Source organism: Mirounga leonina, unplaced genomic scaffold, assembly GCF_011800145.1.
Source record: "Mirounga leonina isolate KUSES-001 unplaced genomic scaffold, KU_Mleo_1.0 Mir_125, whole genome shotgun sequence".
NCBI classification, from domain to species: domain Eukaryota; kingdom Metazoa; phylum Chordata; class Mammalia; order Carnivora; family Phocidae; genus Mirounga; species Mirounga leonina.
This window is the reverse complement of record NW_023270305.1, coordinates 42952228-43022808: the sequence shown is the minus strand read 5'-3', so window position 1 is coordinate 43022808 and position 70581 is coordinate 42952228. Positions and strand designations below refer to the sequence as shown.

The following is a 70581-nucleotide window of genomic DNA, read 5'->3' as shown; positions in this document are numbered from 1 at the left end:
GGACCCAGTGTGTCCTACAAAATGCAGAACCTGATTCTAATCATGAAGAAATACTAGACATACATAAATGGAGGGAGATTCTTTGAAACTACCAGCCTGTATATTTCAAAAAAATACTAGTAACATGAAAAACAAAGAAACACTAAGGAATTATGCCAGGTTAAATGGAACTAAAGACATGAAAAGTAAATGTGGTGAATGAACCTAGATTGGGTCCTGGATGGAACAGGGGAATGCCTGTAAAGGTTATTTACTGGGAAACCTGGCAAAATTTAAATATGGACTAAGTATTAGATTACAAATATTGTATCAATGTTAATTATTTTTTTTAAGATTTATTTATTTATTTGAGAGAGAGACAGAGAGAGCATGAGCAGGGGGAGGAACAGGAGAGGGAGACAGAAAATCCTCAAGCAGGTTCCCCGCTGAGCACAGAGCCCCACATAGCGGCTGCATCTAAGGTCCCTGAGATCACGACCTGAGCCAAAATCAAGGGTCGGACGCTTAGCCAACTGAGCCACCCAGGCGCCCCTCAATCTTAAATATTTTTTTTGTAGTTTTTAATTTTATTATGTTATGTTAGTCACCATACAATACATCATTAGTTTTTGATGTAGTGATCTACGATCCATTGTTTTTGTATAACACCCAGTGCTCCATGCAGTACGTGCCCTCCTTAATACCCATCACCGGGCTAACCAACTCCCCCTTCCTCCTCCCCTCTAAAACCCTGCTTGTTTCTCAGGTCCATAGTCTCTCATGGTTCATCTCTCCCTCCAATTCCCCCCGCCCATTTTTCCCTTTCTTCTCCTAATGTCCTCCATGTTATTCCTTATGTTCCACAAATAAGTGAAACCATATGATAATTGACTTTCTCTGCTTGACTTATTTCACTTAGCATAATCTCCTCCAGTCCCATTCCATGTTGATGTAAAAGTTGGGTATTCATCTTTTCTGATGGCTGAGTAATATTCCATTGTATATATGGACCACATCTTCTTTATCCATTCATCTGTTGAAGGGCATCTCGACTCTTTCCACAGTTTGGCTATTGCGGACATTGCTGCTATGAACATTGGGGTGCATATGGCCCTTCTTTTCACTATGTCTGTGTCTTTGGGGTAAATACCCAGTAGTGCAATTGCTGGGTCATAGGGTAGCTCTATTTTTAAATTTTTGAGGAACCTCCACACTGTTTTCCAAAGTGGCTGTACCAACTTACATTCCCACCAACAGTGTAAAAGGGTTCCCCTTTCTCCACAACCTCTCCAACATTTGTTGTTTCTTTCCCTGTCCATTTTTGCCATTCTAACTGGTGTAAGATGGTATCCCAGTGTGGTTTTGATTTGGATTTCCCTGATGGCTAACATTTTTTCATGTGTTTGTTAGCCATTTGTATGTCTTCTTCAGAGAAGTGTCTGTTCATCTCTTCTGCCCACTTTTTGACTTATTTGTTTTTTGGGTGTTGAGTTTGAGAAGTTCTTTATAGATTTTGGATACCAGCCCTTTATCTGTAGTGTCATTTGCAAATATCTTCTCCCATTCTGTGGGTTGCCTCAAAGTTTTGTTGACTGTTTCCTTTGCTGTGCAGAAGCTTTTTATCTTGATGAAGTCCCAAAAGTTCATTTTTGCTTTTGTTTCACTAGCTTTTGGAGATGTATCTTGAAAGAAGTTGCTGTGGCTGATGTCAAAGAGGTTACTGCCTATGTTCTCCTCTAGGATTTTGACGGATTCCTGTCTCATACTGAGGTCTTTCATCCACTTTGAGTTTATCTTTGTGAATGGTGTTAGAGAATGGTCGAGTTTCATTCTTCTGCATGTGGCTGTCCAATTTTCCCAGCACCATTTATTGAAGAGACTGTCTTTTTTCCATTGCATGTTGTTTCCTGCTTTCTCAAAGATTATTTGACCATAGAGTTGAGGGTCCATATCTGGGTTCTCTATTCTGTTCCATTGGTCTGTATGTCTGTTTTTGTGCCAGTACCATGCTGTCTTGGTGATCACGGCTTTGTAATATAGCTTGAAATTGGGCAACGTGATGCCCCCAGCTTTGTTTTTCTTTTTCAACATCTCCTTGGCGATTCGGGGTCTTTTCTGATTCCATACAAATTTTAGGATTGTTTGTTCCAGCACTTTGAAAAATGTCATTGGAATTTTGATCGGGATGGCATTGAAGGTATAGATTGCTCTGGGTAGCATAGACATTTTAACAATGTTTATTCTTCCGATCCATGAGCATGGAATATTTTTCCATCTTTTTGTGCCTTCTTCAATTTCTTTCATGAGTGTTTTGTAGTTCCTAGAGTATAGATCCTTTACCTCTTTGGTTAGGTTTATTCTGAGGTATCTTATGGTTTTTGGTGCTTGTAAATGGAATCGTTTCTCTAATTTCTCTTTCTACAGTTGCGTTGTTAGTGTATAAGAAAGCAACTGATTTCTGTGCATTGATTTTGTATCCTGCCACATTACTGAATTGCTGGATGAGTTCTAGTAATTTGGGGGTGGAGTCTTTTGGGTTTTCCACATAAAATATCATGTCGTCTGCGAAAAGAGAGAGTTTGATTTCTTCTTTGCCAATTTGAATACCTTTTATTTCTTTTTGTTGTCTGATTGCTGTTGCTAGGACTTCTAGTACTATGTTGAACAACAGTGGTGAGAGTGGGCACCCTTGACGTGTTCCTGATCTTAAGGGAAAGGGTCTCAGCTTTTCCCCATTGAGGATGATATTCACTGTGGGTTTTTCATAGATGGATTTTATGAGCTTGAGGAATATTCCCTCTATCCCTATACTCTGGAGAGTTTTAATCAAGAAAGGATGTTGTATTTTGTCAAATGCTTTTTCTGCATCAATTGAGAGGACCATATGGTTCTTCTCCCTCCTCTTATTAATGTGTTCTATCACATTGATTGATTTGCGAATGTTGAACCACCCTTGCATCCCGGGGATAAATCCCACTTGGTCGTGGTGGATGATCCTTTTAATGTATTGTTGGATCCTATTAGCTAGGATTTTGTGGAGGATTTTGGAATCCATATTCATCAGGGATATCAGTCTGAAATTCTCCTTTTTGATGGGATCTTTGCCTGGTTTGGGGATTAAGGTAATGCTGGCCTCATAGAATGAGTTTGGAAGTTTTCCTTCTGTTTCTATTTTTTGAAACAGCTTCAGTAGAATAGGTATTATTTCTTCTTTGAATGTTTGGTAGAATTCCCCAGGGAATCCATCAGGCCCTGGACTCTTGTTTTTTGGGAGGTTTTGGATCACTGCTTCAATCTCATTACTGGTTATTGGCCTATTTAGGTTGTCAATTTCTTCCTGTTTCAGTCTTGGCAGCTTATAGGTTTCCAGGAAGGCCTTTGTTTCATCCAGATTGCTCAGTTTATTGGCATAGAGTTGTTGATAATAATTTCTAATAATTGTTTCTATTTCCTTGGTGTTAGTCATGATCTCTCCCTTGTCATTCATAATTTTATTAATTTGGGTCCTTTCTCTCTTCTTTTGGATAAGTGTGGCCAGTGGTTTATCAATCTTATTAATTCTTTCAAATAACCAACTTCTAGTTTCGTTGATCTGATCTACTGTGTTTCTGGTTTCTAATTCATTGATTTCTGCTCTAATTTTAATTATTTCTCTTCTAATGCGTGGCTTAGGTGTCGTTTGTTGCTTTTTCTCTAGTTCTTTAAGGTGTAGAGTTAGTTGGTGAATTCAGGATTTTTCTATTTTTTTGAATGAGGCTTGGATGGCTATGTATTTCCCCCTTAGGACCGCCTTTGCAGTATCCCATAGGTTTTGGACCGAAGTGTTTTCGTTCTCATTGATTTCCATGAATTGTTTAAGTTCTTCTTTGATTTCTTGGTTGACCCAAACATTCTTGAGCAGAGTGGTCTTTAGCTTCCAAGCTAATTTCAAGTTTGAATTTCTGCCAAATTTTTTTTTTGTGATTGAGTTCCGGTTTTAGAGCATTGTGGTCTGAGAATATGCAGGGAATAATCTCAATCTTTTGGTATCGGTTGAGACCTGATTTGTGACCCAGTATATGGTCTATTCTGGAGAAAGTTCCATGTGCGCTTGAGAAGAATGAGTATTCTGTTGTTTTAGCGTGGAATGTTCTGTAAATATCTATGAGGTCCATCTGGTCCAATGTATCATTCAAAGCTCTTGTTTCCTTGTTGATTTTCTGCTTAGATGATCTGTCCATTGCTGAGAGTGGAGTACTGAGGTCTCCTACAATTAACGTATTGTTATCAATATGACTCTTTATTTTGGTTAACAGTTGGCTTATGTAGATGGCTGCTTCCATGTTGGGGGCATAGATATTTACAATTGTTAGGTCTTTTTGTTGGATAGACCCTTTAAGAATGATATAGTGTCCTTCTGTGTCTCTTATTACAAACTTTAGTTTAAAATCTAATTTGTCTGATATAAGAATTGGTACCCTAGCTTTCTTTTAAGGTCCGCTGGCATGGAAGATGGATCTCCATCCCTTCACTTTCAGTCTGGATGTATCTTTAGGTTCAAAATGAGTCTCTTGTAGACAGCATATGGATGGGTCCTGTCTTTTTATCCAATCTGCAACCCTGTGCCGTTTTATGGGAGCGTTTAGGCCATTCACGTTGAGAGTGATTATTGAAAGATATGAATTAATTGTCATCATGTTGCCTGTGAAGACGTTGTTTTTATAGATTGTCCCTGTAAATTTCTGTTGTAGATCACTCTTGGGGTCTTTCTTCTTTTATAGAATGCCCCTTAATGTTTCTTGCAGGGCCGGCTTAGTGGTCACATATTCTTTCAACTTCTGCCGGTCGTGGAAGCTCTGCATCTCTCCATCCATTCTAAATGAAAGCCTTGCCAGATAAAGTATTCTTGGCTGCATGTTCTTCTCATTTAGTACCCTGAATATGTCTTGCCTTAAATATTTTTAATTTGATCATTGCATTGTGGTTACAGAAAAGAATGGCCTTGTTCTTTGGAGAATCTCACATAAGTATTTAAGGAAAAACGGTCCATGTTACCTGAATCTTACTCTCAATTGTTAGAGGAGAAACAAAACAAAACAAAACTACAGTTTCCACAATTAGGAAACAGGAAAAGCCCAGGTTTGAATGTATATGCTATATTGATATGTAGAATAAAACCATTGTTCAATGTTAACTGTTGGTGAATCATGATAAAGGATATGATGGAATTTATTATATTATTCGTACACCTTTTCTGAAAGTTTGATATCTTCTCATAACAAAAAGTCAAAAACAGAAATATACAAATTAGGAGCTGAGATTTGTTTTTCTGTGCGTTTTGAGAAAAGAATCTAACTTAGCCATTATTTATTGACTGGTCTTTGAAATACCTCTGTAATCAATAACAAATTCTCACATACACTGGGATCTGTTCCCGCCAACCTAGTCTGTCCCATGAATCCATCTGTTTTTATGTACCAGGAAATCTGTTTCAATTGTCAGAGTCTTTAATTATATTTAATATCTGGTAGGGCAAGTCCATCCACCTTGCTCTTCTTCAAAATTTTCCTTTCCACACTTCTAGTCTTCCAGAGAAATTTGCAATCGTTTTGTTGAGATTTCCTTAAGAAAACAAATCTCATTGAAATTTGGATCAATGTGTTCATTTGTAGATGATTTGGAAAAACTGAAAACTTATATTTTGTTTCTTCTTAGGAGACTGTTTGTCTCTCTCCTTTTGTTGGTCTCATTTTGAGTTTTTCTGTAAAGACTTTTTGTTTTCTATACATAAATCTTTCCCATCTCTTGTTAAGTTCATTCCCATGAATTTCGTTGCTGTTGTAAATGTAATATATTTCCGTGATGTGTACTAACGGCTTGCTCATTATTGTAGGAAAGGTCTTGGTTTTTACATCTATATTTCGATAGTTTGTGACTGCTTCCCTACTAAACTCATTTGTTAGCTCTATGATTTTTTCCATTGATTTGTTTGAGATGTTCAAATTACAAAAAACCATATCCCCTGAAAATGACGATGATAATATTTCCTCCTTGGGAATATTTGTGACCCTTATTTTATCTTCTTGTTTAATTCCATTGCTAGAACTTCTGCAACATTATAAGTAATAATGGATAGATAGAGACATCCTTATCTTGTTCCTGAACTTAATTGGGATATCACTAATGTTTTTACAGTTAATTATGATGTTGCTTTGGTTCGAGAGAGATTATCTTTGTAATGTGAAAGGAGTGTTCCTCAGTTCTTGCTTTATTTATAAAAACATCACCTGGAATGAATGGCAATGTCTTGGAATTTTTCTAAAACTCTCATTTACTGAGCTCTGATTACATGCCAAGCTCTGTGCCAAGAGTTTGTAGTCCTTATGTAACCCACACATGACCCTAACTTTAGACATTATTTTCCAAACTGGAAGACAGGGGAAATGTCCAAAAGTCCACAGTTAAGAATGAAAAGGATAGGATTGTACTCAGGCTTTCTGTCTTTAAAAAGTTAAGCTCTTAAAACAGTGATGATGTGGTTTTTCACTTCGATCTATCAACATAATTAATCGTATTAAGCAATTTCCTGCTATTGAACAACATTTGCATTGCTGGCATTGGCCCTGCTTGTATATAGTGAATTGTTATTTTACACATACGGCTGCATTCAATTTTCTAATATTTTTTGCCTGTATCTGTGAAATTGGGCTGCAGTTCCTCGTTTACCCATCGGTCTGGTTGGCTTTTGTGTCATGCGGGCCACCCTCGTTCAGTAAAGTGAGTTAGGACACTGCCCCTCTATTTGACATTACCAACCCTACTTAAACACCACTGAGGTGATCTGTTCCCTGAAGGTCGGAAAGAATTCACCTCTGAAACTCTGAACCAGTCTGGACTTAATACTTTCTTTGACAGTTTTGTTCAGCGTCGTCTGGGATGATTCATCTAATTCAGGCTTTCTACTACTTCTTCGGTCAGATTTGGTAATGTGTCTTTCCCCAGAAAACTCTCCACTTCATTGAGATTTGCAAGTTTATTAGCATAAAGTTATAAAACCCATTTATTTCTATTTTTCGTTTACTCCCTATCATTTCTCACGTCTGCAGTCTCATATTTTCTTCTTCTTGATTAAGCTTGCCGATGGTTTCTCGAAGTCATTGGTCTTTGTAAAGAGCCAGACTCTGGATGTATTTATCACTTTACATTTCCTATTTTCTAACCCATTAATTTCTGGGGGTTTTCATGATTAGCTCCTCCTTGTTTCCTTGGGTTGTGTTGGTGATGGTGGCGGTTTGCTTTTCTCTTTTTCTGGCGTCTGGAGAGAAATGCCTGGCTCATTTATTTTTCTGTGTTGTTATCATTAGCATTCTGTTCTATACTGCCTGTTATTGATGTTTGTCTTCCCTCTCAGATCCAAGAGTGACTTAGGAAAGTGATTTTTAATTTCCCAAGTGGTTCAGTGTTTTGTTCTTTGCTTCTCCTTTGGTTTTTAATTTCTAGTTTTCTTGAATTCCCGTCAGAGAATGTGACCTGTACAATTTGTACATTTTAGAAGCTATTGATAATGTCTTTATGACCTGGCATAAGAATACTCTTTTAAAATATTCTCAACAGCGATTGAAGGGAATTTCTATCCTCTGTAGAATTCTCTGAGATGACCCTGAGAAAGCTGGAAGGATGGAAGGCCATGTGACTTTAAACTGTCCCCATGGGCCAGTCAAACCCAGCTTTCTCAACACCAGAAAGACAGAAAAGAGGCTGAAGGTGGGGTCCCGTGGATGGCAAAGGCACAGAAGGGAACGGGGAGACCACCCCACCCTGTCGTACTGTCCATCTTGAGGTGGCCTGGAAGCTCTCCCTTAGGACACCCGTGGCGGGCAGTATGCAGGGGCACGGGGACCCCTCTAGGAGCATTGTTTGGCTGCTTGGGGTCCCAATTTTATCTGTTTTTTAAACAGGAAAAGGCAAAGGGGCCCAGTAGCACCTCAGGGTGTCATCTGAAGCAGTTAGCCTTGCCAAGAACAGGCCAGCTCCTCACTGGCCCTGTTCTGCCAAGTGTGACATTAGAGCTGGGGGACGAGGAGGAGTCATTTAGTTTCGACACAAACTCAGAAGAGAACCAAATTATTGTTGGCTCCATTTGCGTTGAAAAAGACAAAGTGCAATAACATGCTTCCAGAAATCAAAACTTGCGTGTGTGTGGCCAGCATGGAACTCTCATTAATCTCAGACGAGCACATCCCAGCCTGTTCCAAACCGTGGCCCACACGCCGCCACCTGGCTCCTCGTCCACGTCTGCGCCTCTCTGGGACCAGCCACCTGCCCTTTCTTTGCGCTCTGAATCCTTCTCCCCACCTCTCTCTTTTTCTGTCCCTCATCCCGGGCCCCTCCTCTGTCTTCTCCATACTAGCTTACGCCAAAAGGTCTAGTCCCTTTGGTGACGCCCTCTTCCCAGACTGAGCCCTGTGAACTCTGGTTCACAGGATGGCCTCAGGGGCTCCTTTACCTCTGTCTCTCATTGTTGTCCCTTCACACTTTATTCAGCAAGAGACGGTATTCAGTCCCCCAGCCCTTAGGTTGAACACTGGAACATTGTTTTTTTTCTCTCTCTCACTTTCGGATCATAAAAATTGCTTCACGTCCCAAAACTGACTCAGTTCGGTAATTGAAAGTGTTCAAGCCTGTGTGGTAATAAAATCCTCAATCTTGATCTTGATTTTCTCTCCTACCTCAGCCAGGGCAGGCCCCTGCCTTGCGGGGTGAGGGGTCTAAAGCGAGGGGTGGGAGGGGCATGGAGCATAAGTCTTTGCCTCTCTATCACTGCCTGGCATTTCTCTACCTCCCCCAATTAATAGCTGTGGCATCTGCCCCTGCAGGGCTGGAGGGGGGAGAGGGAGAAGAAGGAAGCAGGCAGGCAAGTTCTTCCCTGACAGGTAATGCTAGTGCTGTGATTTAAAGATGAGTTTCTTAGGGTGCATTTTCATGGGATCTTCAGAGGCCCCTCAGGGAACATCTGGCTGCCCTTCCTGTGAAGGGGGAGAAGCGTCTTCTCCCATGGCCCCTTCCCACTTTCCCTGTCACTGGCAAGGTCCTCTTGAGCACGACTTTTTAACAGCTCTGGGCCGGGTCGATGAATTCTCCGTCTCCCGCCCACAAGAAACAGGTGCCCCCAGGCCAGGCCTGGGTGGAAAGGAGAAACCCAGGCTCCCTCTGCCCTGCTACCTCACCTGAGAACCACAGCCTCTTAGGCAGGTGTCGAACCCCAATCCACTTTGTCCCCTAACACAGGCCATGCAGACCAAGCTCTCCCAGGGGCCTGCTCAGTGGCCGTGAGGCAAGGGGAGACAGAGTCTCACTCACACTCACACTCTGCAAAGGGACCCTCCCTCTCCAATCCTCTCTACCCCCCCAGCCTGGTCCTCCCACAGTGCCATATGCCCCTGGTCTGGGTATAGGGCCCAAGAATCCCAGAACCAGTTTTTTTTACTAAGTCCTTTGTAACTTCCACATATGCCCTCAAACAGCGGTTCACAACTCGGGTGCACATTGAAATCACTTGAGGTGTTTTAAAAAGAGTAATCCCCGGGGCACCTGGGTGGCTCAGTCATTAAGTGTCTGCCTTCAGCTCAGGTCATGATCCCAGGGTCCTGGGATCAAGCCCCGCATCGGGCTCCCTGCTCAGCCAGGAGCCTGCTTCTCCCTCTTCCACTTCTCCTGCTTGTGTTCACTCCCTCGCTGTCAAATAAATAAATAAAATCTTAAAGAAAAAAAAGAGTAATTCCTGGGCCACAGCCCCCAGATTCTCATGTTATTGGCCTGCGCTGTGGCCTGGGCATTGGAATTTTTGAAAACTCCACAGACGATTCCAGTGAGCAACCAAGAATGAGAACCTGTGTGTCAGCCCAGTGTTTCTCAAACTTAGCTGTGCTGATGAAGCATCCGGGCGTCATAACGCTGCAGGCTCTCATTCAGCAGGCCGGGCACAGGGTTGAGAGCCTGCATTTCTAACAAGCTCCCAAACAATGCGGATATGTCAGATCCAAGGACTGCTCTGAGGCCAAAGAGCTAGAATATCTATGTGACTTGGTGAAACTCGGCTTTATTATTTTTTTAAATAGACTTCATTTTTTTTTTAGAGAATTTTGGGTTCACAGCAAAACTGAGTGGAAGGTACAAAGATTCCCACTCTATCCCCTGCCCTCACACATGCACAGCCCCCTCCACTATTAACATCCCTCACCATCTGTGCAAGGGTACTTTAGGGTTCGAGCTTGGTCTTGTTGGCTGCACGGATTCTGACAAATGTGTAATGTAAATGCGGACATGTGTCCACTACTCTGGTATCCTACAGAGTCTTACCACTGTCCTGTAAATCCTCTATGCTCCACCTACTCATCCCTCCCCACCTGAGGGTTTACCTCAAACCACTTAAAACTGATTCCTTTTTTTTTTTTTTAAGATTTTATTTATTTATTTGACAGACAGAGAGAGAGAGAGAGACAGCGAGAGGGAACACAAGCAGGGGGAGTGGGAGAGGGAGAAGCAGGCTTCCCGCCGATCAGGGAGTCCGATGCAGGGCTCCATCCCAGGACCCTGGGATCATGACCTGAGCCGAAGGCAGACGCTCAACGACTGAGCCACCCAGGCGCCCCTTAAAACTAATTTCTAACATCTTCTTCCATATTGATGATTTTTACAACCCTAAGAAGTCATCTTCCTAAACAAAGAAGGCAGTACTGACTCTATAACCGAGTTTCCCAAATCAGCACTATTATTTGGGGGCAGATGGTCTCTGTGCTGGGGCCTGTCCTGTGCAGCGTAGGACGCTTACCAGCACCCCAATTTTTACTCGCTGGCTGCCGGTAGCAATCCCCCCACCAAGCTGTGACAATCAAAAATTTCTCCAGACATTACCAAACATTCCCAGGGGGCCAAAATCACCCCCAGTCCAGAACCACTGATTTATAGCAACACAAAGAACTTGTCGGAATTTTAAAATTTTTGTATTTAAAATTTCATTCGCGTATGCGTTTACTCTTGAGCCAATATGATTATGTGCCAAATGGAGTTTCAGTAGTGAAGATACAAAGGTGAACAAACCAAATGCTTATATAATAATATAACATCAAGCTGTGATGATGATGTGCAGACAAATAAATGAAAAAATAAATAAAGCAGGACGAGGGAATACTGATGACACAGAGCGGGGGCCAGCCAGCAGGGAAAATCCCATCATGAGGAGGCAAGGAAAGCCTCCTTGAGGAGGTGACTTTTGAGCTTTCAGGAAAATGAAGCAAAGATGAGTCAGGTAAATACCGGTGAGGGCAGAGGCCAGGTTGTTCCAACCTAAGGGAGAAGTTGATGCAAAGGCCCAGAGGTGAGAGTGTGATTTAATCCCAGAACAAAATCTTAGGCTGGGCTGAGGATGAAGTATTTGTGCTCCTTTCTTCCCCAGCAGACTGTGAAAAGAGGAGGGTCTTCGGAGGTGATTCTGCTCTGTTCGGGTGAAACCTCAGGGGTCTCCACTTTCCCCCTTTACTGTTACACCTGTGTTATTAAATTTGTCTATAGCTTTTCTTAGTGTCCTTAATCTGTCAAATACAAGGATTCATGTGTTTAAAATCCTCACTAATACTGTGGATTTGTGCATTTCTTCTTTTGTTTATAGTAGTTTCTGTTTTCTGTTTTTTAATGAGCTGTTATTTGGTTATAAAAGTTTATAATGTATCTTTATTGTAGACTGACATTTTGATCAATATAAAATAACACTCTTATTTGCATTTTCCCTTAAATTCTACTTCATATACTTCTAATATTGCTACTTCTGCTTCTTTTTTGTTTGTATTTCTTGAGTAAAATAATTTCCCACTCGTTTATTTTTCACCCTTCTCTAATGCTGTACATTTCTGATAAACAGAATGTACTTTGATATTTTTTTACACAATGTATAAGTTTTCATCATACATTAAATAATGTATGTAACTACACTGAAGTTACATGAGACATTTAGGGCACTTTTATTTCCTTCTTGGCCTCCCCCTCATCCTAAATTTTTGCTGGAATAATTACATATTTGGGATTTATACTTCTATTCCTTAAAGAATTAACCATGTTCCAAAACATAACCATGGAACATAACCATGTTCCAAACAATGATTCCAACATTATTCCTTACTGGCTTCATTACTCATAGTTGTTTCTTTTGTACCACTCCTTTCATTTTTAGGTTCTTTATTTTGACTCATTTCTCAGTTGATTGGTGAACCTTTTGGGGTATTGTTTTTCAGGCAGATTACGTGAGTCCTTACATGTCTAAGAATATCTTTCTTTTGACCCATATGTGAATGACGTCTTAGCTATGTACAGAATTCTTCACAACTGTTGCTTCTGAAAATTCTACAGAAATTGTTTTGTTCTCTTCTAGAATTTAGAGTTACATAAACGTAAGTATAGTCTGGGACAAGTCAATTTTTTTCTGCCTTTGTGTTTCTACCCTACCTATATCCTGAAAGTGTTATTCTTTTATCCTTGGAACTTGAGATTTTATAAAGCTGTAGGTATGCATGGGTCCCTTTATTTTAATTTTTCCCCTTAAATCTGATGGCTCACATCTTCCTTCACATCAGAGAAATTTTCTTCTATTACTTCTTTGATTGTAGAAATAGTAGATTACAGAAAATAATTAACAAAATCTTTAACTAGAACCTTTCCTTTTGGAATTTTTTTTGTTCAGTTTGACTGAAATACAATTGACATACAACATTGTGTAAGTTTAAAGTGTACAGCATAATGACTTGATTTGCATATAGCGTGAAATGGTTACCACAGTAAGTTTAGTTAACTTCCATCACCTCGTACAGTTACAAGAAAAGAGAGAGAGAGAGAAAATGTTTTTTTCTTGTGATGAGAACTTTTAAGATCCACTCTCTTCGCAACTTTTAAATATACCACACAGCAGTGCAAGCTATAATCGTCGTGTTGCACATTACATCCCCAGTACTTACTTTTACCTGGATGTTTACTCTTTTTGGCCACTTTCCTCCAATTCCCTTCCCCCTCCGCCCCACCTCCGGTAACCACAAATCTGATCTCTTTTTCTATGAGTTTGTTTTTAAGATTCCACATGTAAGTGAGATCTTACAGCATTATTTTTCTCTGTCTTAATTAGAAACTTTAATAAATGAGTATACAAAACCATTAATGGAGATTAGTGGTTGGCTCATAGTAGGCTCAAAAAAATATGTTGAATGAATAATAAATGAATGAATAAATGTATCTTTTTTTTTTCTCCTTCTTTGTTCTCTTCCTCTTCCTCCTATACAAAGGTTGGGTCACCTGAATTCTGTTTCTTATGTTTTCCCTCTTCTCTCTAATCCTTTTCTAGTAGATACTTAGTAGAAATTTGCAAGCTAGTTTTCTAATATTGTTTGGTTTCATGCAATTCATGGTTTATACTTTTTACATTTTATAATAGTGATTTTTCATGAAAAGGAGTTTTTGTAATTGAGATTATTCTTCTCCTGTAGGTACAATTAAGCTTGTAGAAACTATAAAGAAAGATATAATGTTTCTTTTCATTTCATTTTGTTTTCTCTTGTTTCTTGCAGTAACTCTGTTCCACAAAGGAACATCTATTCAGTTTCCTTGGTGTAGCTGTCCCTGGGTAGCTAGCCTCCAAAATGTACCCCCCAAAAGCCCCACCTCCTACTATCCCTGCCCACAGTGAGCCAGGGATGACCGGTGAGACCAATGGAGTCTTGCAACTATGCAGATGTGATGGTGTATGACTTTTGAGGCTAGATTATAACAGGCACCTTGGCTTTCTCCTTGTGCTCTGGGATCTCTCACTCTGGGGGAAGCCCACCATTGTCATGAGGATGCTCAAGCAGCCCTGTGAAAGGGTCCACCTGGGAAGAAATAAGGGGTCCTTGCCAACAGCCGGTGCCGACTTTCCACCTGTGTGAGTGAACCATCTTGGAAGAAGATTGTCCCAACCTGTCAAGCTTTCCAATGACAGAAGCCCAACCGACATATTGGAGGACTACCCTCATGAGAGACCCCAGGAGAGAGGGATCCCACCATCCCTCTCCCAAATTCCTGACCCACACAAATCCTGAGAGATCATAAGTGTTTATTATTGTGTTAGGCCACTAAGTTTTTGGGGTAACTTGTTAGGCAACAAGAGATAACTGATACAGTCCCCTCCTTTGGAACTACTTGCTTATTTCAATAAATGTTACTTTCCCTCTGTTTACCTAGTATTGAGATTTGAGATCCGTTCTGCCAGAGAGCATGTGGGTCTCTATTCAGTTGAACAGACCCTTTCACTCGTTGGAGAGGGAGAAGAGAAAGGCTGAGCTGTGCTGTAGCTTTACTTTTCCTGTGCAGAGGTTTATCTGTTCATGATGAGCACAGAGGTTTCTGTGGCTTGGTAAGTCTGGTGGAAGAGTTTTCTGTATGGGTATACTTGAATGCTGATGGTAGTAGGAGCTTCTCCCTGCTCCCAACCATTAGCCAGCTAGCAAGCTCCCCAGTCCTCCTTTTCTCTATCTCTGCCAGCCATGAAGCCACAGTGTTGGTCTTCTTGCTTGCTCACGTAGGTTTCCCTGGCCCCTACATCGAGTCTCCCAGGGACTGCTGCAGGCCCTGGTGAATTCACATTGCAGGGCATTCAAGAACTAAATGCCGCCTTTCCTGCCATGAAACCCATCCGTCTCCATCAAATTAGCTCTCCAGACCAGAGTTGAAACTACATTCTCAGTTGAAGCATTAGGGCCAGAACAGAAATGAATAGCCACACAGGAAGAACAACTTCGAGAGACAGTCTGGCATCATCTTGTAACGTTGAACACTCGTACTCACATATGCTGTGACCTACTTCTAAAGAAACTCTGGAATTTGTTCACTGGGACACAAGAACATTCATAGAAGTCCTGCTTCTGGTAGGGAAAAAAAAAAACTCGGAAACAATCAAATGCTCACCCACTATAGACTGGATAGATAAATCAAGGTAATTTTATAGTAGTGAAAGAATAAATCACAACTCCACACATCAACATAATCTTGTGGAATCTCAAAATTCATAATGTAAAGCAGAAGAAGCAAGTGCAAGGCGAATGACGCCATTTACAAAATGGCAGGCGGCACAAAATACTGTTTTGCTTAGGGCTACATTTCAAGGCAGGAAACAGAATAATAAACTCAAAATTGAGAAGGATGGGAAGAAAGGAGGACGCAGCTGAGGCGAGTTTCACTGGGTTGGGGCCAGGACTGGCAGACTTCATTGGCTGATCCTGAGGGGTGGTTGCAGGGTACTTGCTTTACTGTTATTCTTTAAACCTCTACACATATTTACATGCTCTTCCGTATGTAAGAAATACTTCACAAGGTGACAAATCGAAAAGAAAAGATTCTAGTTCTAACAGCTTCATGACTCAGGATCTTCCAGGGGGTGTCCTTCTGGCCTGGACATTCGCTTCCCTCCTCCACCCTTCCTTGGAGTCTCAAAGGTAGCTACCCCTCCCCCTGCCGGGAACCTCACCCCTCCCTCAGGGTCCTCAGTCTCAAAAAGCCCCTCAGTTGGCCAGATTGGCACCAGGTCAACATCTCTTGGGCCCATGCTCAGCTTGTCCCTGGACTGCCTTAAATATGAGGCAATAAATTCCTTCGTGTGCGTGAGTGGGATTTCTGTCACTTGCAACTAAAAACATCCTCAATAATACATAAGGTTTGTTAATTGAGCCTTTCTCAGAAGGTACAGGATCTGTCTGACACGTATAAGAAGGTCTGAGATTTTTTTTCTAGATCCTTCGAGGGGCTGGTTTCTGAGTAGGGGACTCATTCACTGACTCAGTAGCCAGGGCAGCAGAGGCCAATGGGCAACTGCTAGCCTGAGAGCCAAACCAGCCAGGTCTGTCAACTAGTTGGCCTCCCCCAGCTGGCTGGTTACGGGCCACTCAGCCTTCTTTTTGGGGCCTCAGATGCTTCACCTGTTAAGTGGGAAGTTTGGACCAAACGAGGCTCACATTCATTTTTAACTTCATGGCTCCTAGATTCCTACTTGTAAGCATTTACAGAGTGTGAGGGTGCCTGATGAGTGACAAGGTAACTTCGGTGACGAGAATCACTAAAGAGGCTCTCCTTGAGGAAACCGGGCCACATCGCATACAATCAGAGAGCAGCACTGGGGGAGGCTGAGTCAAGGACCCAGGTCCCCGGCACGGAGGGCAGTATACACAGGCGTGGAGAGAAGTCACCTGTGGAGGGGGTGGGAGCTGGGGATGTCCCCTGGAGCCAATGTTTTGTGGATTCAGAGAAGGCTGAGAAGTTTCTCCCTGCCTGTTTCTGGAACAAGCCTAAAGTCTCACCTAGAACCAAGGGTGGGCTGGGGAGAGGCAAGCCTCGGGGGTTCGGATCTAGAGGAACATGGGTAGGCTGGGTGCAGTCTCCGGCAGGGATGGGGCGCTGTGTGAGCTGCAGGGTAGAGGAGTTAGTGAAGTAACCCGCTATCTGGAGGGTGCGCTGCACCCACTCCTCGCACGTGAAGCTCCCTTGCTGGATGCAGGAGTGAGGGTCCCCATGAGACCCTCTCCGGTGCCAAATGTTCAGTCTGTAGAAAGCTTGGGGATGTTCTCACAACAGGCCCCCAGCGGCCGTGCTGGGTGTGACCCAGCTGGATGCTGACAGAGTCCCCGACAAGCCACGCCATGAGCACTGAGCCCCCGCCCCATGCCATCTGGCACCTGGGGTTTAGGAGATACGGGAGTTGGTGGTTTGTGGCTGGGCCAAGGGAAGGAGGTGGGAGGTAAGAGTGAACTTGTTCAAAACAGATTCCCCCCTGCCTGGCATCCCAAAGAGGGAGATGGCCTCCAGCAGGAACCCCTAAAACTTGCCCCACAGCCCTTGGTCCTTCTCCCACACGCCATGGCTGGCCCAGCCCTATCCGTGAGCCCCCAGATGAGATGGGTTACAAGGGCCCAAACTCCCCTGCCGGCCCCATGGCTGGAAGCTCCCCATATTCAACTGCCCCGGAGGGCCCAGCAAGTGGTGCAACCTGGTCCTTGTCTTTGTTTGCTGGACGCAAGGGGAAAAGAAGTTTCCCTATGGGACATTGCTGCCCCAGATTGGCTTGAAATCCTGCTTTTGAGACACGGGTTCTGCTGCAGTCTCCCACCTCAGTCCCCGCGGGTGTTTTATCCCCCTGAGCCATTAGCCTCGCCACAACCAAAAGGGTCAGAGCTGCAAATGCCCAAGCACGCCTGCCCCGTGTCGGCCCACCACACGCTCACCACGCGGCCCCAGCGGCTCTGCGGCCCGGGCTCCAGCAGCCTGAGGCCCCGGGCCCTGGAGTGGCCGCTCCACAGCCTGGGAGCAGAGGCCCAGATCCAGGCTGCGGTGTCTCCCATTCCCTGGGGCGGGTTGCGTGGGAGCCCGGCGGCGGCCTCCGCTGGAAGCCCAGGTCCCCGAAGAGCTGCTCCATAGCACGCAGACTCAAAGGCTCACTCCTTAGCTCGAAGGTGTGTGAGTTATTTCTCATTCAGACAAAATGTGAACTCAGAGCTAATGATGGGACTAGGTGCTTCTGAACCGAGGCACAAAAATCCGTGCGGCACTTCCTATCTTGTGGAGTTGAGGAAGCCAGGCTCGGGCGGGGGCTGGGGAGGCCTCAAGCGTCATTTTCAGCCAGCAAATGAGGATGGCATCCACTCCTCCACATCTGTCCCGACCACATGCGTGCTTTGCGTCAGGCTCGGGAGCGGACGGAGGCCCACGTCAGAGAGGCTTGCAGGCAGTCCGGGGCCCCAGTCACAGGGATCAGCCTGTCCGAGACAGACGCCCCGGTGCCCCTTGCTAGGGAGACAGATGGCCATGTGCTTCCCCGGCCCTCACTCCCTCAGCGTGTTGTGACAGGGAGGGACAGAGACTGGGGAAACCAGTCAGCCATTCTTCGTGAGTCAGGCCTTTGGCAGGCGGCCCCCAACCCCAGGGCATCTCTGACTCAGCCTGACTGACAGACAGGGCACTGACAGACAGGAGGCAGTGAAAGTGCCGGGAAAGGGCAGCACTGAGGGCAGACTCTGCTCCCAGCTTCCCCAGAAAGCCTGTATGAGGCACCCCCCGCCCCCCGCCAAGGCCCAGCCCTGTGGGGCGCTCCATGCCCAGCTTCACCTTGCTCCTATTCCTCCCATCCCTCCTCAGCCTGAGAGGCTAACCAGATGAGTGAATCCTGAGGGACAGACAAAGGCACCCCCTTCACAGTGGTCCCCTAACTCCAGGGAAGACACCAGTCTGCCCTTCAAAGGAGAGGACACTCCAGTGAGGGTGGGGTTGATGCTGAGGGCTGAGGAAAGATCACTTCCTGGCCCTCAACACTTCCACACCCTGCCACGGGCCCCACCCCACAACCAGTTCTCTAGGTGCTGCTCACCGCCAGCCAGCGTGGGGCCAGCCCTGACCCCGAGGTCGTTTTCTTAAGCATGCGTGCCTCATCGGCTTCCCCCACCCTGTATTCATGCTGCCGGTTTGGCCCCTCAGGACACACCTTATGCTCACTTCTCCAGTGTGAGCCCACACATGCCCTGGACTCTTCTTTACGGTCACGTCACTCCACCCAGCCTCCCAGGTGCACATCCCAGCCTGCCACTGCCGAGGAGCCCCCCAGGCTCACCCTGAGCCCTAGGGCCACCTAAAAGCCAGAGAAGGGGCTGCACGGAGCTGTTCTTCCTCTGGCTATCTCAGAGCCCGAGGAAGGGACTGCTAGTCTTTTTGTTCAGCTCTTTGCCTGCCACCTCACAGGAGGGAACGGAAGAGGCCATGCCTGACAGTTTCTGCACCAGCGCCCCAGGCTCATGAGGCAGCCATCCCTCTGCCGTCCACACCTGAGCCAGGAGAGTCCCAGGCCTCCTACAAGCTGCACAGGGGGGCCCTCCCTGTGCCTCCTCTCACCAGGAGAAAACCCCAAGAAATAGCATCTGCTTGAGGATTCCAACCTTCTAGCTGTGGGAACCTGGACAAGTTATTTAGCACTCTGAGCCTCAGTCTCCTCATCTGTAAAAAGGGATAAATCAGGCCGGGGATATAGATGAAGAAAAATAAAGACTATCTCTTCTTGTTTTACTATTACTGACCCAAATGCAGAGCACAGTTTTGCAACCTCCCTACACATCCCGGGGCCCCTTTGAAAAGCTCTGGAAGCTATGAACTCTCACCTCCAAGAAGGCACATCACCCAAACATTGTAAATACAATACTAGGAGTGTCAGACCCCCACAGCCTGCCATGGATCTCAGGTTAGAAGCTAGTGTAACTACTGCCTGTACCCTCGGGGTCAAGAAAGAATACTCTGCCCTGGAGGGGGCTGGCCCTCATGGTGACCACTGTCTGGCTCGTCATTATAGTTTTACCCATCTATGTACGCATCCCTGGCAATACACTTAATTTTGCCTTTTTAAAATGTAGAGATATAGATATGCCTCAAATCTTATGTCTGACTTCTTTTGATCAATTTTTTATTTGTGCAACGAATCCATCCCAATGGTGCACTGCAGTCTGTGGATCTGAGTTGCGTCGTGGCTGTCCAGGCAGAACTCTGGGGTGACTCGAAGCTTCCTGCCCCTGGTGGATCACACATGCGTGTGAGTGGGACGGTGAATGCATGTTTCACCCTGGCGATTAGGCTAAATTACACGGCAAAGGTGAAGGGAGTTTGCAAATGTGATTAAAGCTCCTGACCCACTGAATTTACGTTAATCCAAAGAAGATCCTGATGTAATCAGAGGTGTAGAGGTCAGAGACAGGAGAAGTGGCCGAGATGCCACTCTGTGGCCTCAAACAAGCAAGCTGCCCTGTGGTCAGGGGGCCATGCGACAGGAAGAGCGGGTGGCCTTCGGGAGCTGAGGGCCTCCGTTCTAGAGCTTCGAGGATGAGAATTCTACCAACAACCCTTGGGTTCTCGCCCAAGCGCCAGGTGAAAATGCAGCCTCGTGAGACCCCAGGTGCAGAATCAGCTAAGCGAGGCCCGGGCTACTGACGTGTGGAAACTGTCAGACTCTGACGTCTGTCTCCAAGGCCCACGTGCAGAGCGGCTGCAGGGTAATCCCCGTAATCCCCGGATGAAGTAGCCAGTCAGCTCAAGGAGCTTCTGCCAACCCATTTTCTGGAGCGCTTCACCATCTTACACTGCCCTCACTGTGTGTGAGAATTCTCGCTGCTCCACTTTCTACCCCCCTCGTGCATCCCCATGCTCTCCTCGCCAGGTGCCAGGGGTCCCCCAGGAGGGAAGGGCAAGCACCCTGCCAGCCCCTAGAGACCTTCAGCTGGAGTTAGCCCCTCTCCGAGGAGGCTCTGCTTTGCGTCTCATGTAAGCCCACTCAGTCACGTACAGTTCTGATTTGATCCTGCTGTTTTGTGGATTAAAAACGGAGACAGAGATATACTAAGTTCCTTGCTCAGTAGAATTGGGCTTGAGGTCACATCAGACATCAAGGACAGTTCTGCAACAAGAGAATTAGGGGCCTCCTGAGTAGACATCAGGCCCTGACCTAGTACTTGAGGGTGGCAAGGATTGGGGTGACTTGAAAAAGAAGCCAGGGCTTGTGCTCTTCCAGACAGGCCGTCTACATAGGACCATATGAAAAAAATGGAACTTCTTCCTGCAGAAAGCCTTCCCTGATTTACTCTATCTGAGAAACTGAAACGTCAAACTGGAAGGCCCATCGCCAGGGAGCCCCAGGAGCTGTCACACTGGAGAGAGGGCAGTTCCACGCCCCCTCCCCCCTCACTGCTGACATCTCCAGGACAGCCTTGCTTTGCTCTTCCAATGGCTTGGGGTTCAGGTCTTCCTCAGAGTCCATGACACAAACCGGCATCCTCCCAATAAATCCCTCTTTGTGCCAAAGCTACTTCAGTTTAGTCTCTTGTTCACAGTAGAGAGAATCTGAACTGAGCTAACCGTGGAGCAGGCAGGAGGCCTAGCTCCAGCCCTTCGTTTTCAGGTGGGAGAACAGAAGGCCAAAGTCGGGAGGCTGGTGGTCCTGCATCTCTCACCGGTGGAGGGTGACAGAGCTTGGACCAGACCTCAGCCCCAGACTCCCCGTGCACAGTCCAACATGCACAGTGTCAACTCTGAGAATCACAGCAGGGCTCCCAACACGTGCCTCCCCCAGCAGCAGGCAGCTCGTGCTGGGAGTCAGGTCAGGCAAATGAGAGGAACACGGTGTGAGGGAGATCTGGGGAAGAGGCAGGTAGTAGTCAAGTGCAGCATGGAGTATTGTACTGAGAAATCTGCATTGCTTTTTCAAACTAAGCCCTGCTCTAACTGGCATAAGGAGTTATTCACAAGTTATGGAACTTAATCAAGACTTGAATGATGAAATTAATAAAGAAGAGGCATCTGGCTTATGACAGGCACAGGTGTGTAGGTTGGGTCTCAGGTCTGCATAGCAAATTCAGCATCTGTTGGTGTGAACACCTTGGCGTGTGTCACCAGGTGACATCCTCACAAAAAGGGTTGATGAGTCCTCCCACCGCCAAGCAGGGGGGAAATAGCACGGCAGGTTAGAACTTGAGGATGATTTTTATGTTTGCTACCAACTCCAGAAGATATCCCAGTTTGTTTGTTTTCCCCTTTGGAACTGGAACTTGGCCTCATGGACTTTTGCTTGGCATGTAGGGCCTTTGGGTAGGGCCTGGTGGTCTTGAAGTTTAGTTGGGATGGGCGGTGGTGATGGATTGGGTTAGGTGCCACCTCTCTACCCCCATCCCAGGGCAACCAGTCAGAGGTCCTTCCCCAAGAATGAACACGGGACACACATTGGGCCAGAACCCTAGCAGAGAGTTGCCATATGAGCACTGCACTTACGGGCTCAGGATGAGACCTTCTCGCTGCACACCTTCGGGGGGCACCAATCACAGTGTGTTCTACATCACACTCAGCTCAGAGGGGATCCAAGCCTGAATCCCAGAGGAAGAAGCTGTGGGAAGGAAGCGCTTACCAAAATGTCAAGTCTACACCATGTAGGGCAAAAAAGGCTTCTGTGGTGCAGAGCAGCCAGGCAGGAAGGGGGCTGCAGCCAAGCAGGGGGGCACTGCCCAGGCACGTTGCCTCCCAGACCACCTGCATTCCCTCCCAGGGAGCCTGATACCCTCAGCTGAGCCAGGAGCCTGGCCGCATGGCTACTGCCAGCCAAGGAACCCCCTCTGTACTTCAGACAGCCTCCAGGACAGACCCGGCTCCCTGCGGGGGTGTCCCAGCACCACCCTCCCATACAAGTCTTCGTGGGCTCCCCTGTCATGGGTCTGCTGTGCAGAAGGGGGCTCCATGGAAGGGAGACAATCAGAGCACCAGAGCTTGGTGGCCGGAGGGGAGGCATTCTTATTACCCAGAGGGGGCAAAGGCTAAAAAGGCTGGAATAAGTGTCTTCTGGGAGGCCAGGGTCCCTGGGGTGGGGGTGGGATGGGGGGGCGCAGAGCAATCTCTTCTGGGGAAAGAGAGGTCAGGTCAGAGATGAAGCGCTGAACCCAAATCCCTGCCCACTGTTTGGTCATCAGTGCCCCTGTGCCATGCTCAGCGCTCCAGAGACTCCACTAGGCTGGCTCGGCCCGAAGACTCTGAGGCAAGTCACGTTTGTGTCTCCTTTAGCCCCCAGCACAGACACGGAGTCATTCTCCCTCTCTCGCGCTTCCCCTCCAAGGCACGTCAAAGCTGCGCGGGCTGGCTCTGACTGAGGGCTGGCTCTGGCCTCACCTGCTTACCTCATGCTGCTGGCCCCGAGGCCCTGCTTTCCCCTGCCCTGTTCCTGGCTCCCAGTCCCTGGCCACCCCAGGGCAGCCAGGCCCGGCCAAGACCGGGCTGTTTTGGAAAAGTGCTGGGAGGCGGCAGAATGTGCGGTCTGTGAGTTCCCTCCAAGCTGGCGCCCCGATCCCTGGACAAACAGAGGCCGTGTTTGCCTGTCCACAGCAGCCTGCGTTCTCCTTCCAGGCCGGGAGATCCCAGGGGCAGGCGGCTGTGTGGGGGACCTCGGGGTGGAGGTGGAGAGGCACAGGCAGACCAGGCGAGGACAGCCCAGCCACCCCCCTGGCGGCGCCCTCCCGCCCCGTGGCGGGGTGGTCAGACTGAGGGCAGCCCGAGGCCCACTGCCTTCACCTCTGCTGCCACAGGGGACCCTCCCCCAGGAGACATGGAATTGACACTTTGAAAAACCACGACCCTCTGATGGCATGGCTCCTGGTGGAAGCTGGGGGTGTTCACTGCCGCTCCTGACTGGCCCTCGAGGCCTCTGTGGGAGGGAGCCCCACGAAGCCATGTTCCGGGTGATTCTGGGTCAGGGACTACCCTACCCTTTGCTTCTGTGTGGCCATGGGAGAGTCGCTGCCACTCGAAGACTCTGCTTTAGCTTATGGAAAACAGGGGACTCCCCCTGCTCTCCCCCTCCCCAGGTGGAGGTTAAGACTCGGGGAGGGCAGACCTCAGCCCAGCGGGGAAGGGCGAGGGAAGAGCAAGACGGATGGCCTGGGGCAAAGGATGCAGCGGACAGGGCTTGCTGAGCGTCCTGCCCTGGCGGCGGCGGTGTGGTTCAGGAGATGTTGGTGACTCTTTTCAGGGTGGCCAGGCTCTGTGCCCATGTAGCCAGGTGGGGAGGGGCCCTGCATCCCTGTCTGGGCCTGAGGACTCTGAACTGAAGCTGGGTCTAACTCACGGGACCCAAAAAACCCCAAACAAACAAATAAACAACACTGCAGCCGCAAAAAAAAAAAAAGGCCTTTCTCAGGCCAACTGGGAAGGAGGGGGTCCCTCCCCAGGCTGTGGGGAGGGGACTGGGCACTGCCGAGGGCGGGACCAGCCTGGGCACTGTGAGGCCCTCTCTCCCCACCCCTGGCCCCTCAGTCCTGGAAACCACCCTGGATGGTCCTTGTCCCTGCACCGGATGTCATGCCCTTTGCTGGCCTTACCTCTGGCCTCTGTGAGCCAGGCTGCAGAGCACCTTTTCACAGAGTGTGATAAACAGGAAAGAGGACATGGGTTCGGTCGTCAAATGGGCTTGGGGAGCTCCACGGCACAATCTACACCGTGCAGCCCCTGGGCGCTCCCATCCTCGGGCTCAAGGTCCTGGGAAGTCCTGTGGTGAAGGAAGCTGCCCAGCTCTACTTAAGCCTTTTCCCAAACTTATTTGATCAGGGAACCTATTTGCTCCTGCAACACCCATGTAATAGGCTTTGAGAAGTGCCTCATGGAGCACGAGGCTAGAAGTCAGGAGAACTGGACTCTGCTCCCCAGTTGGTCACGTGGCGATGGATATCAGTGTCCTTGCTCAAGTAAACAAGATGGACTCTGAGGACAGGCCCTCAGCACTGGGTCACCTCATCCAGCACCTAGCCGCCTGGCCTAGCTAGTCATGGCCACCCTGGGCTAGCGGAGCCGGCTCCCAGCTGCCCCATCCCCCAACAGGTCTCGGGGACCAGTGGCCAGACAGTTAACACGCCGCCTCCCACCCACCCAGGGGAACCTACTACTCGCAGGGCACTGCCACGGACTTCTCTGCGTCTACGCACAAGGAACGGTGGGTGTGTCTCATAGGACAAGCCTTGTGGGGAAGAATTTCCCTCCTGACAGGTGGCCATCGCGGAAGGGAATGCGGGTGGCCGGGAGGCCCCTTACAGTGATGCGCAGAAGACAGAAACCAGACAGCCAAACAAGGGTGAGTCCCCACGGTTTATTATGGATGCCTATAAAAGAGCCAGGTTGAGTATTTCCAAGATCACAAAATGCACAACATTCATTTTTTTTTAATATGCAACATGGAATATTATATACAGATTAAAACCACATGACAGCCAAAACACTCACACGGCACCAGTTTCATATCAAAACAGAACACACAAGTGCTTTTTCAATATTAAAACAACTGTGATAAAAACATATTAATATTTTGAACCATGTTTACAATAGAGAAAAAAATTCATATTTTACTAAATAACAAATATTTAACAGCAAAAACTTTATACTAAATATCTATTTTGAATTATAACAAAAATAGTACTTATAATAGTTTATAAAGACAGACACAAAATTATAACATTTAGGAAAAAAAAAGTTTTGTGTATAAAATAATATTATAGTGAGCTGGGCAGGGTCAGAATGGTGCCCAGATCACAAATGCCAGCGCCCAACATCGAAAGTGCTTCAATCTGCAAGCCCGTGGCAGGAAGAGTGTTGTGGGGTTTTTGTCTTTTTAGTGTCAAGTTACACGAGTTAGGAACGGTACGTGAGGAAACGAACCCATCTAACACCACTGGTTCTGTGACTGCACACACACAGGCACGGCTGGACAGAGACGAGAGACGGCCACATTTCAACACTGGAGCCTCCTGTCAGCCAGTCAAGAGTCAAGAGCATCTTTCAGTTCTCTTCTTGTTGCCTTTGAGACCCAGCGGGGCAAATAATCCTTCCTTCCTCCTCACAGGGACCCCCTCAGCCTTTCCCTCGGCCCCTCCCAGGCTGGTCACCCCAACAGAAGGTGCCTCCCAGAGCCTGCCAGCCGCCCCCCCTCCCCGCCGCCCCACCAGGGCCAGGCCTGGTGGGCTTCTTGTCTGGAGTAGCACTTACTGCCTTCGTAGATATTCAGTCAAAAAACGATTGATTTAGGGCAGGCTGCGGCAGCTTGAAGGGGCATGAACCCTCCAGACACTGGGCTTTTATTATGGGTAACAAATTCTGGTGCACCAAGCAGCTCTTTTGCAAGCTTTGATGAGTCTTTACACATGTTTGCCTGTTTTTCAGAATGTGTGTGTGTGTGTGTGTGTGTGTTGTACAGGGTGGATTGAGAGGTTTTGCTAATTTTTAAAAAATGTCTTTTTGCCAATGATATCTGTTCTGCACGGATTCTTTAGTAGTGGAAAAGTAGGAACCAAACAAAACACTTGAGAACAGGGGTTACAGAGCAGTCGTCAGGCAGGAGCCCATTCCCCTAAAGCCTACCACGTGGGGGTATGAGCAGGGTCGGGGGGGGGGGGCTGTGGTCCTCCCACTGAGCACCATGGAGGGGGCCACGCAGCTGCCCACGGTGGTCACTGCTATGGAGAAGGACTGGAGAGTTTGGTATCCTGCACTCTTCTGTGTGTTTTTGATTTTCTTGTGAAGAGGAGTCATTGCTTTTATAACATCAAAAGCCAATAGAGAAACAGAGAAAGCAAAGAAAAATCTGAAAACAGACAAAATCACTTGGAGACTCACCAAAGACCCCCAGATCATCCCCGGGAGGCATCCCAAATTGCCAACATTCAAAATGCCAGTGGCAGGAGCTACTCTTCTTTCCCCCAGTCATCCCCTGACCGGCCCGTTTTCCACCAAATCACTTCTGACAAATCGCACATACCCTCCTCCTCAGCTCTGCAGCCCCCCCGGCAGCTGCCTCGAGACCACAGCAGAGGACCCGAGTCAGCGCAGCCAAAGGGCTGCCTCCTATGCTCACCTCCCCTTGCTTTCATCTTGTGCCCACACCCCTGAGCTGGGCTAAGCAGACAGTGGCATCGAGGTGGGAAGGACTTCAAGGACATCTTTCCAAGGGCAAAGGGCCAAGGGTGAAGGTCAAGGGAGGGACGGCAGAGGCCCTTGCTCCCTGTCAGAAGAAAGAACCCGTATACTTCCCCATGCTCACTAGCAGGAGTGGGGGGGGGCACCGGGGTGAACAGTGGCCAAGCAGGAGCTTATGGCGGCCTCCAAATCCTCACATGATCAGGGCTTTTGACAGAGCAGGGAGGGAGGCAGTGGGCCATTTCCCCATCTCCACCGAGGGCAAAGGCAGAGGCACGGGACTTCACCCGGGGAGTGAGGCTCTGAGGATGAGCCCACAGGGGGTCTGGAGCCTAGGAGTGGGGGGTGGGGGACAGCGTCATTCGCAGAAGTCCTGCCCTGGACAGCTGGGACAGAGGCTAGGGGACAGCGAGAGGCTTGTTCCAGTCCCCAGGAACACCAAGATTCGGTTATATCAGTGAATAAATATGGGGGGCTGGGGAGAAGGTGGGGGGGCAGGGGTACAGCCCGTGAGCCAAAGGCCTTGGGCGTGTGTGTAACAGGGGAGCAGGATGGGCTCAAGGCTGCCTGGTGGGAAGGTGGGGATGTCAGTGCGCATGCCCAGGGCCACCAGGGAGGATGCTGGGAGGACAGGGCCTGGGGCTCCTTTGCCCCAAGGTCAGAAGAGAGAAAAAGTAGCAGCAATAGGTAATTTCAAATGTCCAAACGGGCAGAAGGGTGGGGCCCCTTCAGGCTGCTTGCAGCCCCCCACCCCACCAAAGGGCACTTGTGTTCTGTTACCCAGGATGCTGTTCTTTGACGGCCACACAAGGAGGGGCACTCCACCCGCGTGAGTCAAAGCAGGAGGGGGGGGTGCTGAATTGAGAGCCAAAGGGGGCCCCTCTTTTCCTCCCTCCCCCACATCAACCACCTGCCCTCAGACTAAAAAGGGTGCAAAAGCAATGGAGAAGCGGGACCAGTTCGGAGCATCACAAGCAAATGCTGCAGCTGAGCCACTGACGGTTAACACTGAAATGGGCATGCGGAGCACCCCGCCCTGCCACTTCCCAGGAGCTAAGCCGGTGGGAACTGGAGGGACTGGGACAGAAGTAGGAGCCAGGAAAAGGGTCCTTCCCTCCCCCGGCCCCCTGGAAGGATGGGGCCTTTCTGGCTTTGGGTAGGGTTTGCCGGGGCGGGGGGGGGGGGACAGGGGAGGGCAAGGTATGGGGGGGCCACTCCCCCTGCCCCAGGTGCCCGCCCCCTCCCACACACAGGTTTCGACCCTTCTGGTGCCTCCCACCACCACCACCCACCCCCAGGCCTGGCTGGGCCGAGGTGGGGGTACAGACTAGGCGCAGTTAGACTGTGGCACTCAGCATGGCCTCCGTCTCTGGCAGGATCTTGTTCTGGTTAGAGTCCAGGCCAAAGAACTTGACACTGAGGCCATCCACGGGGTGCAGGACAGGGACCAAGGTGATGCGGGGGAAGGTCCTGGTGGCCAGCTCAAAGCGGCTCGTGCTGGCCAGCTCTACCGCCAGAACCTTCAGGAACAGCTTGGCCAGATGCTTGCCCAGGCAGGTGCGGACTCCGCCGCCAAACGGGAGGTAATGGAAGCGGCCCTCCTTGTCTTCACTCCGGGCCTGACCAAAGCGGTCCGGATCGAACACGTTCACGTCCTTGAACACGGGCGCCGTGTCGTGGGTGTCCCGGATGCTGTACATGACACTCCAGCCTTTGGGGATCTGGAAACCCTGGAGGCAAGATGGGGGGCAGGGGTAGAGTAAGGTGGTGAGGTGAGAGCCAGAGGAGGTCTGAGAGGGCCAAGGACTTCCTGCCTGCCAGCCCCCCAGCCCAGATGTTTCTAGAGAGCACCCTCCCTCCAGCTGTGGTCCCCCAGTCCTGGCCAGCATCCCCCCGCAGCGTGTCAGTCCCGTCTCTTGTTTACAGACGTCCACAAGCAACTTCCCATATGACAGCCTGGTCGGCTTCATCTGACCCAGCATTTGGGGCAGGGTCTCTCCCATCTGACAGAGGCACCCCGACAGGAAGGCCGGTCCTTCCCATCGGCCAGTGCCCACCCCCCAGGCGGTGTTCCCACGGGTCCCCGAAGCCCCAGCCCCGCTGGGCCCAGCCTCACATCGAGCTCGAAGGTCTGCAGCACGGTACGGTAGCCACCAGAAATGGGTGTGAAAAGGCGCATGACCTCCTTGATGACACAGTCCAGGTAGTGGAGCCCGCTGAGAGTGTCAAGGCGCAGCGTGCCCTCGCAAGGGCAGCCGCCGCTGTGCAGGATGCCCTGGGCCCGCAGCTCCTCGCGCAGCTTCTCCAGCACGGCCGGGTGCTTCAGCAGCTGCATGATGAGCGACGTGCTGGCGCTGGCCGTGGTGGCATAAGCTGCGAAGATCAGCTCCAGGGTCCCGTCCTGCAGCGGCAAGAGGGGAGCCAGGTTCAGCTCCCCCACCCCGTGCCCCGAGGTCATCTAGCTGCGCCCTGCCTCTGGGCCTCACGTTGCTGTGGCCTTCAGGTCACGATGGACACAGGTCACGGGGCCGGTCCCCCGGCTGGGCAGGCGACATAGCTGCCACAGCCCAGGGCAGAGGCACTAGCCTGGAAGTCCCTTGGGGTAGGGCTGCTCCTCACTCGCTGCCGGATTCCAGAGCCAGCCTGAGCAGGCCTCATCAGTGCAGTGAGCTCCCAGAAGGAGAAGAACAAATCCCAAGGAGCCAGGCCCTGTGCGGGTGAGGAGGGTGGGTCTGCCCCTGGGCGTTCCAGCTGGCAGCCCCAGCCCCTTCCTCCATCCCAGGACATCTGGTGGGAGGTCAGGAGCTTGGACGGGGTTGGGGAGGCAACCTGGGCCCACAGCCATGGGGACCTGTGGTGGGATGGCAGTGAGAAGGCTGAGGGGAGGGGGTCCCCAGAAGACTCAGACCCCGCCAAGGTTCTCAGGGGAGCAAGACACCTGGGCAGTGGGAGCCCCAGGGGAAGGTCCCAGCAGGTCAGCTCGTTCTGAAGCCTGTATTTTTGCAAATGAAGGCCCAGAGAAGGAAGGAACCAGGGTCCCTGACTTGCCATGGCACCACCTAATACTTCTTGTGAAAGGGGAAGGTCATTGGAGCTCCTACTGGCTCAGCAGGGGGAAAGCCGGAGTCAGACTAGGGGTAAGCACAGACGGGGGGATGGAGAAGTCTGCGGTCAGCCCCCACGGGCACCTGGCAGGCACGCGGGGCGGCAGAGTCTAGACAAGGATGAGTTAATGAATCCCTCCTCAGGTGGTATACCCACCCTACAAAGGGGTGGGCAGTAAGTCCTTCTTGGGGCCCGGTGTGGACAGTCCGGGTGCTGGCAGCCCAGCTGGGCTTAATCAGTGCCTGCAGGCAGGGAGAGAGTATAAGTGCCACTGGCTTTAATAGGCTGGTGGGGGCGGAGGAGACCAGAGTTAGGTCGAAATCTCCCTGCTCTTCCCCAAGGGCTGAGGCTGCCCTTCTGGGGACCATGAAATGCACCGAAATGGTGAATATTGGGGGTGGAAGGGGGTGAGGGGGCCCACAAAGCCACTGACACCAAGTCTGTCCCGAGGTTTCTAGAGGCCAAATTTCGGCATCTTTATCTAAATGGTAGAAGAGAGGGCGGGTGGGATGGAGAGTGTGGAGCCCAGCTGCTGTGGTGACCCACTCACTCCCAGGACTGGGCAGCCCCACCCATAGTGGCCGCTTCTCGTCCTCCCCATCACAGCACCCACACTAAGCAGGCTGGGATACAGCCTCTTTTCTGGTTGAGTCCTCCAGCCCCGGGCAGTGGTGGCCACCACAGCCCCTCAGAGATGGTCCCTGGGGGAGGGGAGCAGGATGGGCAGAAAGAGAACCCGGGGTGCTCATGCCACCCACTGGGGAGGCCGTCCCCACCTTCAGCTCCTGCATGGTCATCTCCTTGCCGTGCTCCTTGCTGCTCTCGATGAGGATGTCCAGTGCATCCGAGTAGTCCTTGCCCTGGGTGCACTGCAGCTTCTCCCGGATCGCCTTTTCCAGGCCCTTCTGCAAGATCTGCCGTGCCTGAATGCCCTGGGGGGAGAAGGGGGCCAGCTGGTCACCAAAGAGGAAGGGTAGGCTCACCAAAAGCCCCCTCCCAAGGCCGGGAGGGGCAGGGAAGGGACTCCTCTGAGAACTTCCCATCTAAGCTGCTGAGACCGGCGGGTGAAGACTCCACCCCCGCCCTTCTGCTGACACCTACCCTCTGTCTGTGTGACCGGTGAGTGACTGAGTGGTCAGTCAGCCTCTCCCCCAAAGTGGGCTCGTGGATGCCCATCTCCTCTCCTCCCAGGCCCTGGGTGCTCACCCGCCGGTAACCGCTGAAAGGCAAGTCGACGGGCAGGGAGAAGACGTTCTCCACAAACTGCTGGTAGACTTCGAAGAGGTGGCCAAGGTCCTCTTCAGGGATGCTGAAGCCCAGCAGCACACGGATGGCCATGCGGAAGGTGAGCTTCTGCGTCTCCTGGTACACGTTGATGGCCTCGGGGCGGCTGCTCCAGGCACGAAGCGTGTCCTGGATCACCAGCTGGATCTTGGGCAGGTAGCTCTGCAGGGCCTCATGACTGAAGATCTTGGAGAAGACCTGGAGGGCAGGGGGCAGTTGGCTGGAGGGGCTTGCGCCTGCCCACACACTCCCACAGGCCCCCACCGCAGCATGCACCCAGGACTGCGGTCACAGAGATGCCAGGTGCTCACTCCAACCGAGCCCCACTTTCCACCTCCAGACACAAACCCTCGCTGGCGCCCCTACTCCACACCCCCTCCTACTGCCTGTGCCTTGGGGCAGAGGCAGGGGAAGGATAGGAGTAAAGCACAGTTCCTGGGCACTTTTGTTCCAAGGCGGGACCTTCCATGTCACTCATGGGAGATCTGAGCTGTCCTCTCCTTTCCTGACCCCCAGGAAAGCATGAGCTTCACACAGTGGCAAAGCCCCGGGTACTAGGCAGTCCAGCTGCTAGTAGGTCTACACAGGAGCTGACCCCTCCACTGCAGGGACCCATTCCCAAATTCCCAGGCAGAAGTGCCTGGGAAGAGTGGAACACAGATGCATGGACTGGACAAGGAAGAGGCGGAAAGCAGTAGGTGGCTTGTCTCCACTGATGGAAGAACAAGAGAGTCTGAGGCTACACAGCAAGCAGGACTTCCTGAGACCCCCCTTCCCCCCCCCCCAAATTTCTCTCAGTCCCTGGGAAACACCTAATGGGTGGAGATCCTAAGGAATCTGTTAATAGCTATGCCATCAAAATGTCTTCAGTGTGGCTGAGTCTGGAGGCGGGGGAATGGGGGCAAGGTTTTCCACCCCCAAAAGATCACAATGCCCAATGGAAGCCCTTTTAATTCCTTGCATCTCCCTGGTCCATTTTAAGTAGCCAATGAGTCCCTATTTCCACCTTCTCTTGCTTTCCATCCTCCTGCTTCCTCAGTAACCCCCTCCTGCCCCCTCCCTACCCAAATGGCCCAGCACGCAGTTTCACGCTGCTGCCCATGGCCCACAGGAGAGGGGAGGATGTGAGTTTATTTACTGATACCTTTGCAACTCACTCAACCAACATCCTCTATCCCCCCCAGGGTCCGGAGCAGAAGAGGGGCACCCCCACCAATACCGAGGGAAAGGTCACTGGGGAAGGCAGAGAGGGGAGAGACAGCAGAGAGGAAGGAGACGCATACTCCTCTGGCTCCCCTACCCTGGCCCCCCGCAAACCACACACACGCGCTCACCCTCCCCTCCTGTCCCCCAAACACAACCACCGCACAAACTGTAAATGTGAGAATTTCCCCTGCAGTCAGCTCGAGGAGGAAAAGGTAACATTTTCCTGGCCTCAGCCCTGCATGGCTAATGGGAGGGCTGGTTTGCAGAAATAACAGTGCTGGCCCTTCAGTGGCCCAGCCAGGCATTCACAATAGCACTTTCATTCCCAAATTCCCGGTGGGCAGACGGAGGGAGGGAAGGAGGCCAGTGAGGGGCAGAGAAGCCAGCACTGTTTGGGGCTGCTCCTGCTATTAAGGGACAACTGAAACGTAGAAGGATGGGAAGTAGCCAAGGGCAGCCCAGGTCTGAATGGGTCACTCACACCTTACTCAGCTGTGGGGGTCCCAGGAACATCCAAGGGAGACTTCAGCTGCCCCCTCCCTTCAGAGGGTTATGGATACAGGCAGTGCTCTCTGCCTCAGCGCCACCACCCCCCCCTGCCCACCCTGGTGTCCTTAGGATTCCAAGTTCAGCTCCTGATCAGAGTCTAATGGGGTGGGAATGGGGCCCTGTCCCCAGAGCCCAATGCTGGCCAACCAAGGGCCCTTACAAAACAGTAAGGTGTTCATCGGGGAGGCAGAAAGATACTCTGTGGCTCCCAGGCCTCAATGGGGAGACTGGAGGTAGGGCCAGGCAGAGATAGGGAGGCCACACCTGGCCTAGAGCCAATCAACCCAGGGCCGACTGAGGAGTACTGTCAGGGAGGGCATGGGGGACGGCGTGGCCAGGGTCCCCCCCACCTCCCGCAAACAGGAGACCCAAGCCCAGAGGTGGGCATGTGGAGGGGACAACGGGGTGGAGGCCACTCAGACCTAGACTGGTCAAAGTCACAGCCAGCTAGGCTCTAAAGGGCAGCGGCATGGTGGGAAAAGGCAGGCTGGGCGCCCAGAGACCTGAGTTTTAACCCTGGATCATGCACCAGCTTACTGCGCCACCATGGCCAAGTCACGCCCTCCAGCCTCAGCTTCCTCACCTATGAAATGGTGATGTTGAATGAGGTGACCTCTGTGGCTCTTTTCAAGGTACAGAGCACACAACCGCCAATATCTAGGTATCCCAAAGTAGATGCCGTCCCCTCAAAAGAGCCCAGAATCTGGCAATGCGCGAGTCCCCTGGGGCCTACTAGGCACCCCCCCCCCCACGCATACACTCCATGCAGGCTACAGTGGCTCAGGAGGGGGCATCCCAGGGTTACCAACAGAGGGTCTCTGAGGACCCCCACTGCACTCTGTGGAGGGGCCAGACTTGACCCACCCACAGGCCCTGCCCTGCCCTGCCCCAAAGGTTACATTCCCTGCGCCCTCTAGTGATGGCCAGCTGAATTGCTCCTTCTCAAGCCTTGGGTCCAAGGAGGGCAGGAAGACCAAGGGGAACCTGGGACTGAGCAGATGGGTTCCAATGGTGGGGGGATCCACGCGTCACCTCTAGGCAGTCAGGGGTCCTGAGAAGGAGCTGGAATGACCCCAGGAAGCTCTCTGCCACCTTGCACCTGCAGCCTCTGGGCTGGGGCTTCTGAAAAGGCTCTTATCTTGACCCAGCCCCTGAACTCACCAGTGGCAGCCAGCAGGTCACTGTCCTCCCTGGGGCTCAGCTTCCCCACTGGTTTCATAAGCGGACTGGATGTTCTTGGGTCCCTTTCACCTAGCTGTCCTACCCATGATTCCTCTCAGAGCCCCCCTGAAGCGGAGAAAATGACCATATGAGAAGCATATGGTCAGGTGGCAAGCATGCGGAGTCAAGGGACTTTGCTCAGAGTTCACCCAGGCCGTGCCCCTGCTTCCAGCCCAGCTGTTCCCCAGTCATCAGGGCCTCCCAGGCACCAGGAAAACGCCAGGTCCTCATCCCTGGGTTGGTGCCCAGGATTAACAACGAGGGCACTTCCCACCGCCAAGGCAGCCCAGAAACCACCACCCACCACAAAGGCCAGGAGGAGGCGGAGGTGCTGGCCAGGGCAGAGGGAGGCCTGGGCCACGTCGGGCAAGCGGGCGGGGTCAGGACTCGGGCACATGGGCAAGTGCCCAGCAGAGCTGCTCAGTGTGAAGAGAGGAAGGGTTCCCAGCCCCCAGAGCCGTCTGCCCTGACCACAGTTGTAATAGGAGCCAGGGCTGCTTTGTTTCCCTCTGGGGCTTCCCTAGGAATTCCCAAAAGTGAGCCAAGAACGTTGGACAAAGGTCATCGGGAACCAGCTCTGGCCCAGGCAAAGCCCTGCAGAGGGGGCAGCAGGTATGGACTTCCCACCAGGGCTGGTGCCCGGAGAGAGAAGGCAGAGCGTCACGGGCGGACCGGGAACTCCCAGGCACAGAGGCAGGGCGGGCTGGCCTCCCGCCTTGAAGGCTGCGCTTGGAAACCCTCCATCACCCCCATGGGGTTCTCCAGCAAAGCGCATGGCGCAAGGGCCCACATCCTGGTTCTCTCTCAACCCTGAATGGGAGGCGGTGGGGCACCAGGGGGCTTGTCAAGGCTCAAATTCTCCATAACTGTTTCTACAAAGGCTTCCCCCTCCTGCCTCTCACACCTCGCCCTTGGGAGGAGAGCGGCTCGCTGGAGCCCCAGAGCCCTGCGTGCTGACCCGCTCGGCCAGATACCCTCTCCCTCCGCAGCTGGTGCCTATGGATGAGCAGATGGACAGACAGCCTCTGGACAGGCAGCCTCGGGAGTGGGAAGAGCAGGAGGGAACCTACTGCTTGGGCCGGTGACTCAGACCGGGAGGAATGGAAGCGGCTGCCCTGGAGGGCGGGGCTGGGGCAGGCTACCCGCCGAGCCAAGCCGCCGGAGCCCCGGCCTGCCGGCCTGCCGAGTGGAAAGGGCAACAGAGCGCAGGCAGCGCCGGGGCCACGGGTGACGCCAAGGTGTGTACTTTATACTCAAGGAAGGCGGAGGGCGAGCGGACGTCATCTTCCCAGATGCCTGCCATTTCCACCAGGCCTTGGCTTCACCCGGGCTGCCTCCCAAGCCAATCCCCACTCAGCCACTCTGGCTGGGAAGGGCCGGCCCAGACCCTCTGGCCTGTGCCCGCTTCTGGCTTCCCGGCACCTACAGCAACAGAGCGCCTGTCCCCCACTTTACTCTAGCTCTGTCTCCCCTAACTCTTCCACCCGGGACAAAAGCACGTGGTCGGGGAGGGAAGGCCGTGCTGGCAGATACCTGCTGAGCTCCAGAATCTGAAAGGTTAGGTCTGCCCAGACACTCATCCCTCTTCCAGCCAGAGTAAAACCCCCTCAGAAAACGGAGGCCCAAGGGGGGAAGGGTCCTCCTGATGTCGCAGTCCAGGCCATGACTGGCCATACCCACCAATGGCCCCGAACCCCAACTCCCACCACTCCAAGCCCCACTGATCCACCCTCTACCCGTCCTGGGGGCTCTGAATTTATCCAAGAACCCTAAGGGCACCCTTCTTTATGGCCAAGTTTCTTCCCAGGAGAAGGCCAGCTGTTCTGGCTGCTCTGTCCCTGCTGCAGCATGTCCCACCCCTGGAGGCACACCCCCAACCCCGGCCCTTCCGCCTGGGCAGCCTGAATGGATACAATGGTCGGCACAGGGGGCTCAGGGCCAGAGCAGACCCCAGCCAAGCCTGCCCACTCTCTGTCAAGGCCAGAATTGTCTCCCAAGGCTGGAAGAGTGCGCAGACGCATCAGCATCACAGCCTCGGACCCCTCCCTGCCCTGGGAGGACAGAGAAAGGAGGGAAAAGGGAGGAGACGGACCCTAGGCCCGGCCAGACCCCCGCCCACTGCCTGGCACAGGGCAAGTGGAGGGAGGCACCCACTCTCAGGCGCTCTGGCGGCTGGCTGGCTGTGGGCTCCCTCCCACACTGACCTTCAGAGAGATCCGCTCCTGCCTCCCACCCCCTCAGCGGCCCCTGCACGCACTGGCTGGTGCTACAGTAACTTTTGAGTGAAGGACTTCTTGGGCTGGCAGAACAAAGGCTGTGTGCCTACGCCAGGGAGCTGGGACAGAGCTCTCAGGAGCAGGGCTGCCTGGCGGGGCCACCCCCCTTCCTAACGCAGGTGAGAGCTGCTGCCCTGAGCTGAGCCCGGGGAGACTTTGCAGCCCGAGGCTGTGCACTGGTCCCAAGGCCATCAAGAGCCGGTCTGGGTTGGCCTCCCTGAAGTCCCCCAAACCCTCCTGGCTCTGCCCTCCTGCTGAAGCACTTCCTAGACTCTGTAGCCCAACACAAACTGCAGGACGGACAGGGTTTCTGAGAGAAGTGCAGTGATCCTGAGCCTGCCCTCCACTCCTACCTGGGACAGGGCCCAAAGGCCAGGTCCGTGAGGGGTGGTATGTAGGTAGACAGGGCTTCTTCATCCTACCTCCAAAGCCTGGGGAGCTGTTCCCCCACCTTCGCCTTAGCTACAGAAGTCCCTGTAGCCAGGAGTCTGGGTTGGAAGGGCAAGAGAGCCATGCCTGGAGGCTCTAGGACACCAGGAATCCAGGACTAAGTGCATCCTCTGGGATGCTCTCCAAGTTTTGGGAGGGCTACAGTCTGAGGTCCCCTGAAGCTGCTGGCCCTCCCTATCTCCAAAGGAAAAGAGGAAATGCCTGATTCTGGGGTGTGGGACTGTGCGCTGGAGCTTCCAGAACTACCCCCCCACACTCCTCCTCTGTGTCTCTGACAACCTCCCCCCACTCTTCCCTACCACACTCCTTCTAGGGCAATACCCCAGCCTCCGCATACACAAAGAAGGATGACATCCCTCCCCCATTAATCAGAGACACCCCAGGCCCCTGGGGGAGGGAAGGTTACAAAAGAGAAGGGACAGAGTCTGAGGTAGTGGCTACAGGGACAGGGGCCTGGCTTCCCAAGAGGATTCTGTTAGACTGGGCAAGACTTTCTGGATTTTCTTCCTGGCAATTCCAGGCATCTTGGCCCTAGACCACCAGGACAGGAGGGGCAAACACCTGGAGTTCAGCGATGGCTGTAAGAAGCCCCTTCCCAGCACATCTGGTCAGACCTCCCAGAGAAGGGGTGGGCCACCAGCCCCAATGGAAACAGTGACGCTCCTAGTTCTCCCGCCAGTCAGGCCTCAGCACACCTGGGCCTTAATTCCTGTGAGTACATCCTAACCAGGCCCAGGCCTGGCCCAGCAGCCTGCTCACCAGCCAGGTCCCTGACTGCAGTGTGGACTGGATAAAGCATTGTGCGTGGCACACCCCCGACCCTGGCCAGGCTGGGTCCACTGGGCACTGGGGTCCAGCACACTGGCCATTTTCTCCAGGACCAAAACAAGCCCCTGATTATTCTCTTCTCATCCCTCCAGCTGGACTCTACTTCTTGAGGCAAGGTTGACCACTGTCCCACCTCTGGCTCTGCCTCACCCAAAGCCTTCAATTTGGTTCAGTAAACCCAAGCTGATGGAACATGAATCAGCGAGATTTGGGGGGAAGGGCCCTTTTGTGCACCCCTTTCCCACAGGCCCCAGACACATGGCACATAGCAAGCACACATTATACGCACAAAGAGAGGGCCCCTGCACTGGGTTCCCAAGCCTCTCTCAGGATGAACTGCTTTCTGGCCACCTCTTATCCCCTAGGAGCCAGAGGATAGGGTGCCCCAAAGAGGGAGACCATCGATGACTCTTCCGCGGCTCTGTTTCGGCCCCCACCCCTGCCCGTCCCCATCTCTCCCTGCCGCATTCCTCTGGTAGCGTCCTCTGTGTGGTCTCCTTCCCTCCTCCCAAATGGACAATGTGGGCCAAAACCTTGGGACTTTCCAGGTGGGCCCTCCCCACCTGGAGGCCCACAGTCAAGTCAGGCACAGGGCAGGTGGAACCACGAGGCCACAGCAGGTCCTGATCCAGCCTTCCTGTTCCTCCCAGCACCTCCTCCCCACCCCCACGGCCAGCTCTGGCAAGCCTAGGTGGGCAGGACTAAGTAAGGCTCTGCTTGGTGGCCCAGAAACAACTCTTCCCATGGATGCCTGTGTTGCATGCCCTGTCCTGCCCTTTCTTTGCTTCCTGACCTGGTTCAAGTCTCTCAAACTCTCCAAGCCTCAGTGTCCCCTTCTGTGAGAAGGGGACAATGACTGTTTTCTTGTCAACGCCTCTATAAAGATAAAATGAGGAAGCAGACATAGTCCCTGGAGCTGGGTTTCTGAGTCTCAGGCTGTCTCCTCACTCTTCAGAACAGGCTTTGGGTGGAGTCCTAAAGACTGAGAAAAAACAGCGTCCAGCACATGTTATAAGCCGCCGTTGCCGAGCCCATAGCCCCCTCCCAGCCACTTCCCCTCTGCCCCCTGGGCCTGTCAGCTGCTTCCCGCTCTAGTGAGGCACATGGGGGAGACTACCCTAGAAGCCCCTTTCCAGTCCCTGAAATCCGTGCTTTACGGGGAGGGGGTTGTCTCCTCCAACAGATTTGCCTCCTTTTGTCTGCTATGGAAAACTACTCTTCGCAGGCAGTTCAAAAGACATCAAATACTACAAGATTAATTCCTACGTTCACAAAGACCTCTTCACTTAGACTTCTGCTGGAGGGGGCGGCTCACCACCCCCCCGCCCCCCCGCCCCGCTCCCAGACTCTGCCACTGCTCCTGGAAGATCAGAGGCTGCCTCTCTCTTTCCTTACGGTTTTAAACCTGGATGAGCCCTCTGACCCAATGGAAAACAGGGAGGGAGGGGAGGTCGTGCAGCGTCCCGTCCCTGGCCGTTTTAAGCCGGCGGGCCGCCGCCCCGCCCGCCCGCGGCTCAGCTTTCGGGTTACTGCAGTTCAAACAGCACGTGCCGCCCGCGCTCGGTGCCGCCGCGGCGGCGGCGCGGCCCTGTGAGGGGGCGGGGAGCCTCGGGCCGCTCCGTGCGCGCTGGCTCGCCTCCTCCTCCGCGCCTCTTCCAGGCGCTCGGGAAATCCACAGGATAAACACCCACTTTCTCTTCCTCTTTATGGGAGGGGGGAGGTGCGCTTTGATCCCTCGCAGCGCCGCCGCTGCTCTCCCACCCTTCGCCTTCCTCCACCATCCAGACCTGTGCGGCCGTGGCCCAAATTTCATCCCACCCCACCCCACCCCACCCCACCCCACCCCCGCCCAGACGAGGCCTTGCTACTGTCGCGCACAAGGTGCTCCGCTCCCTGCGCCTGCCCGCGTCGCCCTTAAGCAACCAGTGGCAAAAAGGCTAGGTTTGGCTTTCCAAAGATCCGTCTCCAGTCCTCGGGATTCCAGAGGGAAACCGGGCGAAAAGGGGAGCATGGACCACCATCTGCCCTTTTATTTCTCGGTTTTGTGGAGCACGCGAGGACCGGCGTTGGACGCCGTACTCCCTGCGTGTTCGAGCTCTGTCCATACCACCTCCCCGCAACAGCCACCGATGGGCCCCGGTAGTGGGAACGGCACAGCCGACCGACAAACGGGCAGACTCGGGGGAGGCCTGCAGGCTCTAGATCCCGGACCGCAGCAGTCTAGGCACGAAACTGGGATCGTCTAGCATGGTGTGCAAATGAGGGCGCAGATTCGGTGGGGGAGTCCCCGGGGCTCCGCAAACTCTTTACACCCGAGACGGGTGCACGGAAGAAGAGGGTCAGAGCAGGGTTGCGGGGCGCTTCGCCCAGAGAGAGCTCTTACCTTGCGCTTATTGCGGTGGATGTCGCCAATGCAGTTGGCCACCGCGTTCGGGCCCAGCAGCATGCGCGTGCTGCGTGGCCACTCAGTGCTCACGAGGTGGTGCTCGCCCATGAGGATCTTGCGCACGTTTTCTGCGCCTGTCACGCGGATCAGCGGCCGCCCCAGCAAGTGCGTTTTGAACACGTTGCCATACTTCTCCCTCCGCGACGACTGGAAGCCGGAACCCTGCGGGAACCAGGGAAGAGACCTCTCTCAGGGCGTACATCTCCAGATGGGATGTCCCGGAGGCCCAGCCCGGAGGGCCCGTGGGGGAGGAACGGAGGATCCCGCCCGGGCCGCCAGTCCCCTGTCCCCCCAACCCCCCCCCAACACACACACACAAACACGCACGAAGGTTTTATTTTTCATAGCATGCACAAGTACTGGGAAGTAGGGCCTAGAGGATAATAAATAATGCAAGAAGGCGGGAGGCCCGGGGCACCCGTCGGGAGGGTGTTTTTTGGTAATGACTTGCGGGAGGAAAAAGGTATCCCGGATGGCGGGACCTGGACCCGAAGCTAGAGCCTCCGCTCCCCTCCCCCTCGCTCCCCCGCCTCACGCTCCGGAGCCTCTCGGAATAAATATTTCCAGGCTCCCGGCCACGGGCTGGCGAGACCCCGCGGGGTGGCCGCAGGCCAAAGATTATTTATAGCGGTGAGCGGTCGGTGCCCGGAGGCAGTCACTACAGAAGGGGGTTGGGGTTTCCTCCGTTCTCAGGGGTGGGCCGCGAAGGGACCCGGCGGCCCTCTGAGGGATCTGTAAGGTAGGGTCACGGGGCCGAGAGCCGCAATTTTCCTAATGCAATCTGCCCTGGGAATAACTGAGAAGGATTTTCGTCGCCGCCCTGGAGTTTGGAACGCGAGCTTGGAGGAAGGCGCTTCCCGCGGGGCGGGGCAGGGCGGGGCGGCCGTCACAGGTAACCGGATCCCCGGCGGCGGCAGCGACGGCGCGCGCCCAGGATGGCTAGGCCCCGGCCCCGGCCCCGGCCCCGGCCCCGCGCGCAGAGGAGCTGTCTGAGCGGGCCCCCGCGCGGGTACCGGAAACCGAGGGGACCTCCGAGGGGCGGGGGCAGGGGCGTCCGGCTCACCTTTGACGTAGGCGCTCGCCACCCCACCCCGCGTTAACCCTTCTCCCGCCAGGGCAGCACCGGGTGCGAAGGGGAGGGGCGCCACCTGTCCGGCACTCTCGCTTGGCGGCCGACGACGTGCGGATGCGGACTCCAGACCTGCGGAGTCATGCACCCCCGCAGGGACACCTCGGCATCCCCTTTCACCGGTTGGTCCCTCTCCTCACTTTCCTTTCTTCTACGGAAAAGTATTCTCCAGCTAAATGTGTACACACCCCAGCACTGCCGAAAAGTGACTCTGCAGAACCCGGAGCCCTAATCACTTTTCCACATGCGCCTCCGGCCCCGGCGCGCGACAGGGAGCAAGCCCAGATCGCCCGCGCCTCCAAGACGGGGGGCTGGGCCGCGGGGACGCCACCCCACTCGCAGGTTGGCCGGTCGGAGAGAGCCCTCCTCCCCACCCTGCCGCAGCTCTAGACAGCGTCTACCCCTTTAAGAGAAATCTAGGCGAGGGTGGAGGTGCGACCAAGGGGGGGGGTTGAGGAGCGGGATTCCCTCCCTCCGTCTGCTATACCCTTCTCCCTCGCTCCGTCTGACTCTCCGTCTCTCCTCTTCTTCTTTTCCTCTGTTTTTCTTTTCTTTCGACACAAAAGTTGGGTTGTGAATTTTCCGAGGTCGCCGCCGCCTCTCTCCCGCCGTCCCCCTCCCGCCTCTGATCTGCCTAACTATAATTAAAGTGCGTTTTTTGTGGCATTAATAAAGAGTTATTTGTCCGCCGTTTCCACCGTCTTCACAAAGAGGACTTTCATAGGGGCGGCCGCTCGGGCCGCGAGTCCAATTTATACAAAAATGTTGTATTTTTAGCCCTAGGCTCTGTTTAGATGGCGCACGGTGGAAACGGAGAGCCCTTGGAGGTCCCCCCGTAAAATCTGATAAATGACTCCAAAAAAATAAAGCTGGGATTCAGAGGGCTCCCATTAACCCCTTCAGCGCTCTTCTACAGGCATCCCCCATTTCCCTCCCACGGCAGAGTCTAGGGCCCCGCGGGCTGATGGAAGGGGAGGCGTAGGCCTGGTTCCCTTTCCCCAACTTCAGTGCGGGTTGCACACGGAGCCCCAGGGGCCCTTGTGGGATTCGGAGAAAAGGTCAGGGGGACATTCGGGGTAGCAGAGAAAGGTCAGGAAAGGGGGGGGAGGGGCGACAGACCACGGATTCCGCAGATTGGCTCTAAGGAGACGGGAGCTGATGCCCGTGTGAGTTACTTTATTTCCTAAATTCTCGGCCAAAAGCCTAGACCACCGCCGCAGTTAACTCTTTAAGTGTGGTGGCATGGAAGAGGCTCTGGGGATTTCTTTATGGAGGGTAGCCCCATTGATTAAAGCGAACCCCACCCCACTCTTTGAGCATCCCCAAAAGAGATGGGCCGATTCTGGGACTTGGGAAGACCACATCGCGGAGGAACCGCACGCCCCCCTCCCCGCCCCCGCTCCGCTGTCACTTGCCGCGGGGCGGGGCCGGGCATGGTGTATGTGTGTGCGCTCGCGGACTGCACGCGTCTATTAATTTCAAGCCATGCTTTTCGCACTTCTAAACCCACAGGTCTGTGCCGTCGCCTACCGCCTCACCTCACCCTTGCCGGCGTTGTCTTCAGACATTCATCCTTCTCTTAACTCCCATCAGCATCCTCCGGACAAACACGGATGTTCACCCGAACACAACACACCTCCCGCAGTTAACCAGAGGCTCCCCCCACCCCAAAAAGAAAAAAACCTGGTGTATATCAAGTTGCAAAAGCGTTTGTCTAGCACTTGACGAGGTTAATTCCAGGTTAATCCCCCCATTACTTACCTGGGTCTGGTCTCCGACGCACCCACCCCCATTATCACCAGCAGTATGCTGCTGTGTGGCGTCTAGCAACACACACACACACACACACACACACACACACACTCTTCGGATCTCATACACCAATCCCAAGTTTCTCTCCCCTGCTCAAGTGTCCCCACCCAATAAGTAAATAGACCCTTTTCCTTAAAAGCCAAGAACCCTCGGGTCTCGGGCTTCTCACCTTCCTTGGGTTACCTCCTTCCTTCCCCACCACTAAATACACACACTTTGTTGGACTGTGGACCAGGGCAGTTGTACCTAGCGCAGCCGACGACGCGGCGGGAACACAGCGGGGTCTAAAAGGGCAATTCTGGCTGTCATTGGCTCCTTCCTCTCCCCGGCTCAGTTTTCGGGTCCCAGTGACACCTCCAAAGCCCCGGAAGCCGACGGCGACAGGGGTCTGGAGCGCGAAGGGGAGGCGAAAACTGCTCACGACCCGACACCCCCTCCGGCTCGCCTCGCGCGGGGAGCCCCCCCGGACGGTCCACGCACCCCTGCTGGGTCGCCCGCGACCGGGAAAAGTCAGTCTTGGGAGCCCTCTCGAGTCCGGGGACTTCTCCTATCAGCCCCCAGAATTTGCGCACCCGGCGCCGGTGGGCTCCGAACCACGCCGCAGGCGGGCAGGGCAAGCCCGGGCTGCACCGGCAAAGAGGAGGGAAGGGGCGGGGCGGGGACCCGTGCCTTCAGGCTCCCGGCGCCCCCTGGCCGGCCCGCCGCTCCAACTGCCCGGCGCTCGCCGCTAGCGGACCCCGGAGAGCCGCGGGGCGAGCGCACCCTTACCTGTAGCAGCCAGTGGCCGGTCTCTCCGATGAGCGGGAAGCCCATGGAGCCCTTGGGGATGGGCAGCTTGCAGCTCTTGTCGCGGGTGGCAGCCCAGCGCAGCTGCCACAGCTGCTGCGACACGGCCAGCAGCAGCGTCACCGACACCAGGCACGCGGCGAGGGTGGCCAGCGCCGACACCATCTCCAAGCCCTCAAAGAGCATGTTGGCGGCCGCTCGGGGGATTGGCTGTGCCGGCCGCGGCGGGGGAGGGGAGGGCCGGATGAGAAGGGACGCGAGCGGCGGGGGAGGGGAGGCTGCGGCCGGGGGTCCTGGCACCTCCAGCCGAAACGGAGAAGGAGGAAGGGGCCGAGGGAAGGGGAGTGAGGCTGCGAGGGGAGCGGAGAGAGGGAGGGAAAAAATTGCCTAAAAGAAGAGAGAGAAGAGACACGAGGCGACTCGGGGTGTAACTTTGTTTGCTTGTTTGTTTGTTTGTTCCCTTATAGCGGGCTTAGGGGATGCTCGAGGGGTGGTGAGATGAAGCGGTGAATCAAGCTGGTGGATTAGCTCTCCCCGCAACCATCACACTCGGAAAACTTTGGAAAACTTAGTCCAGCGGGAGCCTCTCTCGTAAGAGCTAGCGGAGAGAAAGTGCGATCGATTTGTCAAAAGTTTTCCCCTCAAACTCCTAGGTGGAAAAAAAAAAAGGAAAAAAAATCTGAATCCAAAAATTCCAACGAACCCAGAAACTTTAGGGGTGAGGGGGAAGGCTCCCCGGCTGCGGCGAGTGGAGAGGCCCGAGCCTAGCGTCCCCGGGCTGCCCCGGGCGGCGCTCCCGAGCCGCAGAGCCGCCGCTGCACCCCCCGAGGCGGGCGCGGCGGGCGCGGCGGGCGAGGCGGCGCGGCGAGCGCGGCGGCCGGAGCGCGGGTGCGAAGCCGGCGGACCGCAGCCGGGACGGGACGCGGCGGGCGACAGAGCCCCGGGCGGGCGCTGGGGCGGCGGCGGCGGCGGCGGGCGGGCGGGCGGGGTGAGGCGGGGTGGGGTTGGGGGAGGAGGTGAAAACCCGAGCTGGGCTATTGTATCAATTAAGAAAAGGCAATCCGTCCCGGGACGCGGTCTCTCGGCTCTGGAGTTGCTGCTGGGGGAAGAAAGGGGGAAAAAAGAAAGGGAGGCAAAAGGAATGAAAGAGGGGGAAAAGCAGGAGGCAGGATTTCAGGGCTGGTGGTTTTAAAAGCTTCTCTCAATGTGAATTTGAGTCCAAAGCGAGGCGATGCGTGTGTTTATATAGAGGCGGGAGGCTGCGCCGTGGGCGCCCCGCCAGCCCGCCCCCCCACCCCACCCCCACCCCACCCCACCCCACCCCACCCCCAACTTCCCCCCCGCCCCCCCGCGCTCACAAAGCCGGAGGCGTGGTGAGAGGCCGGCGGCCGGAGCGTGTGAGCGCCCGCCGGCCTCCCGCCCCGCCCCGGCCGCCCGCCGCCCGCCGCCCGCCGGGGACCCACTTGTAGCCGCCGCAGGATCAAACTCAGTTCACCTCTCGCCTCCTCTTCCTTCTCGCCGGCGTCTCGCTGAGCTCGGCACCTACAGACGGACGAGAGGACACACACACACACACACACACACACACACACACACACGGTGCGCGCTCGCACAGTGCCCGCTTGGCTGCTAGGCTACTTCCCTCCCTCCTTTCCTCCCTCCCGGTCCCCGGCCCCCTCCTCCCGCCCCGGGCAGTCCCGTGTGGGTCGTCGCCCCAGCGGCTGAGGTCTCCGCCAGACTGCCCCTCGATTGAGGGCCACCGAAAGCCCCTGGACCTGTGCTTGGGGTCCCAAGCTCCAATCCCGCGGAACCCCGCCGGCTCCTATCTCCCGGGACCCCTCAACCCTCCCAATGTGCCCTTCCCAATTCCCCCTAGCCGGGGTCCCCTATCCCGGATCCGGGCATCCCCAAACCTCAGATGCCAAGGTCTGTCCGCCACCACTGCCCCCTCTCCCCCGCGCAGATGTCTCTCATCCTCCAAGACTCCTATGTCCCCCTCTCCCCGTCCGCATCCAGGGCGGCTCACGCTGCAGCCTTTCCTCTCGGACCCCCTAACTATGTAGTCCCCCCGCCCCCCGCAGCGTCGGAGGAACCCCAGTGCTGGTCCCGGTGAGGGTCCCGCGCTGAGGACAAATGCGGCAGCCCCGGCACCCGGAGGCGGGAGGAGTCGGGCACAAACGTTCATTGATACAAATGAGTAAATAAACATGCTGGGTGAGCGCGGCCACCTTCTCGGAGCCGGCCGCAGAGGGCCCGGCGCGCGTGCCTGTGCGAGGTGTGCGTGTGGCCCGGGCCGCACCTGTGTGTGCGCGCGTGTGTCCTTGGGTCGGCCCGACATCTGAGGAGCTGGGCGGTGTGTCTGCGGGTTTGTGTGTTCTCTCGGGAGCTAACTGTGTGTCTGTGCATCCGTGCATCCGTCTGGCATCTGGCCTCTCCTCCTGCGTGTCTGTGATACATGGAGCTCCGCGTGCCAAGCCCGGCATCATCTAGCTAGTGCCTGGCTCGCCCTCTCCCGTAGGTCCTTTTCCCCCCAGCCCCCTAGTCTCTGTCTTTCGCTCTCTCACACTCCCGGAGCCGAAGACTTGATATCCCACCTTCATTTTAGGGCGGTGTGTGTGTAAACGAAACTAGACTCCCCTTTTAACACCTCCCCTGCACCCAGTACGTGTTCTATTTTAGAGTTCACTAGAAGAGAATGTGTGTGAGCGTCTAAGGTGCGAGCATATGTGCTGTCCCTCCCTGTATGAGCGCTTCAGAGGTTGAAGTGGCGGCGGAGATTTGAAAGCTGTGGTCTCTTGCTTCTAGAGCTGTCATCTTGACTCTCACTCTCTGCCTTGGAACCCCACCTGGTGGACAGTTGGAGTACTACAGATGCAGGGGGAAGCAATTCCTGTGCCTCCCGCCCTCAATCTCCCTTCGCAGTGGGAGATCAGCCCTAAAGGGCGGGCATGCCGGCTCCCACAGGGCTCCTCTCCTGCCCCAGTGCCCTCACATTTCCACTCCAGGCAGCTTGGGTCCCGGGCAGTCACAAAGTTCCTGTCAGGACTACCGTGGCCCCAGAAATACAAAGCTGGGGCACACCCTCACAATAGGGAGGTCTCACAGGACAGTCAATGGGACCGGGTGCCCGGGAGGGGTGAGACCGGCGCCACGTCGCTCCCCACTTGGGGTTGAAGCTGGGTGAGAATGGGGCTGGAGGGGATTGTTGAGGCCCCATTACTTTGAAGAGCCCTAAGAATCCAGCCCCGACCCCCAGACACAGCACTGGCCCCAAGGTGGTGAAATGGGCAAGATGACCTTGGGGAACCCACCCACAGAGACATCCGTCTCTGAAAGGATAGATACACACGCATCTGTAAACGATGGACACACAGCCTTATTGAGCTACAAACAGATGCACAGGCAAATAGTGAGCACGCACACATACGTAGGAAGGCACATGCACTCAGAGAATCATCGCCAACAAATTCACACAACACCCACTTCCCAGCCACCAACCTCAAAAGTCCACAAGAGCGTCTGCTCTGCGGAGATCACAGCCCCAGGAGTCATTGTGTTCCCCTTCCCTGCCCATACTCCCGGAGATGGCTTTCGTGCACTTTCCTCCTCTCCTCCTGTTCGGAGGCCACAGAGTGGGAGTTGGGAGGGGGCATGGGGAAGTCATTCTGAGTCCTTTTTGCTCAGCCACCAAGTGGGGTCCTGGGGAATGTCCACAGGGACAGCCCAGCCCCACAGCAATAGTTGCTGGATTTCCTAATTGGAACCATCTCTTTGCTCAAATCCCAAAAACCACTTAGGACAAAAGAGAGGAAAAGCCATGGTGGTATAATTTTCTAAGACATGCCGGAGATGCTGGGGAAAGTAGGAATGCTGGGTCTGTGGAGCAGGCTCGCCAGGAGGGGCCAGGACAGAGAAGGGTCAGCAATCATCTTCACCAGTCAGATTCCATCAGAGGACATTCCTTCCTCCACCTCACATGGACTTCTGACCCTGGCCCCGGACCTCAGTCTGACCCATCACCCTGACCTAAAACAAACCCCTGCGCCTAATTTCCAGATCGACCCTTAATCCTGGTCACAGATTGACCCTGCTCCTGACCCCAGACTGAACCCCAGTCCTCTCGAACATCACCCAACCCCTCCTTTGGCCAGAGGAATGTGGCTGGCCCCTGGTGGACTGCCCCAAAGGTGGGTCGCAGCTCAACACGTGAGGCTCAAGGAGCAAGAGTGGGCTATCGGACAGAATATTTTTCTCATTCTGGCCTGGGAATGATCTACCCATTCCCCCGTAAGCATCCATCTCCCTCCAGGCTGGCTGCAGCTAGTATCTCAGGGAATCCTGTAGACTCTTCCTCCATCCCAACCCCATCTACAGTTGTTTTCCCTGGGGCCCAGGGCACACCCAGCCTCCAGCTATTGCCTGCAGTGCTCTGAAGCCTTGGCTCACAGCTTGTGTTTCATATCCCTGTGGGCCTTCAGACACCTCGAAATCAGTCAGAACGGACGGGGGATCCGTCATGGGGATGCTGGTTCAAATGGAGTTCTGCACGGATGGACTTTGCAGTGCTTGGCAGAAGGGGCGGGGAGAATGCGGAGGGCAGGCCACAGGCACTCTTAGAATATGCACATGATGAGCAAGGCACAGCCTCTGCACCCTCTCCCCAGGCTCAGAAAACACCCATCCACAGGGGCAAATCGGCCCCAAAGCCTGCTCCTCATCAAGGCACAGAGCTCCCCGGGAATTTCTATGCCCAAAGGAATGGAGGCCATTGCACCCTTCAAATTCCTTCTATGCGCGCAGTCCGCAGAGCCCGCAGATCTCTTCTGCTGCACTATTTTGTTTCATCTCCACCCAGCCCCGGGCGATAATGCTCTTTTTAGATATTACATATACATATTACTTTTTGTACTGATGAGAAAACTGAGGCCCGGAGCCCTCCCGTCCCCACTGTACTGTCTATTCTCTCTTCCCCCAAACGAGCACACAGCCCCATGAGACCTGAGGTCCTATCCCACATGGCATCTGCCCCTTTGTTTAATGTCCATTCGGACCGTAAAAGCTGACAACAGAGTTGTCAATTTTATACTCACTTTTGCATAGTTTTGGCCTGGATTTTTAAAAACTTACACTTATTTTCTTTCTTTTCCCTAAAACTGCGTCTGCTTCCTCCAACCAGAGCCCAAGGAGAACGGTGGTCAGAGAGCAGAGACCAGGAGGTGGTGGGCAGGACGCAGAGCTGGTATTCAGGGGTCTACAGAGTGTATGCAAGGTTTTCCAGGTCTCCCACCTGGACCTGGGTAGTCTAGCCAGAGGGATAGGGCTCAGAATTTGACCTCAGGTAGTTCTGTCTGCTCTTTGCCCCATCCCGTCTTGCTGGCATCCAGAAGTCCTGAGAAATCAGCTCTCCACTCCCTCTCAACCCTCCCCAGGCCTCAGGCTGGTCCTCATTTCATCCTAAGACCTCTCAGTCCATGCCTGCCATTGGCAAGGCCCCTTTCCTGAAAAACCCCAAGTCCAGTGGGGAAGCAACCTTCTGTTTCCTTCCGAGGAGCTGTGTAGCAGAGGCCCCCCGCGCTGGGACACCCGCTCTTACTCAGATACGTCCCTCCACCACTTCTCCACAATCGTAGGAGAAACTGCTCCTCTAGTGGTTGCCCCTTTGGCCCTGGGTCCACGCTGACGGCCACGGATACTCATCCCCGAGGCCTGCCTGGCTACCTCCTCCCGCTCTCTGCCCTCCTTCCAGAACAGGCACCGCAAGGCCGGCAGTGCCCCTCCGGTGCCCAGTCCTCAAGGACAGCTTAGAGGACGCTCCCTGACTGTGCCTTGGGTATTCTGGGGGGGGACCCCCTCTTGTCTGGGCCTGTTAGGGCAGGGGAGCCACCCTGGCTCTGCTTGCAAATCACTGGGGTGACACGAATGCTGCGTTCCTAGAACCCCAGGAACCAGATCCTCCTCCATCCCCCTTCCTTGCTGTTGCAGAGGCTCCGAGGCTGTTGTTCAGAACATTTACAGACCCCTTCATACCCACCACCTGCCGGAGTCCCACCCAGCCCACCCAGCTCTTGGGAGGCGCCATCCTGCTACTTGTGATGCGGTGGAGCTGATTCCGATTATTGATTTCTCGTCTCCTTCTTTGTCCCCTAGTGTGACTTGCTCCCGCCCCACCCCCAGGTATCCTGTCATCACTGGCTGTCTAGATTTTTTTTTTTCTTTAGTCTTGGTTTACAGACAACGACCCCTGTCCAAGTGTCTCTACCTGCCCGTGTCAGATGCAGGCGCAGCCTGGCTCTTCACTCCCGACCTCCCCGAGACCACCGGCGAGGAGAGAGCCCCTCACCCACCCGCTCGCCGCCCTGGGAAGGGGGGGCCCTTGGGAAAGAAGTTTGCTGCTCTCTCCTTTGCCCGAATAAGGAACGAGCCTCACCCCAAACCTCATCTCGGAAATCTCAGCTTCAGAGACGTGCCCCAGAAGGAATTTTACAAAGCAGTGGAAAGCCCCCCACCCTCCCCTGTCAAAGCTCCCATACCCCGTCCTTCCCCTTCCACCCACACCCAACCCAGAAGAAAACAACTCAAAAGGGGACTTGCCGATGGAGAGAACGGGGTGGGTGGGAGGAACGCAGCGGACAGCTGTGTCCAGATCGGCAGTGCCTGGAAAAGAGTAGCCTGCCTGGTAGGCGATGGGGCAGCGGCAGTGCCCCAGGCTGGCTGTGGCTGGCAGGGACACTGCCGCAGCGATGGCGTTCCTCTGGCCCAGGGAGCCAAGAGCCCTTTATAGCCTGAAACCTGCCCTGGCACCGCCCACTGGGCGGTTGCAACCAGGCCTGCAACTAGGGGAGTCGCTGGGAGCTGGGAGGGCATCCGCCCCGGGGACCCCAGGGCCAGGCCCCCACGCACGAGACTCTGGGACTCCATCTCCTCCCATCCCAGGCAACTGTGTGTCCTGGTATGTGCATGAGACTCTGTGTGTGTGTGTGCGCGCGTGTGTGCGGGTGTGTGTGCGTGTGCGGGCGCTCGTGCTTAAAGGTCCATTCAAAGACCTCAGATCTCTTTCCCTCAGCCTCTTTCTCTGGCTGCAACAGTTTTTGAAAGGATGGGGAGAGCAGTGTGTTTCTGCTCAGTTTATCAAATTACACTCAGTGACAAAGGACTGAAGTGCATTTTCTTGAAGGCTTGACAATTGGGATCCAGGAAGAGAAAAGAAAGCATGACAGAGAACCCAGAGCTTTTGTGGGAGGTAGAACACCGCTATGAAAGGCAGGGGATGTGGTTGCGTGGCTCTGAGGGAATTTGCCTTCATGTGGTTTGGGGTGAAAAACTGCTGCTCCCACCCTCAACCTAAGCGGCAAAAATCCCATGGATCCCAGAAATTGCAAGATTGTTGATTTTTATTTTATTTATTTATTTTTTTAAGATTTTATTTATTTGACAGAGAGACACAGCGAGAGAGGGAACACAAGCAGGGGGAGTGGGAGAGGGAGAAGCAGGCTTCCAGCAGAGTGGGGAGCCCGATGTGGGGCTCGATCCCAGGACCTGGGATCACGACCTGAGCTGAAGGCAGACACTTAACAAGTGGGCCACCCAGGCGCCCCGATTGTTGATTTTTTTAAAGGAACACTATTCATTTGCACATGGGCTGAGTCAGACAAGCTGGAGCACAGCTTCCTCCCTCCAGGGCTCTCTTCCCAGCCCTGCAGCCCTCGGTGCCGGGGAAGCCCTCTCCCAGAGGTTGCTCACAGAGGTGCACAACTCAGCCCGGGCAGCGGGCTTCTCTTTAGGGGTCTGGTGAGGAGAGGGAGCAGGCAGGCTTTTCCTGGCAAAGTGCTGTCCTGCACTTGAGCTCTGAGGACTGCTAGATGGGAAGGCACTGTCGGCCAGTCTGGGGCCTGAGGCAGAGCACACAGGGGCATCGGACTGCTCGGTTCCATTCTTGGGGGGGCAGAGGGAAGGGTAGCGACTCAAGTCACCAGCCTCAGATGCCAGAGAACCAGCCTGGGAGGGAAATATGGCCTCATGCAGAGCTTGGAGCCCGTGTCCGAAACCAGCCCACCCCCTATCCTGCCTTCCCATTCCCAGCTGGCTTTTGTTCAGAACCAGCAGCCTTGCCCACAGAGCTCAGAGAGGGAGAGCTAACCTGAGAAGCTGGCTGGCCCAGTCCCCACCCCAGAGCGGTCCTCCAGCACGAGCCATGGCTCCTGCTGACTGTCTCCCAGAAGGAGACGGGGGGTCGGAGGGGGGACCCTGTGTGGTTGGCCTCCCAAACACCCCCCACCTCTCTTCTCACACTTATACCAGCTCCATGCTACGAGGGGGCCCGGATGCTGCCACTTCCGTTTGTTTCCTCCCCAGACGCTGATATGGTGAGCAAAGATAAGAGACGCCCCTGACTGTTCCGATGGCCAAGGCTATCTGGCCCACGCCTGTGGTCCCTCCAGGCTCTCACCTGGTCCCCATGCCTGGGCCTGACCGCTCTGGAGGTACCAGGAGGTTCTTGGGAGGACTTCGGCCCTCTAACCCACTCTGTCTATCAGCATCCCCACCAAAACCTGACGCTTCCTCTTCCAGTCAAGCTTCAGTACCAGCCTCCGGCAGCTGGATGGCTGCCCAGAAATGCCTTCCGTACAGAAACTCTGGGATGCCTCTGCCTTTCTTAGTTTTCCCTCCACTGGTTTCATTCCTTCCTCGCTGTCCTGCTTTCCAAATCCAAGCATTCTTAGTACCAGCAAATAGGCAGAGGGGCTTGGTAGCTACAGACAAGGGTTCTGGAGTCATTAGACCTCGGCCCCGAATCTGCTCGGCCACTTGGTAGCGGAGTACCATACTCCCCTGTGCGAGCGTCAGAGCTTCTCCCGGGTGGCCGGTGGGCTAGGAGGGAAGAGAGCTGGGGCAGGGAGATCTGTCAGGAGACTGGGGATAACTCAGGTAATAGTAACAGTTACCACAGTGATGTAACCATAGCCAACAGCGTTTCCTACGTGCCCGGCACTTCTTTAAGTGCGTCACATGTATTATTTCATTTAATCCTCACAGTGACCCCAGAAAGTGGATACTATTACCTCCACTTTACAGAGGAAGAATCTGAGCTACCAAATGGTTCGAAAACTTGCCCAAGGGAACCCTGCTACATTTTGGGGGTTAGATATCATCACCCCTGGACTTCAAACCCAGGGAATCTGGATTAGCCTGAGCTGTTAGCCAGAATACTAAGGACTAAGCCAACTAGAAGTAGTGAGGATAGAGAAATGTGGACAGATTTTAGAAGTATTTAGAGGTCCAATCAAAAAGGGGACGGATCTGGCAACTGACTAAGAGTGGAGGGATGAGGGAGAGGGGGGTTAGGATTTCAGGTGCACGGTGGTCTTATCTACTAAGCTAAGGAACTCAGAAGAAGGGTGAGGCTTGGAGGACAAGATAAGTTTGATTTTGCCCTGGGAAGTTCCAGGTGATTAAGGGATATTCAAACGGAGCCATCTGGTGGGCTGTTGGCTATGGAAGTCTGGAGCACAAAAGAGAGATCTGGACTGGAGAAAGCTTTGCACATCACGTGCATTCAGTTGCTAGTGGACGAGGAGGGAATAGAGAAGTCTGTGCAGAGAAGCAGGCCTAGGAGAGAATCCCAAGGAGCCCCAGCTCCAAGTAGAGGAAAGGTGTCCGGGAAAGAGGGACCTCTTTCCTTTGCTCATCACACACGTCCTAGTTAACTTCACTTGAGACTGATTACTCTGTTTGTTTGTTTCCCCTCAGCACTTAAAATCTCAGGGTTACCAAGGAACTCTGCTTAGCCATTTCAGCCCACTCAACCTGGGGGCACACACACACGCACACGCACACGTGCACACAGGCCTGCGAACGCACACAGAGCTTCCTGACCGACGGACTCCCCTCAGTAGGATTCTTTCTCCAGCTGTCCTTTTAGGAGTTCATTTTGGTATCCTAAAATTGTGTATAAAGCCATCTATTTCACTGAGGTACTTCACCACATTACCCAGTGATCCGAACATTTTAGGCGCCCGTCCTAAGTGGGTAGGGTCCCGTCTGCCCCCAGGTGGAGACTCTGTCCAGGCCGCCCGCCCGTCTTGCACCAGGGAGAGCTCCCCCACGGCATGATGTCCTCCCCCAGATCGTGGCTTCCTGGAGAACACAAGCTGACTCCACGGCCTTCTGCTGTGTGCTGGGGGCGGAGACAGGAAGGGGACCTCTGAAGGAGCGGGGACGAGGAGGACCCAGTGAGCTCAGAAAGACCACACCTAACAGGTAGTGCTCACGCTAAACCCCCTGTGGGAGTGGGGGATGGAGACAGTATGGGGAGAGAAGCAGACACATAATAGAGGGGGTGCAGTCACTCCCCATGCTCTCTTCCGACCCCCTGCAAGAGAGCCCATGTGCCAGGGGAGCAAGCAGGGGTGCCGACTTGGCCTGGAGGGGCTTGGGCCTGGGGGAAGGCAGAGAGAAGGGCAGGAGACCAGTGAGGGAAGGCGAGGAGGAAGGGGGTGCTAGTTATTAAAGCACCAGCTCAGACTCCGCTGGGCAAGGCATGCCCTCCAAGGGGAGACAAGGCATTGCTGTCAGGGGCCAGTGGCAACCGTCGGGGAGGGACCGGACACAACTGTCACACGCAGAGCGCATGAGCAGGGCACGGCCCCCGATGCTTCCTCTACCGGGTGGGTGTGCACCTTCTGCTCCCACAGATGCTCCTACTGCACTCCCACTGCTCAGGACATTCATGCGTTTTTCCCTCATGCGACACACGCCCACCCCGTCCCCATTCTCCGCAAGCTGGGTTGGACGCTGAACTTCATGGCCTTGCAACCTCAGGCCTGGCAGGAGGGGAAACGCACCCACCATCCTCGGCACCTTAGAACCCAGATGAGCAGTGACTGGCTTGGCCGGCAGTGTGAGGGACACCTCACAAGAGGCTGGGCGGAGTGAGGATGGCCTGCTGGGGATGAGGATGGGAGTGGCGCAGGCTTCCCAGAGAGGGCGACACTCACATAAAAAGGACCCTCATGGCCCTCTGCCTAGGCCCTGGATATGGGCTTCCGGCTCTGCTCAGCAGCTGAGCTCCCTTCCCCTGGGACCCAGCTCAGATGGGGCCATGGTTAGTTTTGGGGGAAGCAAGATTAACTGCTGTAGGGAGGGCAGCCCTGAGCTCCCAGCCCCCATCACTGAGCCCTCAGGGCTCTATGTTACAAGAACGCCACCCTTCTAGGCCTGTGACTGACTGGTCCCTCTTAGGCCCCTCCAAGGCCGCTGCAGCCTCAGGGACAGAGCAACAGTGGAGAGAGGGGACATCCCGTCCCCAGGTAGAGAGTGGTCTGGAAAGGAGACATTTGAGCCAGGGGCCCCTCTCCGCCCACCACATGACCGGCCAACTCAACTCAGGCCAAGGGGTGGTGGAGTGAGTGCAAGCCAGGGCTCGGTCCTGCCATCCACAGCCGTAGAGTCTGGGCCAAGTCACTTCTCTCTGAGGCTCAATTTTCTTATAAAAATGGGGAAAATAAGTTCTTGCCTTTTTGGGCGGTTGGCAGTTGCGAGGCTTTAAAAAAAAAAAAAAAAAAAAGAAGGTCATCTGTGTAAACCCTTGATGTAGTGGCGGGCTCACAGCCCGGGCAGATTTGGGGAGAAGCTGAGGGAGCTGAGGCTCTGGAGCCTCCGACTTGTCCAGGCTCCTTCTGAAAACCTGCGAGTGGCCCTAGCAATTCATATTTTTGCATTATTTTCTTAGAGAGCGTCCCCCAGATCATACAGGCTTCAGTTTTCCTAAACCCAGGGACCTGAATGTTAGCTTTCTCCCTTCTCCTTCCCTCTCATTCGCCATCTCTCCAAGTATATTCCAGGTGCAGAAGGAGAGTTGCCCCGGCTGGCCGGCAGAGCTGACGTGAACCCCGGGCCAGGTCTTGTCGAGATGGAAGGTCTGGGTGAAACCACCGCTCCTGAGCAGCTTGCCCTATGACCGGTCTCACTGCTGAGCGGGGCTCGGGGCCTGCTCCTCCCCATCCTCCACTCACAGCAGCTGGCCCAAGCCAGGGAGCCCGTTAAAGAATTCCCTGGGTTCAGAAGTCGTGGCTGACTCTGGGCACCATGTTCCCATCTGGCGGGCCTTTGCTCCAAAAATTATGAACTCCTAGAGAAACTAGTTGTCGGGCCGTGCGTGCTAGGCAACCCAGGGGCTCGGGAATGGGCCTTCAGGAGAACAAAAGCAACTTGGCTGGCTTCTCCATTAGCACCCGTTTCCCTAAGGAGCCTTGGAGGGAGTGGGGACACAGGGCTCCCTCCTCAGTGTCTGGGAGATGGATGGGGCTGATTTTTTCCACGATTCCGCCCCATAAATCTGATTTGGCCCCTCATCCGTCTAGGCCAGTCTCCATGGACGTGTGTGGTAGTGATGAATGGGCTGCCTGACTAATGTGACTGGGGTGGCAGGGACTTGGGGAGGGGCTCCTCTCTGATGGATGGTCCTCATGAGGGCATATTGCATTAGACACCCATAATGCAATCAGCAGGGCCATTACGATACCAATTTGTTGCTCCTCCTCACCAGGGTGGGGCTGTGGAGCTGGAAGATTAAGGAGGATGTCAGGACTTGGGAGACACCTGGGGGAATTTCAGGAGGGGGCACGGTTTCCCTGTTGGGGGCTATTGCTAGGGGAATGCTATGAAGCCAAAGAAAGTGCCCGCTGGAAAGGGGAGAGAGAGGAAGTGAGGCCCAGAGAGGTGTGACCTGTCCCAGGTCACTTCTGGAGCCAGAGGGAAGAGCTGGAGTTAGCGCTGGAGTCTCCTGCTTCCTGTGCCAGGGTGAGCAGGGATGGAGGAGGGAGTGGGACTGGGAGAGGAGAGCCTCGCCACTGGCCTCTCGGTGGCTGGAAGTTCTCCTCCAGAGATGTCCCAAAATGAGCGACGCCCAGGACGGCTCCCGCACGGGCCCTAGCAGCCCCCACTCCAGACCACCGCCTACCCGACTTCCTTGTGATCTGTGTCTTTCTCCCGTGATTATAAGTAGTCTCCCGTACACTACGCTGTCTCCGGTCTTGCCTTATCCTCTAGGTCACCAGAAGAGAACCTTTAAAACAAAACGTTCTTCCCTGCCCGAAAGCTGCCCGCAGCTCCGGGTCACCCTCAGGATGAGGCCCAGGCTGGCTCTCTGACCCCAGCCTTTCTCCCAGTCTCAGACCCAGGCTTCACTCCGCTCCACCAGCCTCTTCTGCCGGGAGAGCAGACCACCAGCTTTCCAGCTCCTGGGTCTTTTCTTGGGGCCTCGGGGGCAGGAAACAGGGCCGTGCGCGCTTCAGTTCTGGGGACGTTCAGTGAGTGCTGGCTTCAGTCCTACTGCCTGTGCCCCAGCCCTCCCCTTGGGTCTCCCTCTTCCCCCCCAGACTCACACTCCACTGCGTTGCTACCCGCCCTTGGTGAAGTACGCCGATCTTGGAGAATCGTGCCATCTTGTGTACATAGGTATTTTTAACTTATACGAATGATCATGCACTACAAGTCTCGTTTTGGATTTCTAAAAAGTTTAACGCTATTTTTGAGATCCATTTATGTGGCTTTATGTGTGTCTATTTTGTTACTTCTGACTGTGACAGTGTATGTATAAAATGCGGATTTACCGCATTTTACCCTAGTAACAGACACCTAGCTTGCTTCCGACTCCTGATTCCTACAAACACTGCTCACTGGATGCCATTTTCTCTGGGTGGGTAACCAAGAATGAGCCTACGAGGCCCCAGAAGATGTGGTTACTTGTGCTGAGCTCTGCTGCGGGCCTGGGACCCCGGCGAGGCTGCGCTAGGCCACACACACAGGGGCGCCCGGCCTCACTGCGCTCTGCCGTCCTGCCAGTCTGAGAGAGGTGAGGCCATCCAAGCCTTTACACGTTCCAGTTACCACCTCTGAATAGCCTTCTTTTTTATATATTCCCTTTAATGGCCTTCTGCTTTAAATATTCTCCTTTCCTTGGCAGGTAAACTCCTACTTATCTTTTAAAACCCAATTCAAATACCATATTCTTCGTGTTTTCTAGTTTCTCTCCCCTTCCTTGGTGCTCCAGAGCATTCAGTACATTCCATCTTAGCACCGATTGTATCCTTGTGATCTTTCCTCCCTTTTTTATTAAGGCAGATGTGGTCCCTGCTTCTTGGAACTGTAGGGGAGGAGGAGGAAGGAGAAGAGTGAGGGAATGCAGTGGGTTGTAGTGGTGTGAACTGGGAAATCAGGAATTTTGTTTTATGCTCCCTTCTCTTGATGGATTAAAATGACATCAAGTATGGAAGCTGTGCATTCTTCCTCTTCAGAGCCCCTGTGTGTATGTTCTCAGTAAGTGTTTTTCTGAATGAATCCTCTCATATATTCCAGGACCTAGCTCATTTCCATCTCAAGCAACTTTATTCTGGCCATTTCTAAATGTTTCTTTCCTTCTGCCCAGAACCAAGCCAGTATCTCTCTTAGCCTGAAAAGACTTTCCCTCGATGCCAATGACTTCATATAAAGGATGTGATTAAAGAGCATGACTGTTAGAATCAAAACACTGGAGAACTCAGCCTTCCTGGACCTCTGCTTACTGATCTGTAGATTGGAGATAGGTCAGTTGTGAGGTTATACGTACCATCTGATGGCACTCTGTGCCCAATCTCTTTCCTTCATCAAGCTTCTCAAAGATAATCTTCTCCAAGTGTCTAAAACGGAATTCCTCACCTTCTCTCAAACCAACATTCCCCTGGTACCTGGCAACCCTGCTTCTGGCAACCCTGTCATTTTTTCCAGTAAACCAAGGGAACATTAGCTTACATCTCCCACCTCCCCAGCTGTTTAGTTAACCAAAGGTCAATTGATTTACCTTCCATTTTGATTCTTGAATCCACCCCTCATCTCCATCCCCATTTCCACTGTCCTTGGAGTAGAGGAATCTACAGGTTGGGTAAGAGTTTGTTTAGAGACAATCTATACAGTTAAGTTTGTTGTTATAACCTATTTTCTCAGGTTACTTCCCACCCTGTTTCTCACTCATCTACACTCACCTGATGGCTTATAGGAGTCACAAACAACAATGACCAGCACCCTAGGTACCTCCCCCTGCCCCAGACGAAGATAATTTTACAAGTTATGTCAAGAAACAGGTAAGATAACCCTTGATATACCACTGCAGAGAATAAAGATAAGATTTTTCAAAAAAATTCTTTCTGCATATCCAAACAAAATCTTTTGAAAGCGGCACAAAAACAGTGTTAGTTCAGACAAGTCTTACTTATGAATACTTATACAAAAATCCTGATCAAATGCTACCAAATAAAATTCAGAAGTTCATCAAAATAATAAGACCTCATAACCAAATGGGGTTGAACTCACAAATGAGCCAAAAGATATTTCAACATTAGGACTTGTTATATTAATAGGTAAAGGAAAAAGACTGATCACTTCAGTCTGTGCCAGAAAAAAAAGCGTTTAACAAAATTCAACACGAATTTCTTATAAAAGCATGCAATAAGTTAGGAATAGTAGAAAACTTTAACCTTATAATTCACAACTTTCAATTAAAACAAGGGACAAATTCTAACTATGACCTCTATTATTCAACACTGTGTGGTTGTCTTAATTTTTTTTAAAAAGTCAGAAATGCAAGGAAAAATGAAAAATATGAATATAAACAAAACAAATGAACAAACAAAGCAAAAAGAGACAAAAAACAGACACATACAGAGAATGAACCGGTGGTTGACAGAGGGGACGTGGGAGGGGGAGGGGGTGGGCAAAAGAGATAAAGGAGATTGAGGCTACATTCATGGTGATGAGCACTGAGTAATGTATAGAAGCGTTGAATCACTGTATTGCACACCTGAAACTAATATGACACTGCATGCTAATTATACTTGAATAAAAAAATAAGCCAGCAGTAGCACCTCAAAAAAAAGTATGAATATAAATTAAAGAGATAGCTCTTGAACAACTTTCTGATTTCTTTCACGATTACTGAGCTTTTGGGGTTTTCTCTCCCTTTCTAGGTCAATTTTTGGCAATACGTATTTTTCTGGAAGCATCAGCCATTCTTAGGTTTATGGATTTATTTCCACAAAACTTACCTATATTTCAGTTATTTTTTAAAATTACTTTCAACATTTCCTCAAGTGTGTGGTTATTTCCGTTTTCTGATTCCTAATTTTGTCCAGGAATCAGGAAAGTATTTATACTTTCTTACATTGTTTTTCCTTGATTAGTTTTGCTTAGTGATTTGTCTGTTTCATCCCCCCCACCAATATATAGCTCTTTGATTTAGAAAGGAATAGGACATTGTCATAATTACAGCTATTAGGACCGCCTACAATACAATCTCCCAGGGAATCAACTGAAAACCTATTAGATCTAATAAAGGCATGTAATAACTTGTTCAGATACATGATAAACATATAATCAACAGCTTTCTTATATGTTAGCATTAATAAATTTAAAAATATAATTTAAAATGCATAATGAATAATGTGAATATTCATGTAAATTTACGTGAATAATATGAATTCATGAATAATGCAAGACTTACGGGAAGAAACCATAAAACTTTATGAAAGACATAAAAGCAGACCTAACTAGAGACTTACCATGTTGGGATGTCAGTTTCTCCAAAATTGGATAAATTCAATGTAATCACAATCAAAATCTTTATGGGATTTTATAAATGAAATTTCACAAATTAATTCTAAAGCTCATCTGTGAGAATAAACATACAAGAATAGCCAAGAGATTTCTGAAAAAGATCAATGATGGGAGACTTTCCATACTAGATATCAGAACATATTTTAAGGTATCAAAAATTAAAGTAGTCTCCTATTGGCTCTGAAATAGACAGATAAGTAGGATGAGTCTAGAAATGGACCCATGCCTTGCAAATCAGTGAGGAAAGGATTGACTAATAATAGGCATTTAGGACCTTCAGAAAGCCATTTGAGAGGAAAAAGAAAGTTTAGAGCTGCATCTTATATAACCCCAAAATAAAATCCAGAGAGATTGAATATCTAAATGTAAAACAAAAATATTTTTATAATCTGGAGGTTGACAATGGCTGGGAAAGCCTTTCTAACCAAGATACAAAACTCAGATGCTTAAAGGAAAAGACTGACGATTAAACTACATTAAATTTCAAAATTCTGTATGATCAAATCTAGTACAAACAATTAAAAATAGGTGAATGCGAAGTGATAGTTTAGCAATTCTGAAACGGTACAGTGGGCTTGAATAAATAAGTAAATGGCTGGGCTGGTAGATGGTGGGAGGTAGGTTCTCATCACTGGAGAGAAGGAAAGATTAGAATTATCCAGTGTGGTACTGGACTGGAGTTTGAAACATCTGTATCAACTCATTTATATATATACCGTGCATGCACGTGCGCGTGCACACACACACACAGATGTATAGATCAGAAACAAATATAGATATGCATGTATACATGGGTTAGTCTATATAATAAAGTATCTAGCTCTGTCTGCTGAGAGCCTATAAACACACCCCAGGAGCAATGAGCACACCAAGCACCCAGATCTTGGTTTCTAAATATCATTCTACCATAAAAGGAGCTAGGGCTCCGTGAAGAATTACTTAATTCTAGGACTGAAACAAGAAAAGTACAAGATAAGCCTAGAGCATCTTATAGTTCCATAAATCTAGGAAATGTTAAAATAAATAAAAGGATGTAGGTTTTTCAAAGGTAGATGGGAGCCAGCCTGAAAGAACTTTCCAATGGCCAAACCTGAGCAAAGAAATAAATAACATGGTGTTGGGTTATAACCCAAAGTATAAAATAAATACACAAGTCCAAAGGATAGACATATAGACCTGAGAGTGGAATAAAACCAAGAGTTCAGAAATATGCCCATACACCTATTGTCACTTGATTTCAACAAGGATGCCAAGACCACTCAATGGGGAAAAAATAATAGTCTTTTCAGTGAATGATTCTGGAACAATTAGACCTTCACACATAAGAGAATGAGTTTGAGCCCCTAACTTACACCACGTCCAAAAATCAACTCAAGATGGATGAAAGACCTAAATGTAAGAACTTAAACTATAAAACTCTTAGAAGGAAATAAAGGTATAAATCTTCATGCTTTTGTATTAAGCAATAGTTTCTTAGATCACACCAAAAGCACAAGCAACAACAACAAAAGATAAATTGAGACTTAATCAAAATTTAGAAATTTTGTCCATGAAAAGGCACTGTCAAAAAGTGAAAAGATTCACAGAATGGGAGAAAATATTTGCAACTCATGTATTTGATAAAGGTCCAGTACCCAGACTATAAAGAATTCTTACAACTTAACAATAAAAAGACAACACAATTTTTAAAAAGAGCAAAGGATTTAAATAGACATTTCTCCAAATACAATATACAAATGGCCAGTAAGCACACGGAAAGGTTCTCAACATCACTAGTCATTATGGAAAGGCACATCAAGGGGCGCCTGGGTGGCTCAGTCAGTTGAGCGTCCAACTCTTGGTTTCCGCTCAGGTCATGATCTCAGGGTTGTGAGATCAAGCCCCGTGTCAGGCTCCATGCCTCAGTGCCGAATCTGCTTGAGATTCTCTCCCTCTCGCTCCTCCCCTGCCCCTCTCCCCGCTCACCTATGCTCTCTCTAAAATAAATAAAATCTTTAAAAAAATGCGCATCAAAACTACAATGAGATACCACTTCATAGCCGCTAGGATGGCAATTTTAGAAAAACAAGCCAAAAGCCAGAAAATAGCAAGTGTTGACAAGCCGTGGTGAACGCTTACACACTGCTGGTAGGAAAGTCAAATGACGCAGCCACTTTGGAAAACAGTCTGGAAATTTCTCAAAAAGTTAAACACAGAGTCACCATATGACTCAACAATCCCACTTCTAGGTATGTATCTCAGAGAATTGAAAACACATGTTCAAAAAAACTTACCCACCAATGGTCATGGCAGCATTACTCATGCTAGCCAAAAAGTAGAAACAACACAAGGGTCCATCAAACCTGATTGGATAAATGAAGTGTAGTATATCCATACAATGGAATATTATTCAGCCCTAAAAGGAATAAAGGACCAATACATGCTATATACATGGATGAACTTTGAAAACATTATGCTAAGTGAATGAAGCCAGACGCTGAATGTTACATATTACATTCTATTTATATGAAATGTCCAGAATAGACAAATTAATAGGGACAGAAAGTAGATTTGGGGAAGAGGGGGATTGGGAGTAACTGCTCATAAGCACAGGATTTCTTTGGGGATGATGGAAATGTTCTGAGATTAGATATGGATGGTTGCATGATAGTATGAGTATAGAAAAATCCATTGAACTGTATGCTTTGAATTTTATGTTGTGTGAGTTATGTTGCAATACAAAATTACAGAAAGAAGAAAATAACCTAAAATTGGTGCAAAAACATGTGTGTGAGTCCCTACTGAGATAAAGAAATGATTTAAATAAATAAATTAAGATGAAGAGCCAAAACTTTCCTACTGAAGAATTCCAAATAGTTTATTTGGATAACCTTTCTAGAAGGTAAAGCTTAACCCCCACCCCTCCCAGTCACCATCTTAGTGGTTCACTGCAATTAGTGACTTGCTTCTAAGAACTCGAATATGGAAAGGGATAAATAGTCACTTTACAGTGGAGAAGCATGGCAGACACTGTCATACCCCAGTGTTCAGGGTTCACACCATGTAACTTCCGATATATAATGAGCACACTTCACCTCTGTGGTGTTCTTTCAAAAAACCCATGACCCCTGTCTACTCAAAAGAAAAATATCAGATACATGCCAGGTGAAGGATATTCTACAAAATGCCTAACCAGAACGCCTCAAAACTGTTAAGGTCATGAAAAAATAAAGAAAGATGGAGAAACTGTCACAGACCAAAGGAAACTAAGGAGCTATAGCAACTAAATGCACTGTGGTATTCTAGATTGAATCCCGGAGCAGAAAAGCTGGTAAAATCCCACTGAAGTCTGAGTTTACTTCACACTAATGTACCAATGTTGGTTTTGAAAATTTTCATAAACTTACGTGGTAATACATTAACAAGAGAGAAAACTAGGTGAGGGGTATATGAGAACTCTGCATCTCTTTGCAACTTCTCCATAAACTTAAAATTATTTCAAAATAAAAGTTTATTTAAAAAATAAGTGCAAGACTAGGAGAAAATATTTGTTCATGTATAACAAACAAACAAATACATAGTTTGCATCGCTTGGCTCAATGGGTCAAGGATAGTGTGACAGACCTGATCTCCTGACAACACTCCTTTCCCCCCGGTTCCTGGCTGACAGGACTCAGATTGGCTCAAATAGTGGTGCAGATCTCTGGATCTCCTGCCCCTATCCCAGCTCCATTTATCTTTTCATTCATACATTCAGTGGTTCACTCAATAAAATGTAATGAGCATATTTTATGTGGTAGATACTGTTCTAGACACATACTCTGTCCTCATGGAGCGTACAGGGAATGAACCGTAGTTGGTCTAAGCCAGATATAACTTCCCTCCCTTTGGCTGTGATTGGTTTTGGGGGTGGCCATGTGGTTCTGTTCCCACCAGTAAGATGTAAGAGGAGGTAATACAAAGAGGTGATTTTAAATAGTAATTTGAATTTAATAATTTTGAGAATACTTTACATAATTTTAAGGAAGCAAATCTGTAAACCTGAAGAAAGATAGAAATCATGGCCTCCTAAGGAAGGAACAGATTTGGCCTGCACAGGCCTTTATCTCCTTCATTTTCCTTCTTCCTCCTTCTCCTTTCCTCCTGCCTGGAAGGTGGATGTGATGCCTGGAGGTGAGGCAGCTGTCCTGTGCCTATGAAATGCTAAGCATGCTAAGCATGACAGAACAGAAAGACAAGAAAATGCCTGGGTCTCTGCTGTTCAGCTGCTCTGGTCCTGTATTGCTTATGCTTAATCCTCCAGAATTCTTATGATTGAGAACATTATGTAGAATACAAATCTATGTATTTGTAAAAACACTTTAATATTTGGCCATATTCTTTTTTTTTTTTTTTTAAGATTTTATTTATTTGACAGAGAGAGACACGGCGAGAGAAGGAACACAAGCAGGGGGAGTGGGAGAGGGAGAAGCAGGCTCCCCGCCAAGCAGGGAGCCCGACGCGGGGCTCGATCCCAGGACCCCAGGACCATGACCTGAGCCAAAGGCAGACGCTTAACGGCTGAGCCACCCAGGCGCCCCTTGGCCATATTCATTTCAAATTTTTAAAAAAGAAATTAGACTTACGGATAAAGCAAAAAGCCTGCTGTGTACCCTGGGGGACCTCGTTTTTCCCCTCTCCCTGCGGAGATGGTTACTATACTGAATTCGGTGTTTTATCATCCTCATGCATGTTCTCAAATTTAAAATTGTATTGTGCTGTTATCGTTCTTGCTTTTTTATTCAACAAATTTTAAAAGATTTGTTCATGTTGACACATGTAGCTCATGTCAACTGCTGTACAGTCTCTCTTAGATGAATATATCACAATTAATTTATTCCCCCATCGGTGGATATTTAGGTGACTTCTAATCTTTCATCATTATAAACAATACTAGAATGAACAATCTTATACAGGTCTCCTTGTGGATAGATTTCTCTCAGGAATAGCTGAGTCTTAGGGTATCTTTAACTTTACTGGACAGAGGCCCATGATACCTTGTTCAAACCTTGTGGGGCCAAATGTTTCAGAAGAAGAACTGTTTGGATTTTAGACAGGCACAATGGTGCACGTGGCATGTATCATACTCTAGCAGGGCTTGGGGAAAAGTATTCCATAATCAAATATATTACTTTTTCTGTGGTGACAAGTAAACATATCCACATTAAGTGGGATAAATAAAGACCATAAATAGTCTCACATCAAGTCAGGTTTTGCCACCAAATATATTAGGAAAGAATTTCCAGTTTTGAGAGTTTGTTTTATGTTTTATTTTTTATTTATTTTTTATTTCTGAATTGCAGATAAGGATTTGAATCTGCAGCACAAAACTGCTTTTGAAAGTCGTTTAATCTATCTTCCCACCACCGTTTCTCCATAGCCTCATCAGCATCTGTTAATATGGGGCTGTAGGACTTTGCCAATCTGATAGATGTTTACGTATTCTGTAAGTAAAACAGAAAATGTAGAATATGGAAGGAGAGATCTCATTTACAAAAGTAATGAAAATGTTAAACCTCCGTGGTTGTACTAGATAAGAAATGTGAAGAATCCAAATGCAGAACATGTTAAAACTGTTAGAGGAATATGGATGTGACGAATAAGTGGACAGATATATTTCATCAATGCAGACAGACTGTGTTATAAAGATGCTATTTATGGGCAAGTTATACATTCAATGCGCTTCCAATCAAAATCACAACAGAACTTTTGAAACTTGGAAAAAACAATTATAAAATTACCATGGAAGAATAAAAATCCAAATATTCAGGAACAATCTGAAAGAGCATGATGTAGGAAGGGATTAGTAGATATTCAAATAGATTCAAAAGATATGGTAGTTAAAATAATTTGGTAATGGCTCAGAAACAGAATGATCACAGAACTGTAATTCAAGTCCAGAAATAGGCCCAAGGATAAATGGGAATTTAATATATGATAAGGACGATAATTACAAATCACTCAGTGACGCTGGTTAGCCATTTGGAAAAAAAAACCAAGCTGGACTCCTGCCACATTCTTTACCTCCAAGTAAACTTCAAATCGACAAATAATTAACATGTTAAACATGAACTAGCAGAAGAAAACATGGGTCGATATTTTTATAATTTTGAAGAGAGGACAGTCTGACATGAAATCTAAACATCATAAAGGAAAAGCCTGATAAACTGACATTTCAAAAATGAAAAACGTTTTCTGTGGCAAAAAATGCCAAGTGCTGAAAGTTGTGGCTCATCTCTTCAGTATTCCTTTCACCATTTCACCGTTTCCCCAGCGTGGAGCTGCCATGTGGCTTGTTTGGGGGTGAGTAGTGACACCTCTTTACTCCAGAGTCCCAGGGTAAGAGCTGATTGTTTTAACCTACCGGAGTAACTCCATTGCCCTTGCCACAGTGATTGGTTCCAGTAACCATGTCTCAGCAGTGAACCCATGGCATGGTCCTTGTCAAAAAGAATGACACGTAATCCAATTGAGGGCTCTAACTATTGGAGGCTATGGGTCAGCAGGTGTCTTACTCTTCTCAGAGGGCCTTTGGAAGTCAGTTTCTGCACAGTGTACTGTGGACGTGTGAACCCTGGAAGAATGACAGCCGTGTAGCCACCAGCAGGGAACTGAAGTCTAGGATAGCCTTGCGACTGTAAAAGGCAGAGCAGGCAGAAGGAAAGAAACAGGATCCTGACATTTTTTAGTCGTCGAATCAAACCAACCCCGAACTACCTTTGGACTTTCAGTCAACAAATCTCCTCTTCTGAGTTAGGTCTTAAGTTACTTGCAGAATAAGGAGTTCTAAATGATATGGACCATGAACAGACTCAAAAGACAAACTGGGGAGAAAATCTGCAAATGCAAATGACAAATAATTAAAATCCCTAAAATACAAAGAGCTACAAGTCAACATGAAAAGGAAAACAACCTAATTTTTTTTTTTAAAAAGGCAGAATATATGGACAGCTGCTTCATGTAAGAGGCAATTCAAACGACTGATACAAATGGAGGCTTCAGCTCACTATCAATTCATGTACAGAAAACAAAGGGAAATCATTTTTTACCTTTAGGATTGGCAAAGATGAAAAATACTGACATCACATGGGGCTGAGGATAGAGAAACAGACTATCACATCCTACTGGAGAGAGCGTAAATGGGTGACTTTCAAAAGAGTAATGTACAATTTCTATTAACATTTATAATACTTTTGATCTTTAACCAATCAGTTCCACTCCTGAAACCTGATACTGCAGAAGTACCTACGCAAGAAGGCAGGGGGGTGCACACAAATGTCTTGCAATACTGTTCACAATAGTGAAATACTGGGAACATCCCAGATATTCACCAGTTCAGAATTAAACGAACTCCAGGGACGTCCATGCAATGGAAGTAGTCATGGGCTTCATAAAGGAAGAAATCCTATTATATTGCCACGAAAGACATCCAAGATACATTAAGTGGGAAAGAAACCTGTAATGTACTACGATCATATTTTTTTGTGAAGAAAGGGAATATACATTCAACGGAGCAGAAAGAACACCATCATACTGTTAACGGTGATTCCATGTGGGAAATGGGATCAGGGCTCAGGGAAAGGGCGGGAGTGGGGGGTGGGGAAGGCCCTAATTCTTTTAGATACCCACGTGCCCATACACACAGCCACGTACACACACCTTCACCACCACCGGGACCCACACCCTGCCTGTCAGGAATTAGGCTGCTGCTTTGGTTTCTCACTTGACTCAATCTGCTTTCACCCTGTTCCTTACTCCACGGCATAGCAAGAGTGGAGTGCTACGTGCTTGTAGAGAATTTTAAAACCATAACACAACTGACTAAAAGGTAGCTTTTTATCCTCAATACCCTTCCTAAACAGTGTCAGCCACCGGATATTCCTCCTGGCAGGGAGTGCAGCTCTCCCCGCACCCTCCCTTGGTAGTGGCTGTCCCCACTCCAAGTGTCACTCATTTGGTCCCGAGGGCCCGGGTGCCATGTGCAGGGCAGAGTGCTGCAAAGGATTCAGACAGGCGTAGAAGGTCACCCTTGACTTCGAAGAGCTCGTTATCGAGCCGAAGTGTCAGACAAGGTCACGGTTACTAGAAATCCTCAGTGTCTCTGGGGCTCAACTTACCGCCCGCGTGACCTGCCTCCCCATAGCAGCCTCTCCTCCGGCTGCCCTGATGGGGTCTACCCTCACTCCTTCCCCCTGATGCCCTCATGCTGCCCTGCACCTGAGGCCTTCCCATTTCTCCTAGCCCATGGGAAAAAAAGGAAACTCTCCGATCCTTTGATCCTTCTCCCATGCCCATCTTTGCTTCCCTTTGTCTCTAGGGTCCAGATCATCCCTTAACCCTTCACTTTGCTCCTGAGGGTGACACCCCGAAAACTCCTTCCCTAAAGCCTTGGAAACATACCTGGGAAGAAAAAGTGAAATGGTTGCTCAGAACTTGCTATCTGAAAAGCCTTTAGCTGGGCAGAGGCCTCTTTCCCGGGCCCACAGAAGTGGTGTTTCCCCAGCGGGTTTCTCTGGAGTAGAGGTTCACTGGAGAGGGCAAGGTCTTACTCCATCAGCTTTAAAAATGAGCACTCCCCGGAATAGAAAGAAAAGCCATCCACCGGGCTTAACCTGAGCCTTGTAACAGAGAGGGGAGTGTGTAGGGAGAACAAGAGGGAGATCCAATTAATTACCCTTAGAAGCAAAGGTAAAAGTTGAAGATTACGAGACCCATTTACAGGAGGAAATAGACCCATCATTGAGCCTAGAGAATGGAAGGATTGTTTAGGGCCAGAAAAGCGTCTCAATGTTCAGATTCCATTCCTTTTCTGGAGCTTTGGAGAGAGGAAGGTCATAGCCTGGGCTTGGAAGATAACACTTAGCAGTGGGTTCAGACTGGGAGGGGGGCCTGTTGTCTTAGGCCCAGTCCTGGGCCCATATCCTGCCCCCACCTGGAGGGAATTGGAGCTTTAATCCTCTCTAGGAGTTGATGCGGGCTGGCTGGTGACGGGGAGCCCCCCATGAGAGAGGCCCCTCCATTACCATCACAACGGCTGATGTCACAGACCCCACAAAGCAGCTGAGGCCCCGAGTGCAAGGTAACCCTAACCCCAGCAGTGATTGAAACAGATAGAGGGGTGGCTCTCCCACACAATGCCCAGGCCCCCACTTCTCTCCTCCTCCTCCTTGCACTTCCTCAAGAGCTTTTGTCTTCTGGTCCCTTGGGCTATGAGGCTCTCTCATTCCCGGCAAACACTGCCCACTAAATTCAACACTGAGGCCTCTGGGGGAAAGGAAAGGGTCTGGCACTTTCTCTCCCTCCCCTTACCTCCCACAAGCTAGTCCCCATGGTCATCTACCTGGTGAGCAGATAAGCCTGGCTGTGAGCAAAGGGGCAAGCTGATGACTGCTTCACATCCGTCCCGGTCCCCCACCTCTCACCCTGCTCTGGGCACCCCGCAAGGGCTGCTATTCTCTCTGGATAAGGCCTTGGGTGAGCCCCTGCACCAGTCAGTGCTCAGAAGCTATGGAGAATGTTCTGTGGGGTGAGTCAGGTTCAGTTTGGCTTTGCAGGCTCATGTGTCTGTACTGGGCCCTCTGGTTTGCCTTCTCCCCAACTGGCCGTAAGTCTCTATTCTCAGGAATGCAGGGTCCTCGTGCCCACCTCAGTACCCTAACCTGGCTGGGTAGAGAAAGCTCGGAATGGTGACTCTACTGGTTTTTAGGTATGACCTGGGGATCATGTGGGGGCTCCTGGAAATGGTGGGTGGCCAAGCTGTAGGTAGTGAAAAATCTGCCAGAACCACAGGAGGCAAGGAGAGGAGGTAACTGCTCAGAGCTTCTAGCTTTCCCTCGGGAGATGTGCGCTTCCAAAGAGATTTGGTTATCATTCAGTATTTTAGTCCTGAATCTCTCCTAGACACTGATGAAAGCCATGTACTTTCTACCCAGAAAAACAGGTGAATGCAAGCTGGTGCACACATGTGCATGCGGACACTCCCCCCCACACACACACGTGGTCCAAGGGGACATGGACCCCTGGTTAAGAACTCCTGAATTCTAGTAGAAGTTTTGGCACCAAAGAGAGAGCAGAGAATGTTCTAGGTGGTGGTGACAAGGAGATTCCACCTGAAGGACTGGCTCTACTCTGACCCAGGCAGTATCCAGTTCACATACAGGAGCTGGAGAGAGAGCCCTCACTACCATCAACCCTGTAAATGAGGACTACTATTCTGTGCCACTGTTGAGGACTGGGAGATTTAGGGAGGGAACTGGTCAAGGTCAGCCGGCTAGTAAGTGGCACAGCAGGGACTGACACCTGAGTGCAGTAGGCAGACTTGTTACTGGAGAAATTCTTTC

The 70581-nt window shown here is 51.4% G+C and overlaps 2 protein-coding genes across 4 annotated transcripts in view; both read right to left on the bottom strand.

Moving 5' to 3' along the window:
• Positions 1-27726: 27726 nt before the first annotated feature.
• Positions 27727-45143, bottom strand: LOC118007983 (cytochrome P450 26B1). Its single transcript, XM_035001316.1, has 7 exons — positions 45043-45143; positions 43562-44228; positions 39790-40014; positions 30799-31074; positions 30369-30524; positions 28604-28888; positions 27727-28217 (listed from the first exon to the last, which is right to left on the bottom strand). The coding sequence occupies exons 2-7, from the start codon at positions 43763-43765 to the stop codon at positions 27825-27827; spliced, it is 1539 nt and encodes a 512-aa protein (XP_034857207.1). The 5' UTR covers positions 43766-44228; positions 45043-45143; the 3' UTR covers positions 27727-27824.
• A 20734-nt stretch (positions 45144-65877) lies between these two features.
• EXOC6B (exocyst complex component 6B) overlaps positions 65878-70581 on the bottom strand; it is a 607862-nt gene continuing 603158 nt past the window's right edge. For all 3 annotated transcript variants that reach the window (XM_035001312.1, XM_035001314.1, XM_035001313.1), the window contains one exon: positions 65878-70581. This exon is cut by the window's right edge and continues 4166 nt beyond it. The gene's annotated coding sequence lies outside the window, so the exon portion shown is untranslated.

Bases quoted from the DNA above. Each gene is read 5' to 3' on its own strand.
- LOC118007983 (XM_035001316.1), bottom strand. From the start codon at position 43,765: ATGCTCTTTGAGGGCTTGGAGATGGTGTCGGCGCTGGCCACCCTCGCC. The intron at 30,525-30,798 runs GTGAGCACCCAG...TTCTCCCCCCAG, and splicing joins CTTTCAGCGGTTACCGGCGG to GGCATTCAGGCACGGCAGAT. The intron at 28,218-28,603 runs GTGAGGCTGGGC...TCTTGCCTCCAG, and splicing joins TGCAGACCTTCGAGCTCGAT to GGTTTCCAGATCCCCAAAGG.